We start from the raw sequence: 63639 nt of genomic DNA, 5'->3' as shown, positions 1-63639 counted from the left end.
ATGTTAGATTTTGGGCGAAGAGCATAATAGTGATCCGTTTAATGGCCCCGGGCGTCCAATTGGGATTGTGAACAAAGTGATATTTTTTTTTGGCGGTTATTTTTAGAAATGTAACAGAAAAAGTTGGATTGGTGCTCATTGCCATCTGTGCAAGAGAATAAGAGAGATGCAAAGGGAGAGTTTCGAGTTATCCGTGGTGACATCCCTGTGTGTGTGTGTATCTGTGTGTGTGTGTGTGTGTGTGTGTGTGTGTGTGTGTGTGTGTGTGTGTGTGTGTGTGATGTGTGCGCGCGTTAGAGAGACAGAGAGGGAGAGAAAATAGAGAGAAAAATCCTAGTGTCACAGTATCTTAGCAACTGCCTCCATCTCCTTGGAGACAAGAGCTGACATCATTTCCTGTCTGAGAGAACTCACTTTTGGTTTGTACACAGTGTGTTTGTGCGTACGTACGAGTGTGAGGGCATGTGTGTGTCTGTTTGCGTGTGTGTGTGTGTGTGTGTGTGTTGGCGTGTGTTCACGTTCATATGCAGATGTGGGCCTGCAGTGTGTGCACCGATGCAAACAGGATGTATTCCAGTGGGTTCAGGGGTGCGTTCAAGAATGTCGCTCTCTTTGAAGTTAAAAAAAACACAAAAAAATTCTATTATTTTTGGCCATAAAAATTATACTGATATGGATTTTTATTTTTAAAACTATTATTTGATAAAATATGATTTTAAAATGGATCTTTGAAATCATATCAAGACCTACATTAAGAGAATTTTCAGTCCTAAATGGTTATTTTTTTCTTATAAACAATTTGGAGGGCCATTTTTATAGCTTAAAGTTAAATCCAAAAACATTATAGTACATGTTTTGCTGTAGACATAATGTCACTAATATGGAGTAGTGTTTTATTTTCCGTCCTTTCACAGCCAAGTTTGTGGATGTTTGTCAGTAATGGAGAAACTGCTGTTCATGTAGGCCTACCAAGCAAGCCTCTGTGTTTTAATGCAGAGAAAATGTCATCTTCAACTGCCATCTTGTGAGCAATGGAGTGAAGTGCAATCAGAAATAAATTCTCTCTCAGCTGTTTAAGTCACTGTTATTTCATGTTACATACAACACATCTTTAGCTCATATAACCATCAGGTATTTCTTTGAATAATATTCCACAAATTTGGAAAAGATAAACACCAAACAACATTAAAGGGGAACCTACCGAAACTAAGATTTACAATATATTATGTCCATGGCCTAGGAAAGTTCAATCAATATTTGTGAACATGAGTGACTCTCTCTCTCAAAGAAACCAGAGAAGTAAGTCTCAAACTTGTGATGTCATAGGGTATAAAGTAGGGCTGTCGATAACGTATAATAACGCATTAACAAATTTGTTTTAATGCCACTAATTTCAATTAACGCATTAACGCAATCTTTCGGAGATTGTAGCTCTAATTTAAAGGTAGAGTGAAGATACTGGCATCATATGAAACTAAAAAACCTAAGGAATCCATTGGTACCAACCATGTCATACTAGCTCGTCAGAGGAGGTTAAATAACGCTCCAAACTTACGCTAAATTTTGGCGAGGAAAAACTGTCATGACCCAAGGGGTCCCTTGACATCTGACCTCAAGATATGTGAATGAAAATGGGTTCTATGGTTACCCACGAGTCTCCCCTTTACAGACATGCCCACTTTATGATGATCACATGCAGTTTGGGGGTCAAGTCATAGTCAAGTCAGCACACTGACACACTGACAGCTGTTGTTGTCTGTTGGGCTGCAGTTTGCCATGTTATCATTTGATCATATTTTTTATGCTGAATGCAGTACCTGTGAGGGTTTCTGGACAATATTTGTAATTTTTTTGTGTTGTTAATTGATTTCAAATAATAATTAATATACATACATTTGCATAAAGCAACCATATTTGCCCACTCCCATGTTGATAAGAGTATTAAATACTTGACAAATCTCCCTTTAAGGTACATTTTGAACAGATGAAAAATGTGTGATTAATTTGCGATTAATCATGGACAATCATGCGATTAATAAATATTTTAATCGATTGACAGCCCTACTGTAAAGTCCGGAGCTGCGAATAAAGGCATCGACCAATCACATTGCGCTGAACGGGTTGAGATGCGCCTATATTTCTGAAACAACAACACAAGGCTCCATAGTGAACCAAGATGGCAAACTTTATTACTCCTTTCAACCTTGACAAAGGAAGCACAGACCAGATCCACTCCTTCCATTATTACCTTTCACAATAAAAGCCCTAGACATATAATATTCGCTGGCGAGTATTTAGCATTTTCTTGTTGTTTATTTATCACGCCTCCGGTGTGTAAAGGCTATTCTATTGTAGTGTTGTCAGTTGTGAAACAGAAAATGTTCCCATATACTCAGATCATTCCCCTGGGTGCTCTCAGTGTCATCTAGAGCATCTCTCCCAATTCACAAGGCTTTCATCTAGGAAACCGCTGTTCATGTCCCGCGAGTCACGTTACAATCAGCTGTTCGTTCGTGTCCCGTTTTCACAATGTTCAGTGTCCTTTTCACTGTACAAACATAGTAGTTTTAAGCCCAACCATGCAGCTCTTTCCTAAATCTAACTATAGTGGTTTATTTGCCTACTCCTAAAGTGACACCAAGAGTAAATATAGTGGTTTTGATGCCAAAAATAAAGTGACGCCAAGGGGCGTGACGAAGCGGCGAGTTGGGATGAGAACGCGTTGAAACAACATGACACATGGAAGCATGTAAAGTTGAGTGTCCTTTGATCAAGAGTGCAACTACAACACGACGGCCCCATATCTATTTGCCTCAGAAGTATTCACTGACATTCAAAAGCTGCTCCCGCATAGAAACAGCGTTGGCTCCGAATGCATTTGAAAAGTAATGATTTTGTTTTGCAGATGCATTGAGCGGGAAGCTACCAAAAAACACAGAGAGATTGATGACACTATTAAAGTGTGTGGCCATTCTTGTGTTTACCAGCTACAGAAACAGAAAAAAAAACTCTATAACCTCAAGGAGAAGAAGAAAGAAAACTAAAAAGCCTCAATATCAAAGACCAGCAACAATGTGTTCTGCAGAAAGAACGGCTCTACTGGGATTACAGTGAATTTATAGCAAAGATGAACCGACTGGTGACTCCAAACAGTCAGACGCTTGATGTTACAGGAAGTATATTCCAGTGAACGCAGCATATAAAAGCCAAGGGGTGCACCAGACATCATAATCTAACAATGTATGTCAGGACATGAGTGTCGTGATTGTAAGATGCTAAAGATGCACAGAATAAAAATGGCAAAGAAAGGTTTTGACTCGCGAAAAAATCTGGGTCAATACATGAGAGAATACAGAGCGTTAAACCTTGTAGGCCTACTAGATTACTATTCCAGTCTCGTATGAATCAACAAAGTCAGCAGCACAAAGAGTCAGACCATCATACGATTTACAAGATATCCCGGGGGAATCAGTGTCCAACATTGTGCCGAGTTGATGCTTCAGCAGAATTTCGTACACGTCAGCAAAGCATTCTTATTCAAGCACACAATTTCATCATTAAAGTAGCCTCGATCAAATGGAGGAGCAGAGGGGAAGTAGAGGCAGCTGCTGCAAAACCCAAAGGCCGACCATCACGACACACGTATTGCCGACACGTTCTCATCCCAACTCGTCACGCCTCTTGGTGTCATGCCCCTTGGTGTCACTTTATTTTTTGGCATCAATACCACTATAGTTTCCCTTGGTGTCACTTTAAGATTAGGCAAAAAAAAACACTATAGTAATGTTTAGGGAAGAACTACATGGTTTGGCTTAAAACTACTACGTTTGTACTGTAAGAATGACGCTGAACGTTGTGAACAGATGAACAGCTGATTGTTACGTGACTCACGGGACACGAACAGCGGTCTCCTGGATGAAAGCCTTGTGTTTGTTGGCTAAGTGACTGAGCCTAACTGCTAAAACCTGAGATAAATATGGCCTCCCAGTCATTTCAGAAGGGGAGACTTTGGTAGACACTGATAATCGTCAGATGAATGAAACATCTGTCTCGTCACCTTTTCACTTGAGCATGTTTGGATCATAGACTGTATATAAGAAGTGAACATAGTCACCGTGACGTCAACCATTGGTTTGTGGACTGCCGCTTTGAAGCCTCGAGTACGGAATGTTGGCCGTCAACATCTTGTTTTTTTTTCTTGACACGAGAGGGTGGAGCTAAGCACAACTGAACGCTTTTTAGGCAACCAAAATGTTACAATTAACTTCCATTCGCTGAAAACACACTGTGAAAGGGTTAAAGTTGTAAAGACAAACACGGACAACTGGAAGACCCAACAATGCCGCGGTAGTGACCTGTCAATCACAAGGTAGCAATGCCCTAAAGAGTACCCTTTCTTTATGGTCTATTTGCCTCTAAATGGGACCATAATTTACTAAATAAACATCATGCTGTATTAAAGAAGACTTGAAACTAGAGATTGAGACCATAAACTCATGTTTACAATGTTTACTGAGGTAATAAATCAAGTGAGAAGTAGGCTCATTTTCTCATAGACTTCTATACAATCTGAGGAGTCGCCCCCTGCTGGCTATTAGAAATAATGCAAGTTTAAGGCACTTCAGTATTTTTAGGCACTGCTAGTGTTGTGGCTCCACATATGGCAATGCCGGTCTGTCGGTCATCCACTTTGGTGAGATTCAAATTACCCTCATTATCAGGTTACATTTAAATTAGTCTAATACTGCAGTTTATCACCAATTACCTGCAAAACTAATGACATTGACATCAGCATCATCTGTACTTTGTATTTAGCTAATATTAGCATGCTGATAGGCACTTGTGAACATGGTTATACCCAGTAAACATCAGCATGTTAATATTGTCACTGCGGACATGTTAGCATGTTGATGTTAGCATTTAACTCAAAGCATCACTGTGCTTAAGTCCAGCATCACAGAGCCGCTAACGTTGCTATAGACACTTGTTAACTCTTTTCTCTTGATAGCATTTTATATGTGCAGGCCATTGGCATTGGTGCTAATAACCTACTCACAGCTCCAACATTACACAGTGACCAGCAGAGGAAGAGTCAGATGGAGGATAATGGGATCAATGTAACTGCAGGGGCTTGGACTCTGCAGCTCCACCTCGATCCTCCTGGTTTCCTGTGGGCCATTGTGCAAAAGTATCAAACCACAGTGTCAACGTCTTAATACAATGTCTTAATGGCAACTTCAGTGAGGAGGTGTTGCAGATCACAAAGACCAGGATACGTGTGTTTGCATGAGATTGCTTTTATTTTTTGGATCCACAAGCCTACATTTATTCTACATTCTTATAAGTGTATATTGATTTGAAACTAAACAGTGAAATGAGGCAGGGTATACTTTAGCAAACAGAGAAGCACATGGTTGTTCAACCATGAAAAAGAAAAAAGAGAATTAATAAGCAATCACATTCATGTACATGCATCAAAATCAAACTGAGTGAAGTGAAAGAGCGGTTGGATTAGACTTCTGTGAGAGTCGCTTGAGTTGTTCTCTTCAGTCCAACAGAGGCCATCTGAGGAATCCTTGATTTTTCAGATCATTTTTATTTTTGATCTCCCTCTTCTCCCGATTCATTTGGTTGAACTTGATTTTTACTCTTCTTTTCTTTTTTCACTTTAGCGCCACCTTTTTCCCCACTAACACACGCCGTAGGAGTAAACTTTTTAAGACCCAGCTGCAAAAAAGCAAAGAAAAAAAGCATTAAACTCTATAATTGATACATAAGGTAGTAAATAAATATAGGGGGATGGGGATGTTCTCAAACCAAAAAGATACAGGAAGGTGTTCATAATTATTTTTGATGAAAATATGCTTTTAGAATATACAAAATTGTTATAGTGCTCCATCACTCCAGCTGTTCTTGTTAACAAGGTTACAATTATAATTTATGTTTTAATGTACAGCAAAATATATGTGAGAGTGGTCCAAGAACCTTAACTGAAATGCAACATTTCATTGAAGTAAAACAATTGCCACATGAAAATTACACAAATATATATTGTGTGGTTACCGTATTGCAGACCATCTTGATTGCCCTTTTATTGCGAGGGCACCTCAAAAGTCCCTTTGACTCAAAAAACAGGCAGTCTACAAGGAGTTCGACTGCACGGTTTTCCTGTACTCTGTGGTTTGGTAATGTGTAGTCTTCATCAAAAGTGGGATGCATCGCCACCAGAATCAGTCTCTTACCACGCCCGGATTCTTTGGTAAAGACAGAAAACACAGATCATAGTTTGGAGCTAAAAGACAAAACATAATATAACAATTTCAGATGCATTTTCTGCATGTTTACCTGCAGGGAGGCTGGACAGCGCTGCCTTTACGTCGGTCTCAAAACGACTGACGATGGGGCAGAAGACAATGATAGCATTACTCTTCTCGATTGAGTCCACCTCCGTTGCTCCTCTTTTGATGAGTTTTTTAATAAATATCCGTTCACAATCCAGAGTGTTTCCGGCTTTAAATGAGAAAATCTTCATTTTTCCTGAAAAAGAACAAATGAATAGTCAAATTTTAAGTTTTATTTTACCCTAAAATACATTAGCTTGATACTTTTGATTACTTTTCCTTATTTCATGACAACATCATCACTGATGCCATGTTTCTGACATCTGCTACAATAAAGACCACGCTGCAATAAAATATGTTCTCACAGGCTCCTTATCTGTGACTTTTTACGCAGCTTTCTTCATAAGAGGTCTAACAAGGGGTCTAATCTCTCCAAATATACTGTAAATGCAGGATAATATACTGTAGCTACATTTCCTTATCAACTTTTTTGGCAAGCTTAAGGAGTATGTATTTATTCACACATAGTTCATATAAAATAAAACATGAAATATCTCCTTATTTGCTGCAATAACAAAGCTTTATGGTCAATTCTGTATTTGTCCCCTCAGGGTTACCGCTTCAATACACTTTCGATATTTGAGGAAATGATTGACTGACGCACATACAGCAGTGTCTTCTGCAATACCCCTAAGAAAGCCAATGTAAGCACACAAGGGTTAACTTTTCTTGTCAAGATCATCATCAACTTTTCCAACAACCCATAGTGGCCTGAAAAGTGTTTTTACAAAAGGCAATAGAATATATATTTCAAGTCAACTTACTGTTGTTGTTGTGCCGTGTCCCACCAGCGTCTTGCAGCTACAGGAAATCCAAAGTTTAGGCCTCAAGAGCTTTCACTTTCACTTCAGATCAACTTTGAAATAAGGCATTGTGGGTGCATTGCTATTATCTGACCAGAAGATGTCAGTGTTGTGACACTATTGGGATGGATTTGCTGTTATTAGGCCTACAGTACACTCTAGCCTGTATATTTAATTCAGAACTTCAGAAATTAAAAAATGATAACACACACGATTTTTAGAGGTGTCTTCTTAATTCAAACATAATGTGTGGTGACACTTTATAGCAGCTCTTTACCTCAGATTGTTACAGGATATACAATCTTGTTTTCACCGTTAATAGAGCAGCTACAGGCCTATACTATACTATGTACTTGCTTATAATATTATACATAATATCTGTTCATACTGTAAGCATCTGGGCTACTAGATCACTTGACTGCCTGAGGTCAGGAATAAATCATGCATTTGTGTCTTTTCAAGCTACATTCATATTATAACACTGACACACAAACATCACTGCATCTGCATGTTTGTCACTAAACAAAACATTGCAGTGTTTCTACGAGGAGGGGGTTTAAACCGTATCCTTGGGAGTGATTCTTCACCCGTCTGTAATGTAAAGTTGGTGCGGATCATCTGTATCTGCAGCGCTGTCAGGACGAGCTGACGCGTCCTCCTCCTCCTCCTCAGGCTTCACTTCTCTGACAAATGAGCAGAGCTGCTGATGGAGCGGTCAGTGCGCAAACTACGGCCTTTATTCAGTGAGTTTCAAAAAGACCAGCAATAATAAGGCTTTCATAGAAACGTAGCTTGTTTTTGATTTGTTTTCCATAAAACTTGCATCATATCTCGGCTCGATTGCAAGACTTCCTGGTTGTCTGCTAAAAAACAAACTTCTGTTTTTCAAAATGTAATATTGCTCTGAACACAAAGGCTTCAATCTTTTGCTCTCTTCACAGTTTAACAATTGTCTTCTACAAGGGTTGCGTGTCCTTATGTGATCTGTATAAGACGGCATTGAAATAAATTGTTCTTCTGTCGCAGTACATCAGCCTTTGACACTCTATTCTGTAATAACCCAAAACAAGACATATGTTCTGTAAATTAAACCGAGGTTAAACTGATTTAAGGTTTCAGCATCCCCGATGAAAAACAAGCGGCGGAAACAAGCCGCACACTCAGCAGCGGTGATTATAACATTTAATCACTGAGCCCTGTATCGCCGAGCTTCTCGCCCCGAGGTTTGATTTACCCGCCCTCTTGCTGAGGAAAAATCTCATTCACGAGACGGATTGCTGAGCGGGCCTCTCCGACCGGCCCCTATAAATCATTCTTTAATCAGAGGCCTCCGAGATTGGGCGCAGACACCCGCGGGAGCACCGCTGTGACACCTCAACTCCTCCCCGCGCGTCTCTGCAGTCCGGGGAGTTTTTATCCTCTTCTGTTTTCCTCCTCGGGCTTGTCTGCATTTGTATCAGTCACGAGGAAACTAAGAGGGATGACCCGCCCTGCACTCTGTGCTCACACCAAACACCCCAAACACTTCCTTTCAAAGAAGACCTGGGACTAGATTACTGGTTGGAGGCTGCAGGAGAACGCAGGCTCTGGGTCAGGCTTGGTTTACTTACACAGAGTGGGAGGAACAGGGGGGTTAACAGGGGCCCATTTAGCCCCAGGGTCCCTTAAGAAGGTTACTCTGGCCATGCTTTTGGTTTCCTAAATGGGGGGTTTCCAAGAAATTCCTGGCAATTCTGTTGACTTTATAAATCACTAATAAAGGAAGAGGGCGGAAAACTCTGCTCCGTTTTTTTTTGTTATCTGCAAACTCAAGACAGACAACACAAAATATTACATAACGGAAATGATGGGTGTTCCTGAAACAAAACCTTCATCACAAGAAGTTGATCTATTTGCTGGTCACTGACATGATTTAGTTGTTTGCTATTGATTCTGTTGAGGATTGAGAGTATAGTTCTTCTGTCAAGTCATGAGTGGGAATCAAGCGAAAATAGTTTTAAAGTTCTATATTATTGCAATAACTCACGTAGTGACCAAAAAAAAATTGATAATACTGATTAAAGATGCTGCGTATTAGGGATGCAACTAACACATATTTTGCATTATCAATTAATCTGATGATTATTTTCTCAATAAATACGTTTGGTTTGGATGATATAATGTCAGAAAACAAGTGAAAAATATCTGGGTTTGTATAAATATTTGTCAAAAACTCAAAGATATACAGTTAACTTTTACCATATACAGCAGGACTACAAAAACTTGCATGGAACCAGTGAATTTGGGGCTTTTTTCCTTAAAAAAATGTCTTAAACGATTAATCGATTATCAAAATAGTCGCAGGTAACTTGTTGCTCGACTAACTGATTAATCAACAATGACTCAATTTCAGCAGATAGTGGAATATCAACACTGGACAACCTGAGTGCTATTCTGAAGTTCAAGGTTTAAATTTGAACCAGCAGTTGAGAAATAAATATCACCGCAAGTATTAACGTAGCTATAATGGAGCTTTTGATCACATTTCATGATCTTCATCAGCAGATGGAGTTCGCCCAGTTGTCACTAAATTAGATATTTTTTAATTACTTGTTATTAGCACTCAACTGACAGTTAGTTGATACAAGGTTAACACTGGACATTTCTGGACAACCCATAAAATAAAACCGTTTTCAGCATATACAGTAGATATAATAAAGACAAAACAGAAACAGATCTTGATCCCTGATAATAGCAGCCACATCCATACTTAAACTAGGTACAAAGCAGTTTTGCATTAAAAGGTCGACAGATGAAAAAACGGGTAACAACAAAGGGCAGATATACAGTACGCAGCAAAATAGTTCACGTTAGATACCTTAACATTAGTCTCTACCATGAAGAAATCTCAGTAAAAGGTCCCAGATTGTATCAATATCTGTAAATTTAACCTGCATGGGGTCACATAAACACTCTGGATGGATTGCTGTATAGGTTACGGTCATGGAAGTATTACATTATGAATGTGTTTTCATCCTGAAGTTTTGATTTCTCATGTGCCGTTGGTTTGTCTGAACCAATCTTTAGATGAAAAGGTCACAACTCTGGTGTGTTCATCCTTTGCCACATACATAAGCCACATTTAATCAAATTCTATACTGAATCTCATCTTGCTGACAAAAAAAAAAAAAGCTTCACATAGGGTATGAGGATGCATTCAACTGGCAAAAATTAAGCTTCCATGTTTACTATGCAGCAGCAGCAGCTATACATCCTATCTGCCAAAAAGCGTTACCCGCATGCTGAGAAGTGAGTAAAGTCAGATGAATGAGAGAGGAGAGCTGGATACATTTTTTTTTTTCAGACATCTTTAGATAAAAGGTCAAAACTCTGGTGTGTTCATCCTTTGCCACATACATCAGCCACATTTAAACTTATTCAAATTCTATACTGAATCTCATCTTGCTGGAATAAAAAAACCTTCACATAGGGTATAAGATAAGATAAGATAAGATGAACCTTTATTAATCCCTGGAGGGAAATTCAGGTGTCAAAGCAGCAACATCAGCAAACAGAGTGAAAGAGAGGAGATAGTAAAGCTATACAAAAATTATAAAAAACAATAATAGAGATATAAAAGATACAGAGTGAGTGGGTGAACATAGTGTGTGCAGTCCATCAATAAATAAATGTAGTTCGTGCAATAAATAAATGTAATATGTGCATATGTGCAGACTATAAAGTGGTATATAGGTATGAGGATGCATTCAACTGCCAAAAATTAAGCTTCCATGTTTCCTACGCAGCAGCAGCAGCAGCAGCTATACATCCTCTACTACATACAGTGTGTGCCAAAACCGTTACCAGCATGCTGAGAAGTGAGTCAAGTCAGATTAATGAGAGAGGGAGAGCTGGATACTTTTTTTTTTTTTTTTAAATGCAAAGATTAAAAAAAAATCAGACATCTTTAGATAAAAGGTCACAACTCTGGTGTGTTCATCCTTTGCCACATACACCAGCCACATTTATTCAAATACGATTCTGAATCTCATCTTGCTGGAAAAAAACCCTTCACATAGAGTATGAGGATGCATTCAACTGGCAAAAATGAAGCTTCCATGTTTCCTATGCAGCAGCATCAGCATCAGCATCAGCATCATCATCAGCTATACATCCTATACTACGTATGTGCCAAAACCGTTGCTGAGAAGTGAGTAAAGTCAGATGAATGAGAGAGGGAGAGCTGCATACTTTCTTTTTATTTATTTTTTTGAATGCAAAGATGCTGTGACGTCACCGTGTTGTAATATCTCTCTGTATCTCAGCTGGGTTTGGAGCTGCCTGTCAGAGCGCGCACTCACTCCTCCACTGCTCCTCTCACTCGTGCGCGGTGACCATGGAGACGTCCAGGAGTTTTACAGCAGCATCATCTCCAAACTCAGTACGCAGCAGCAGAGGATGCTTCTTCAATGAACCAAGGTTGGATTGTGTTAAAATGCTCCGGGGATGAAGTGGTGGAAGTGTTGACTACCATCTGACAAAGACGCAGAAGTTGTCTTTTATTTTTTTCCTGCTTTTTGGAGACAGTTCAAAAACAACATCAGAGAGGACGGATCCATTAGAAAACCATGCACTGTTCATATCCATGGAGAGATGGCATGCGTGCTCCTCTTCACTCGACTTCTTCCCTTCTCACACCGGCTCACAAGAACATCCATCTGCTTGTTATCAGTTTTCCTTTCTTATCTATGCTACTGCGCACTATTCCCAGCCGACACCACCACCACCTCCATCATCATGCAGAAGCCAGGTGATCCGACGCCCAGCTGCCATCAGCGCGTAATCCTGGCTGATGGAGCCAAGAGGCGCATCCAGAAATCAGCCTCCTCCTGCGGCTCTGCGAGGCCGAGCAGCGTGGAGGCATCCCGGCTGAAAAGCGACCACCAAAACCCTCCTTCTTCAGTCGACACGCCCAGTCCTCCCATGGGGAATTTAAAGTTTGGGAATAAAAAGTTGCCCAACGCCATCATAGTCGGTGTGAAGAAAGGAGGCACCAGAGCTGTGCTGGAGTTCATCAGGATCCATCCGGACGTGAGAGCTGCTGGTACTGAGACACACTTCTTCGATAGGAACTATGACAGAGGCCTGGAGTGGTACAGGTGAGGAGGAGCATGTGTCTCACCTGCACAGGTGTTATAATCTAATCTGTGGCACCAAGATTTTACAGTTTAATCAGGTTTTGTACCAAGAAATCAAAGATGTGGTGAAAGTTTCTACACTTGGAGGGTTATAAGTGACACTACACTGTAAACAATTGCTGTTAATTTACAGCAGGATTTCAACAGTATTAACCTGTTATTGCTAAAAACAGTGCTTTACTGTTAATACAAAAGATAATGTTTATTAAAATGTATGTAAAAAATACAACCTAAATAGTGCATTCAAACAAATCAGTAAAATAATGTAAAAGAAATGTGGAAAAACAGCTATATAATGTATAAACAGTAAATTAACTGTAAAATACTGTGAAATTAATAAAAAAAAAACAGTTCAAACTGTATTTTTCATTTACAGTTTAAAGCTGTAAATTAATAATAATAATGTTAATTTTACAGAAACATAAAGGCAACCCTGCTGCCAGTTCTTTACTGTTATTTTACTGGGAAATTCTTAACAGTGAGGTTTCGTGGCAAGGTAAGGCAAAGCATCTTTATTTGTAGAGCACATTACAGCAACAGGGCAATTCAAAGTGCTTTACATAAACATTCAAGAACAATGCAACAAAGTGCAAAAGAAAATTAAGACATAATTAAAACAGTTATAAAAACATTAAATATTAGAAAATAGAAACAAGCTAAAAAAGCTATAGGATAGAAGCTAAAATAGAGTATAACACACAAGAGTAAAAGCTCTAGTGCAGTATATAAGATCATCATCTAGTTTAATAAAAGGCAGCAGCAAACAGGAAAGTTTGAAGCTTTGATTTAAAGAACTCAGAGTTGGAGTTGGTCCTGCAGGTTTCTGGGAGCTTGTTCCAAATATCTGGATGGTTCATAACATAGCAGGAGATCAGATATGCCAAGAAATCAAAGATGTGGTGAAAGTTTCTACACTTGGAGAGTTATAACTGACACTAGTTCTACTTTATTAGTAAAAGTGAAGCTTTTCATTATAGGCTGGAGGCCCCCAAAGACACCTGAGGGTCTCTGGACAGGTAAGGCTGATGGTCAGCTGTGGGGTAACTGAAGTATTTTTCAACCTGTACCCTATTTTCCCATGTTTTTGTGTCTAATGGGGACAACAATTTTTGAAATAGGTCCAGTATTGTGCAGGGCAGGGTCTGAAATGAACCTTTTTCCTCACATGCCACTGTGGCAGGTCATTAAACATTTCTACCGGCCACTCAATGTTTTTGTCTGCCACTTCTGAAATCTAGGTAGAATGCTTTAAAACTGTAAACACTGAGTCAGTGGTACCAGACTGTAGAATTATGGAATATATTATGTAACCTTAATGCATGACTGTATTTGTTAACACTTCATTTTACAGGTCTACAAATTTCATGGTAACTAGGTGATAATTAGCAAGTAACCTATTTGAAATTCTTTGGAATTACCCCAATTTTTACTAAATATTTACCTCCAAATCCAAAACTAATAGAAGACACTTCTGATCAGGCACAAATCTCACCATTAATGTGACTTATTGTCTACACAAATTTAACCTGGTAGCTAATGTAATGATTCAGGGAGTTTTTTAAAGATATTTCAAAGAATTTATTTACTAATTATTATCTATTTACCAGCAGACATGGAAATAAAGCATATCAATTAACTTTGTATTCTTTTTCCTGGAAATATATTAATTAAATTACCAGCTATTGGGGAAATAGCAGAATATAATTATTAAATGATCTTTATAGTAAAGTAATTTTCATTACATTTATAGGTAAATATTGGGGTATTTTCGCAGTAATTCTAAAGAAATTTCAAATACTTGCTAATTATCACCTAATTACAGTGAAATTTGTGGATTTGTGTTACCATATATTTAATTTAGGCTTTAGAATTGCTTAGTAAAAATAATATTTCTTAATACAAGGAAAACTTGTCTGCCATGGTGGCAGGTGACCTGAAATTTGCAATGTCTGAGAACATTATGGAAAGAACCCTACAGAGAAATAACACGTTGTTCTCTTACCTGTCACTTGATCCAGTCAGTTACTGCGTCCAAATCCCGTTCAACGAGAAGTCTCGTTGTGAAATCTCGTTGTGAAATCTGAATATCCGGCTCAAATAACGTTAAATACGGGCAGCCCGTCGAATTCAAAGACCTCATACACATTGTAGAAATTATCTAAATATTCAGCCATGACATTGAACATCTTTTAGATAACACTAAGATACGCTTTCTGTACTAAAACACGACAAACTGTCCGGCTTTTCACTCGCGTTTCCACCATGGATGTTTCACCTGTTGTCTTCCTGCAACACGACATCTCGCGATATTTCAGTCAGAACGAGACTTCTCCAGTTTTTCTTCTTTCAAAATAAAAATCTATTCCTGAGGGTGTTCCCTGACAAAATACTTCAAATAATTCAAAGAAAGGCAAAAAGCATTGGTGTAATGTAACTGAGTACATTTACTCAAGTACTGTAGGCCTTCTTAAGTAGATTTTTTAGGTTCTTGTAGGCTACTTTTACGTGAGTATTTCCATTATTCTACTTCATATTCTACTCCACTACATCTCAGAGGGAAATGTTGTACTTGTTACTCCACTGCATTAATTTGACACTTACAGTTACTAGTTACTTTTTACATAAAAAAAAACATATATGATGCAGTAGCCTACTATACTGCTAATCTACCCAGTAGTATACAATTGTATACTACTGGGTAGATTAGCAGCTTTAAAGCATTTAAAATTGGCTCCACGTTGACGAACTACAACGTTAAAATGCTCTTACATGTATTTGTTGGTGATAAAAACACAAAAAAATCTATAATAATATAACACTGTGAAAGGAGCCATTCTGCATCATGAGTGCTATTTACTTTTCATACTTAAAGTAATTTTTTGCCAACAGTACTTTCATACTTTTATTTAACCAACATTTTGAATGCAGGACTTTTACTTTTAGTATTTTCACAGTTTAGTACTTTTACTTCAGTAAATTATCTGAATACTTCTTCCACTACTAGGTAAAAGCTGAGACAAATGGTGGCCTCTGCCTCCAGCCAGTTTCTAGTAGTACAAGTGAAAAGCACATTAAATCAGCTGCTTACTGTCAAAAATGTGATTTGTCCCCTTCCCTCCCCTCGGTGCCTCTCTGTGTACATTATGTTTTGAGGCGGGTAAACATGCTGGATGGGTTTTTCTGCAGTCTCTCGGCTCATTTCACGTTCTTATTGCAGGAAACTTTTGAGGCCAGAGCACTGTTTACATCGGCAGAAAAGTGGCCCTCTTGTTTTGATGTACTGTAGAGCAATTCATCAGATTTCTCATAAAACCCAACCTCTCGGGGCAAACAGCATAAACTGCGACGTGCGGGCCGGCTGTCGCTGGCACGCCTCTGAGCTATTGTCCTGTTTGTATATATGGCAATTAAACTCATCTCAAAAATGAATGTTTAAGTATAGGATTTATTTCTAAAATGAAACATGACGCATCTTTAACTAGGTGCAACTAACAAAGAGAGTTTAAAACATCCACATCATTATTTAATTACAGCTTTAGATCAGAAATGTTCTGGTTTAGTCATGAAATATCATGCACGCATACAGACAACCCATCATGCACACACGCACTCACACTCATGTTAATGATTGGCTGTCATGCAACCTGCAGGGGGGATGAGTACCAGTGGTATTATAGAATAATTATAAACTGAAGGTATTGCCACTAATTGGCACTTTTCAGGGCGATTAGCGGCTGAAGCCCTTTTCATCTCAGAGATGTGTCTTGGAGATGTTAACCAGGAGTGAACCCTCGCCTATTACCGTGGTTTGATTGTCAGCTGTCAACGCTGGCGAGGAAAGGTCAAATGCCGACTCAGTGACTTTTGAGGATCGCTTTCAAAACAAACTCTCAGGAAACTTTCCTGTAAACACTCATCAATAAGGGCCAAATTATTGAATAGTCGTAGTCTAATTCTCGATATGCAAATGAGAAGAAATGCAATAATGAGTCAGCGTTAGCGGGGCTAAAAGCAACAGGGGGCTGTGTCCATTTTGATGCTCCAGTGTTCATTTTCCAGCTGTTTCAGTCAACTTTATGCTACAGTGTCACTCCAGCTAAATCACCAGCTAGTTAAGACATGACATGATGCATCGCTCGCTTGTATTCGTCAGTCAAGTAACCATCCAATGCATCATTCAAATTCACAAGTTAAAACCACTGTGTGTAGGATCGAAACATTTCTGAAATGGTGCCCCCTAGTGGTAGTATCGATACAATGGGGATAAGTTGAAAACAACACATTGACTGCACCAATCTTTTTCTATAAACAGCCTGTTGTCATTCCCAGTGCGTGAATAACAGAGACTTTGTCATGCCCTTTATCGCTTGTATGAAACGCACCGGGCTTTCCATTAACTGCAATCTAAACCCATGCGCGGCAACAGTAAACACTCTGAAAGTGTTCCAGGTGTGACACACATAGGGTGGGAGGGAGGGATGATGGATGGGTCCAACAAACACAAGGCTTTCATCCAGGAGACTGCTATTCGTGTCCTGTGCGTCACGTTACAATCAGCTGATTGTTTGTGTCCCGTGTTCACAGCGCTCTGTTTCCTTTTCACTTTACAAACGTAGTAATTTTAGGCCCAACCATGTTGCTTTTTTCCCTGAACCTAACTAGGTAGTTTTGTTGCCTAAACCTAAGCAAATGTTTTTGAATAATTCACAATGTTTACCATGTGTTTACTGTTACCGAAAAGTCACGCCAAGGGGTCTGACAAAGCGCGAGTATGTGACGAGTTGGGATGAGAACGTGTTGCTGTAAACAAAAACCATCATAATCATTTGGAAGATGCTATAGTATTCATCACATACAGTAGGGGCTTTAATTTACAGGTAGAGCTGCAACGGTAGTTGATTAAATGATTAGTCGATCGACAGAAAATGAATCGGCAACTATTTGATTAATCGTTCAAGTGATTTTCAAGTACAAATCCAAACAATATCTTGTTTAAGGTTCTGAAATGTGGACATTTTTCCTTGTCTTAACATTATCGTAAATTGAATATTTTTAGGTTTTGGAGTGCCGGTCGGACCAAACAAGAAACCAGCTTGGGACCTAGGAAATTGTAATGGACATTTTGAACAGTTTTCTGATGATATACAGACCAAATGATATATCGATTAGTTAAGAAAATACTCAGCAGAATAATCAATTATAAAGATAATTGTTAATTGCAGCTCCAGGTCTTTGTTCTTGTTCAAACTTCAAACTTTTACTCTGTGAAGACATACCTGTTCGGTTCATTTCTTTCAAAGACAACAATGGCCTAGTTTGAAGACCCAGAAGTAACCTAACAGAGTCACTCTGCTATATGGGTTCTGTTTGCATTCACAGTGATTTATTACTCTTGAACACGCCGGGCTGATGCACGGGAGGGCTGTCTGCGAGACAAGTCTCCTGTGACAACAGTCTACTATGACTTTGCGTCCTATTATCATTTACATCAAGAAACTGGGTTCATGTCCAAACTGGAGCTTCTCAGTTATAGGGTGCTTTTGTGCCTTTGAAAAGCCACTTGTGTAATCTTGCCCTAAATAGACATCTAATACACACTTTTTCCTTTCGACAGAGTGAAACGCAAGGGCGTCGTGTCCCCTGTGTGTCGATTCAAAAAAGCAAGAAAATGTCATAAAAATACTCTTAAAGTAATGTGAATGTAAATGAGGAAACCTTTCTCTTACTTTGTGTTTTTCATCTTTTATTCAGAGGTTTAATGCCAAGGACTCTTGAAAGCCAAATCACAATGGAGAAGACGCCGAGCTACTTTGTGACAAAAGAGACGCCGCACCGGATCTCCGCCATGTCCCGAGACACCAAGCTCATCGTGGTGGTGCGTGACCCCGTCACTCGTGCAATATCAGATTACACCCAGACTTTATCCAAGACCCCCGACCTGCCGAGCTTCCAGGATCTGGCCTTCAGAAACCAGAGCCTGGGCATCGTGGACACGTCGTGGAACGCCATTCGCATCGGCCTGTACGCTCTGCACCTTGAAAACTGGCTTCGCTACTTCCCCCTGGCTCAGATCCACTTTGTGAGCGGAGAGCGTCTTATCACAGACCCGGCAGGGGAGTTGGCTCGGGTGCAAGACTTCCTTGGGCTAAAGCGCATTGTCACAGACAAACACTTCTATTTCAACCGCACCAAAGGCTTCCCTTGCCTTAAGAAGCCGGAGAGCAGCGGGTCGCCTCGCTGCCTGGGCAAGTCCAAGGGCAGAACTCACGTGCAGATAGACACAGACGCTATTGAGCAACTGCGAGACTTCTATAGGCCGTACAATGTCAAGTTTTATGAAATGGTGGGTCACGATTTCAAGTGGGAGTAGAGGTTTCACAGATATTTTTAAACGGCACAAGAAAGATTTATGTATTCCACAAATTCAAAAAAAGGTTTGCCTGCATTAATATGACACGGCGAGGGCGGATAGCCAACTATCAGCAGACGATTTTCAAGTGGCAAAAGCAGTATTATTATTTTTGAAGTGACACTAATGAACAGAGCAAAATCTAAGATGAGTTACCAGCCAGCATCAGCATCCTGTTTGTTGCCGATATAGCCGTCATTTCAGCTTCAGGATCACATCATTTCTGTTCCTGTTACTGCGTTTAATTGCTGACTAGATTCCCCACCTGCTGACTGGTTTATATATAAATAATAAAAAAAGCGAAATTCCAGGGAATGGGATTAGTTCCTCTTAAAACCTGCTTCACTAATCACGGCAGGGCTTGAAAGCAAGACCTTGGAAAATGTCAGTGAAGTCTTCAGGGAGAGCGGGATTAAGCTGCAGCACTGTGGTGGTAAATCTGAAAATGTAAAGCCATAAGTGTGAACCACCTAATATCACTTACTGTTGGTCTCATCAGTTTCTATACAGGGCGGAAGGTATTCTGTCTCATTCTGTCCAGCATGAATCAGGTAGAGTAAGTTAATATATACGCTGCAATACGCAGCTCTTCACTTTGTTCTCTGTGCTTTCTTTGCAAAAACCATGTTTATATTTTTGTTACAGAAGTATTTAATCACTACCTTCGCCACAATGCTTGTCCATGAACGCCATTAAATGAAACAGAAGCACAAATACCTTTATGACATTTTTTAATTCTGTCTCATCTGAAACCTTGACCTTGATGTTGAATCCCTTTTTTTAATCCCTGAATCTGCACTGTACCTCCCTTTTCATATCTAGCCAGCAAAAATTCAGCAGATTAGACCACTTACAGTTCTCGCATACGTCGCCAGTGCTGCTACTGAAAACATACCCTTTGAGGTTTTTATTGCATTCTGTAAGGTTTGTTGTGTGTGCCCCGGCGGTGGTATAGGTGGATGAGTGGGTGTAGGTGTGAGGAATTTCAATCACTTTTCAAAGACAAAGCAGCGAACACCTCGTTGTGGCAGGTTATCAAATAGATTCTGGGACTGCGTGTCACATGATTGCGGTGAAAAGTTTGGATTTGGCTACATGGGATGAATACTAAAGCCGCACTGTCTGAGCTTGAGCCAGAATGATACAGTACTATAAAAACAAAGGGGGAAACTACTTTGTGATGCATGAATAGGGGATATAAGAGATTATCTTATCATTTCAAGCAGTTCATTGTAAATGATTCAATTTCCACATCACACATTATGATGTTACAGCTTAAATTGCACTTTAAATTTACAGTTGAAATTAAAGTATTTTTTTAGTATACATTACATATATGCTACCATTAACTATATGTATGAATACTTGTGTTTAAGAGGAACTTAGAAATAAATTTCACCAAAAACACAGGACACCAGGAGGCCGCTGTCCATGTCCCGTGTGAAAGCAAAAGTCAACAATAACTTACGTAACGTTACATAACAATCTTTTCCTAAACCTAATCAAGTTGTTTTGTTGCCTAAACCTAACCAAGTTGTTTCCTGTGAAGTTTATTTTGAAAAGACAATGTATGCATGTGACAAGCGGAAATTTACACATGCAAAACTGACACTAGAGGTCATAGTTTGAAGCTTAGTGCCACTGACCAAGCTGCCATATTTGACGAGTCTGGAGTGAGAATGTGATGTAATAACAGCGTAGTTAAAGAGTAGCCTATGAGGGCTATAAAATAAAATGGCCCTGCTGTCGGCCTAATGGGCTGTCTGTACTCCTGCACTTGCATTCAATAGAATAATTTAGTTCTAGGTCCCCTATAAATGCAAATTTATGACCTCTTTATTCTCTGTAGGCTACTTTTTCTCTAGTACATATACCAGTAAGTATTTCATCAGAACCCTGTATGAGCTGAGCAATGATTATATCAACATCATAAAATTTATATCCACCAGAGTAACCAGACACATTGACGGTGAGACTGCGAGGGTTCACTGAAGTACAGAAATACAGAACAGCAGAGACTTACTCAGCATTTTAATGTGTATCTTTCAATATCACAAGTACCAGACGTTGGAACATTGAACTCTGAGAATCTGTTTCCTTAACTAATAATACTCATTAATAATGATTTGGCTTCCAGTGAAAATGTAGGACACGTTGGTCCTCTCTGTTATCTACATACCTCAGAAGTCTAGTACTTTTATCTGTTTGAATACTACTTCATCTGAGGCCCGATTGAAATTCGCATGTAACAGAGTATCCTTTGAAGATTTCTTGGTGTCTGACATAGAAATACAGAAAGTGTAGCTCAGGAAGCCTAAAATCTGCTCTTGTTTTCATGTTCAGACTCTCTCCTCGGTCTTTGCATCTAGTGCTCACATTGTTAAGAGTAAAAAAATCATGAAAGATGCTCCACTCTCTGTGGCCCTCTCTCAGCCCTAGACGTCTGCCTTTCCTTTCTCTCTCAGCTTCTCATTCACTCGCTCTCCTTGTCCTCACATTCATTAAACTCATACGACCTCCAGGTGAGGTGGGGGCGTATATATAGGCGGTGAGGCTGCACCACCTCCGATGCCCTCCTTGTCATCGTGCTCGCCGGCTGCAGCTCATTTCAGTGGCTTTCTGAGCGCACACAGGTGAGCGTCTATCCGGTCGTCACAGGCGAGCTGCAACTCTCTATATGGTACACATGGGTCCTAATTAGGCCTGAGGGCTGGAGAGGAGCGATCCCCTAGAACAAGCAGCAGCCACAGTCTGATTAGACTCTGCTAGTGAACAGCTCTCCAGAGATTGTGTGCAGGTCAAAACTCTCTCTTTCTCTCTCTCTCACACTCTCTCTCTCACACACTCAGCTTTCTTTTCAAATATGAATTCCCTCAGGAACCAGTCAATGCAAATCACGAAACCCTTTGCATTCCGGAGCACTACGACGTGACCTATTTGCACTCCAGCTAATGAGGTGCTTGTTAAGCTTAATGAGTATTTGTTAAAACTGATGTGTGATTAATATTTTTTTTTATTTTTCGTGCTGATATGAAACATCACGACTAAATGAACTATTTCCCTTTAGGTTATGTTGTGGATTTGTCCTATATTGTAGGATTCACATCATGTCATCCCTATGGAGCAGCCTGGTCATTATTTAATGCCTGAAAGGATCAGTGTTGAAGAATGCGAGTTATTGCTGAGACTAATAATACGACTTTAAGGACAAGTGCAGCCACGTATTGTTCTTTTTTAGAGTTTTAGAAAGAGGTTTAAAGCTTTTTTGATCATCATTTTTGAACGTTGTGATCTATCGATTAAAGCTTAAAGCAGCAATATTGTTTTTTACCGTATAGGGGTGAAAATCAAAATAGAAAAGGTCTGCTTTTCTCTAAAGCATCAAGTAAAATTAAGCACAGTAGCTGACTTTAAATGTTTAAATGTCACACTGATGTTCCTTGTGCACATACTGTAATGTAGTTCATCTGCAGAGTCCCTGTTGGTTAATGTAGCTTCAAACATTCACTCTTTTGGATTTTTAATGAGCTCAGAAGTGAGATAGAAGCAGCGGCAAAGGATTTTTTCAAAAGGAATCCTTCCCTGAAACGTTAATATTGCTCTCATTTTTGTTGTTCACAATACAATACAATTTTTTTTAATGCATGCCTACAGGAAAAATGCATTTTACATGCACGCTCTATTTAAGCGGCACTGAATTAAAATAGTATACATCGGCACAGAGTTCCTCGTTCCTTTGCTATGAGATAGAATGAGGTTCCCCGGTATCCGAGTGAGACAGCAGCTGACACTGCAGAGGCAGAGATTCAGCAGCAGTGCACCTCGCTCAGTCCTAATGCTTCAGAATAGTTTAACTTGTGCAGCCGACAGGATGTCCCAGTGGTCGAGATCACCAGTGGCTTAGGAGCCAAATTAAAATGAAGCGCTGACAACTGTGGCACACAGTCTCAAGTACGTAATGATACATGTTCTACAACTATTTGCAGACCAGTGTTGGAACTCCAGTCTGTAGGGATGACACTTAATAAGCGCGTGCATGTGCTCCATTAAAGCTCTTATTGATGACATTTTATGTAAAAGAATATTTTTTGGAAAAATAATACATCCACAGAGCCTTTAGAGATGTGCTGAATAAAAGAATGGCTTTTCCTGGAAAAAAAAAATATTATGATTGTGAATTAATCATTTTAAAAATGTTGGCAGGTCCAAAATTAACATTTTGTTTATCTCTGTGGAAGATTGTCAGGCTGTTAAATAGGTGTTATCAGTCGCTATAAGCCCCATAGATGTGGGTCAATAGGGGCCTACTACACCTACTAGTAGGTTTTATCATCTATTCACACGGTAGATCATCGAAAGAAGCTATAAAAGAACACAACAGTGACTTCTAGTGGCCGTAGTAATTATGACAGGAGCAGAAGCGGAAGTCACGAGTTGAGTATAGACCGAATATAGGGTGTAGGGTGGGGGTTGGGGACGATGGGTTGGATGCAAAAAAACACCTTTCACCCCGGAGACCGGAATTTTCATCCCGTGTGAAACCAACAATGTATTCATAGTTATTCTAACCCAAAACACGGTGTTTAACTGTTTTTTTGCCTAAACCTACAGTAACTGTTTTTTTTTTGTTGCCTAAACCCAAAGAAGTTGTAGTTTTATTGCCTAAACCTAAAAACAATGTTTCAACTGAAATGTAGATTTAAATGTAGGCCATGCTACCATGTCATATTTTGACAAATCAATGTTTCCCATTTGCATTCAGATCTTTGCATCTCCAAATCATCAGCCACCCCTTTTTAACTCGTCTCCAGCTGAGATTGAGAGGACGGTGACAAAGATGTGAGATATTGTTGGGCGGGTGCCCTTTCAAGATTGAGATCTGTGAAATCCTGCAAAGTCCTCCAAATTAGAAACAGTTGTTCAGTGCCGTCTCCTTGTTGTTGCATCCGTTTGTCAGACGAGCGGGAAGCCTGTTTTTTTTCAGTGGAGCAGCTAAAGTGAGGTGGAAAGCTGATTAGATTGGAGGAGTAGTCAGACCTCGGCGTCTCTCTCACCAGGAGATGTGTTCTAATTAGAGTGCGTGCCTCGTGTCTCGCTGAGGAGAATAACAAGCCTCATCCCGAGGCTGCATCCACGGCGAACCAAAACACATCTGATGCATCAGCAAGACCTGGACTCCACACCACACCTGAGTCAGTCGACATGCGGTGCATTAGGATTTTTGATGGGGGTTTACATCATGTGGCGGCGCTCTCTAAGCAGGAGACCGTTCAAAGCTGGAGCAACAATGAGGGGGAGCCAGGTACAGAGTTGCTCTGCTTCCAAACAGTTCTTTCAGGTAATGAACACTGAAACAAACCCCAATCATTAGCAAACTAATGGAAATTACATCAGTAGGGCAGAAATTTCTATGCTGCATTCATTCCTCTAAGAGGGTTTGTGTTTCTTCAACATATGGAGCATCTAAAAGGAGGGACAAACTGAAACCTGGATGACATTGTGGGGGCTGTGATTATGGGATGATCCTACATAAGCCTTCTCCAATGTGTGAAGCTATTTTAAATTACATGTCAGTCTTGGTTTGTTGTGCAAACGCTTTGACACATATTTTAAATGCAAAAGGAGGTTAGAGGAACAGTGTGTAGCATTTCAAGGGATCTATTAGCAGAAACGGAATAAAATATTCATAACTATGTTTTCATTAGTGTATAATCGCCAGTACAGTAGCCCAGAACGGACAAACCAAACTCTGGCTCTAGAGAGGGAGGACTTTACATTACCTAAAGGCCACCGTAGTTCTCCGACACGCTTGTGAAACTGCGCTAATGTGAGCCGCAGAGTGCAAAACAAGCCTCTGAGCGAAGTCTACCTCGGTTTTGCACACGTCGGCTCACGTTACTGCAGTCTTGGAAAGGGAGGAGTGAGCAGAGGGGTGCTCTGTTGGTTGCAATCTGCAACCACACCGCTAGATGTCGCCAAAAATCCTACACACTGTACCTTTAAGACCAATTGTCGCACGGCAGAATAATTCCAATTTGAAATGGGAAGTTTTGTTTGAATTGGTAGCAAAATTTGGTGAGAAAGACTACATTTAAAACAATTTCTGATCAGTAGAAGATTCCGTATTTGTTCTAAGGTTGAATTATAAGCATCAGTGATTTTAAATTGACCACCTTAAAGGTGCTCGATACGATAACCAAAGCATTAATATAACAGCTAACAACTATTTGAGATATAGAGGAGTAATGTCTACTTGAGCAGTTCTCCCTCGGTGTTAGCACCGTTAGCTATGAGCCGCCGGCTCAATAGAAATGCTCCCAATCTCACATTTAGCATCTTTGAAATGATATTATGCAAGATTTTTATGCACACCAATATATAAAATAAATATCATGTATTAAAGAAACATTTGATATTGATAGGTCTACATTCATTAATCTACTAAAAAATGGAAAATTGCAGATTCATTCAAATATTGATACATTAACTATCGATGTGCCTAAAAGTCAATCTAAGTTATGAAGGCAATATAAGATCATCTTTAGGACTCATAGAAATAATCCTGCAGTGCTTTCCTTCACAGAAATTTAAATTATACTCTATCAGACAATAAATTCTTTGTTATGCCCGTAAACATCAATGCACACATGCACACTCACACTCACACAGCGGAGGATGGTCCAACCTCCCCGGGCGGCTTGTCTCAGATTGGATGTCAGATGCTGGAGACAGCTGCACTCATCACAGCTTTTATGAATACATTACCTTTTATGTTCATCCAAACACTGATTTATCTTCCTCCCAAAATCAAACGGGACAGATATTCACTCACCGGTTTCAGAAACTAAGACAAATATCTGCAGCTAAAATAACTGCAAATCTTTCAGCCCAGTGGTAATTCAAAACCTCATCTTTGACAGAGTGTGTGTGCAGATGTTTGTGTGTGTTTTTTTGAGCAGAGATGGCTTATGAAATATCAAAGTGTGTTATTTGCCTCCGTGAAACTCCACAACATCAAAGACTCCCCCCCCCCCTCTCCCACAAGATCCCAAGAATCCTCGAGTTTTTTTTTTTTTTCGTTTTTTTTTACCCATGCAGCCTTGCCTGTCTTCCATCTCAGCATTGCTCAAAAGGCAAAATCCTCTAATGATACAAGATACAAGATGGAGAGACTGCTGCCAACAAAATGGGGAGAAAAAGAAAAAAAAAACATTTTGGGTGATGATTGACATCCCTGCATCTTTTTATTATTCCTGTGATGTTCGTCCAGACACACTGATGCCAGAAACTGTGGCCTCACACTTTGGCTGATGCAGCAATCTGGTGATACGCGTCTGTCTGTCTGCCAACCACCTGGCTGGAAGAAGCATAATCAACCTCGCAGTCAATCACTCCTCGCGCAGCCAATGGTGTAGGATGAGTGTCAGAGGAAGCGTGGCAGACGTGCGCTGGCTGTGTGTCCAACTTTGACACTTCACACCTTGCTCTCTAGCATCCTGATGAGTCCTCTGTATTGGCAAGGCCTTGGGATTCCAGCTACTGTGCATTATGTATCGGAGAAATGACGAGTGGGAGGAATATGGCTGCTGGGTCTCAGGCATTGTAGGTTTTAAGTATATCCTCTGCTATCTTAAGCAGAAATAGCACTTAGTTTCTTAAAATGTCAGTGAATTAATTAATCAACGCACTAGAGTTAAGCTGCAAGTTTTGTGGTTGTATCCTGAATGATGAAAAAAGGCTTTTGTGACCACAAATGCCTCCTGAAATTCACTCTGAGGACTACTACACACACTAACATGGTAGTTGCCTCTGGTACACAAACAGCAGCACAGTCTCCTTGGGTGTTAAAGTTGTTTTCAAGGCACCTCCCGGGGTTACGTAATTCAACCGTGGATGTCCCACATGACACGTCATGTATATTGCATTGCCTAAGAGCAGCTCTCTCTCCGACTGCACTCAAGGCTCACTAGATATTTCATCTCCAATTAAAAGGGAACTAAAGTACTGCATCACTGGACTCAAAAGAAGAGAAATAATTGACATGCTCGCTCCTGAAACAAGTGAATAATAGAATTTGTTTTAATTCGGCCGAGAGAAAAAAAAAAAAAGGTCACACATGTAGAATACATTTCGTTATGTGTAGGTTGTTGCTTGAAAATTCTCTATACGAAATATTAAGAGAAATTTGGTACATTTTCAGAATAATTTTCTCCAACTCTGAGAGTGGACCAACCAGAGGAAAATGAAATGTAATGAAAATAATCTGGAGATCCCGAGAGGAAGCTATTTATGAGATTTTTTTTGTTTTATTTCAGTTTCTCCGGTGCACTTAAGTGGACAGGGAGGCTCATACACTCTAAGGTAACTAGAAATAGCAGCTGGACAGCAAGCAACTGAACCACAACTACTGAGGAAGACAAAAAAACGACAACAAAAAAAGATTTTCGGATGCTCAAATGACTTCTTTCTGAAATATCCATTCGTCCATTTGTAGGATCCAGGAAGTTAGCATCGCCCTGGTTCCCTCGACAAAAAGCCAATGGGATTTTTGCATTGGGTTTTGGATTATATCAGAAAATAAACTCTGTGGCAAACACAAGTTTCTGATACATTCACGTATTGTTCAGCAAGATAATCTTCACAAATGAACACCACTTTTATGATTTGTGAAGCGTAAATGCAATCTGCAGAAGTAAAAAGCTAACGTTAGGCTATAAACGAACTACACCACGGTCACATCAGCGCAAGTATAAACAACAAGGCTGTAAAGGCGGACATGTCAGCGGTATGACGTTTAGTAGTCTCATTCAGTCACTTGTTAGCAATCGCCTTTTTTAAGACATCTAAAAGCTTCAAAATTCACAAGCTTGTGTTTACCACAGACCTTATTTCAAATATATAACCAAAAACCCATTAAAAAAAAAACATTGACTTCAAGATGAGCGAACTGGAAATGCTAAAATGCTAACTCATTTCCAGGTTTTGGGACTCATTCCTGTAGCACTCTATAGCCTACGTCTAAATATGAGTTTACTATTATCTTAGAATATCACCGCTTCCAAAGCAAATAAATGTCTCCTGAATTGATTTCAGTGATGAAACAGCGTGAATTGGCAGTAATTTAAAGCTAGTTTATGCAGCTAACCTTTGCTGAACAGCAGCCACTTTGGCCTAAAAGTAGCAATTACTGTATGGAATGATGTTAAATGCTGAAATGTCGCATAACTGTACATGTATAGTACAAGAGGAGAAGGGTTACAATGTCTAAAAACATACTCAGTAATGTCTGTTATAACAATAGGCTATCTATCAAAAGTTAGCTAACATTAACCGCCATAAGCTTGTGGTCAAACACAGCCTGTTTTCATTCCCAAGGCGTCAATGCTTTGTCACGGCAATCGGCGTTCGATACCGCCGCACAACGCACCCTTCAGCGCCAGTATGCGACGACCCGTAAACGCACAGGGAAAATGCACCAGGGGTGACTTTTAGCGTCGGTATGAAACGTACAGCTTCCATTAACTACAGTGTAAACCCATTCGCAGCAACAGTAAACGCTCCGGGAGTGTGGTGACGTAGTTTAAAGAGTGAAAGAGACACATATGGGTCCAACAAACACAAGGCTTTCATCCGACCGTTGTTCGTGTCCGGTGTATTACATTTCGCTTTCACTTTACAATCAGCTAATCGTTTGTGTGCCATGTTCAACGTCAAGTCACATTTTCACTGTAAAAAGGTTTTAATCTTAAAGCCCAACCATGTTGTTTATTCCAAAACCTAACTAAGTTAGTTAAGATATTGTCATTTAAACAATTCTCATTTTAAGAAAATGATTGAATGAAACTGGATGACAGCATCTCAACACATCGGCAGATTCTTATGCATTTGTTCTAAGAAAAGCTGAGAGTTATGAAACTACTTAAAAGGATTTATTTGCTGTAAAATCACTTCAGAAGGCTCTCTGATGGTTTATAAATACCAACATCACCAATATCGTCAACTCAGCTGCTACCACCTGTAAAGTTTTCCACTTCGTATGTTAGTCTCACATCTTTTTTCTTTTTGGCTGTACTGTAGGTTGGTGTATTCATTGCACCGAAGTATGCAAGATATACATATGGCATTACATTATGTAATAATTTTGATATAAAACAATGTCATATAAAAGTCACCATAAATATGGGTGAAGGAAAAGGGTGAAACTAAAACAGTTTGTTGCATAATTGTGAGGTTCACAGTGTTGCAGCGCTATTGAATAGGATTATATTGCATACGTGTTATATTATAGTGGTGTTTGTGACATTGTGGCCACCCTCTGTGCGTTGCCTTCACCCCAGTAGTCATTGCATCAAACAGCAGTGAAAACGTGAAAGCTAATCACAAAGGTCCTGCTCGTCCTCTCCTTCCATCCAGGGACCGAGTGTCTCAAAATGGAGACCTTGCAGGCAGCAGCACTAAGGATTGAATTTGGCCACAGGAGATACCAAGATTGGGTTGATCAATAAGATTAGATTGCCTCTCTAGAATCCATCAAGCACATGGCAAAAGCAAAAACATGCAAACCAATTCAGCGTGACGCATTATGCTCAGGAGTCAAGAGAGGTAATGTCACGGTTTGCGAGTTAAATTCAGATAAAAGTTGCTGAATTCTCCACTGAGGTCTCACTAATGATGCTCTCTTGGAACTGATACAATTGGCAAATGATTATTGATTTCAGCACCAGAGGAAGCTGGCTCCTTTACAGAATGATCTTGCGCCGGGTTGCAGTCTGTGAGTTTTCTAATTACATTCATACATGCATATTAATTAAGTAACCTCACGCTTTTTCTGTAGAATACGGGACAAAATGTTCATTTCTGATGCGACGACGCAGAGCACTTCCACGAGGAGAAGCATGTTGCAGCCCCCATCGCACCACAGGCCATTTTTAAAAATTTCATCACTTCTCAGACTGCTCAAGAGGTGAGAAGTGAGAGAGGGGTGAAAATGAAATTTCCAAAACTGATGACTGTTATACAAAATTACAAGAATAGAAAGACAAAGAGGTAGCATTAACTCTTAATATGACCAGCCTTGGGCCAAACTAATAAAACCACATTTGGATCAGCTCTAAATAAATGATGGTGCTGTAGTTTAATAGCATATCATCTCCCTCGCTGACAGCATTGGATTTGACAATATACTATTTATCTTAGTGATCCCACAAGTTGAAATTGAAGGGCATTTCTCGGGGACAAATTCTCGCTTAGTGTTGCTTTATTTCCCCTCACTCATTATTTTGGTGTCTACTGAGGTTTTTTATGCCAACGCTGAGCTCCCCTCAGTGGACAAAATGAGAATTGTAAAAAGAAGATAAACCAATGCTACAGATGCCAACAAAATGTTACTTAATGACATGATTTTATTTTTATTTAGCATTGTTAAATCAATGCTAACACACACTGCAACTGCCCCAAAAAAGATGAACCCAGTACATCGTCAAATATTACATTATATCACAGAATATGAATGGAAAAATAAAAATCATTATCATGCACTGGTGAAAATAAATCAATCCTCGCAGCATCTCATTATAATTATGCATCCCTTTCATTCAACATTAATGTTACTGTGGCATACATATGTCAGTTTATATACTGCATTATATATATACTGCACAGTATCAACACACTGTAACCACCAGGCACTAAAGATAGTACTTTTATTTTATTCTGCACCATGTGCCAGAAAGTAAAATGGGTTACTGATGAACACGCCTCCTCAACTGTGACACTGACATTCAGTAAATCTATAATTCTGATGTATATTATTAAAACCATCATTATTAAATTTGTATTTGGGTGGGACTCCTGTCACAAAATCAATATTTCACAGTGAAAAATGTACATTTGTTGTAGGTTTTTTGAGACAGCTTTGAGGTTTGATCATACAAGAATTTAATTAGAAACAATATAAAATATTAGAGAATATACTGCACATTATTACTTTTTTTGTATCTTCAGACAAAAGCAGAAGACAGCGGGGTTATAAAGGCGAAGTCTTGTCTTGAATGGTCCCGGCCTAACCTGTCAAAATGTTTATACATTTAGAAGCAGACAACAAGCCGGTCATTAGTTCTTGTATAAAACACTACCGTCTTTGAACCAGTGCCATTTTAAAGAGAACCTTTTATAGTTTTGTGCTTTTTCCCTTTTCCTTTAATGTGTTATATAATGTTTTTGTGCATGTAAAAGGTCTGCAAAGTAACAAAAAGTCCAAGCCAAAGGGAGTTACTCTCCGCCACAGAAACACTGCGTCTGAACTGCATGAAACACCTTGCATGAAAGTCCCGCCTTTTCTTCCGTAACGTGGTGATGTCACCAAGTAACACATTTGCATAATACCTGCCTAGCAGCTAGTTTGACACGCCCTCAAACAAAGATAGTTAGAGCGGAGCTGGAGTGGAGTCCGAAGAGTTTGGTTCGATTGACCAATCACAACAGAGTGGGCCAGCTGACCAATCAGAGATCAGATCTTGTTTTTGGGAGATTGGGGGGGCTCAATCAGAGCGTTTCAGACAGAGGGTGAAAAGAGGTGCTACAGCACGGCCGGTATGAGAAAAATAAAGTGTTTTTTGAACATTAAAGCATGTAAACATGTTCTAGTAGAAATCCAAAATACAAGTATGAACCTGAAAATAAGTATAATAAGTCCTCTTTAATGTTTGGTAAGGTTTCTAACTATACATCTTGTGAACTGCAGCATCGTTTTATTGCTTTTAACTCTCCCGTTAAAAGTCACTAAAAGTAGGTAATTGTGAGGAAAAACGTGAGACAAATGAATACAATACAGAAAACATTAATTTGCAAGTGAGTTGATTTACTTTGAGAGGGTGAATGAGCAATACTTATCATTCATACAAAAATGTCTATTACTTTGAAGAAATGTGCAAACAAAGCTTTAATAAAGGATGCCTTAACATGCTCTCCGATGCTGGCATTTTGGAAAAATATACAGTTAGAAATATATACACATCCAAGAGTAGCACTTCTACATACTCAGTGTGGGCAATTAGCAAGAGTCTGCTTGCATAGTTAAGTGCATGCATAAGCAATTTGTCATGCAACAACGTGTCGTATACTTCATGAATGGGTGATCGCTTTTTCTCAGTCGGTGCGCTCGGTGTTGATATACTCTGCGATGCAAGCTAAAGATGTGCACAAGCTGTGATGTCACACGTGAAGACAGACTTACTCAAACATACCATAATGCTCTATATGTACATGTATGGTGTTTTCAAATGAAGGCAACACATCTGTCTTTTAATGTGTGTGCGGATAGTTTCTTTTTTTCTTTTTACATTAACCCTGTGTTCATCTGAGAGGAATGTTTGTAGATGTCTGGCAGTCTGAAGGGGCTGATCGCCACGAGGAACATGGGCGCCGCGGTTTAAGTGTTGGCATCAGCAGCTGGAGGGCAGCGGGAGGTTTGTCTGAGGGGTCATTTACTGGTAAATAAAACACAAAACATTTAAGAACCATTACAAACCGACGTCTCCACACATTTAACACCAACGACACATGCTTCATTCCTGCACTTCCCCCCCCCCTCATCGGGCCTCTTGTCTCGATTCTGGCTGCACAAAAAGACTTCTTAAAGGCTGTTTAAGAAAGTTTATGACTACATCGAGGAGCATATGTAAACAGCGGTTCAGGTTAAATAGGCTTAATCGTGTTTGACTTGAAATTACATTTTCAGTGTTTAATAAATATTAAAATCAAGTTATAAATTTACCAACACCTGCAGTTATACAATTCAGATTAAATACTTTGATTATCTGAGGCACTGATGTTTCTTGACGCTCTCAATATTCGACGGAGAGCTAAGTGTACATAAAGATTTTGGAAATAATTCAGTGTTTCACTGCATCAGCATGTTAAAAATTGCCAGTAAACTTGCTTTGGTGACTTCAGTAGTCCGTGTATCTCAAAAGTTTCTTTCCACCATTATATCTTTCCATCTTGTGCAAAGTCACTTTTATTTTCACCTCCTCCTACTGAGATGCACTTCTCCCAACTATGCTACAGACAGAACAAGGCAATAATTTCAATACATGTGCAGTCCATGCTTATTTACAATACGGTATAATATTTCCTCAAAATCAATGCAATCCATACAAAGTGCTTCGTTAAAATCCATTCCTAAATAACTATTTAACAACGGGGACAGTTGAGTGTCCGGTATGGCAGCTGGTATTCAGTAACCACTGAAAAGCTACAGGTGCTTTAAAGATGTTTGTCAATGGTTAAAACACCTCAGAGCTGCACTAGAGAGATTGTTATCGGGCCTTTTTAAATAATGTCACTTGGCCCTCTGGCTAGTTTGTGTAGAGCTGATGGGGATCTTCCTGGACTGCATTGTCTTTTTAGCAGGCTCTTTCTTCGGAGGGTCTTTTGCGTTGGCGGAGGACTGGGTGGTCGTTTCTGCTCCGGAGAGCTTGGACTTTGTGGAGGGCAGCAGTGAGTGCTTAGCTGCGGCGGACGCCTTAGAGGACTCCTTGTCTTTGGCTGTGGTCCCGTTAGTCTGAGCCTCTGGAGCCGCATTCTGGGCTTTCTTGCTCGCTCCGTGTGGGATTCCCTCTCTAGCTGCGTCCCCGCCACCGTCCTCTGGACTCGCTTTAGCCTCTGCTTTCCCGCCCTCGGCTGACTTACGAGTATCTTTGGGCCTCAGAGCGGTTTTGAAAAAGGATAAACCTTTGTCCTCTGTCTTACTGTTCCTTCGAGGTCCCCTTGATGGCGGCGGGGCCGCGCTCGCAGAGGAAACACCCACGCTCGAGGATCGGAGACTAGCCATTGAGGAGCTACTGCTCGAGCTCCGGCCCGCTGCCCTGTTGTCTGCAGCTCGGCCCGGCCTGCCCTCCGCCCTACTCGCACCACTCGACCTGGAGGGAGGCCCTCCGTGGTTCACCTTCTTCTCTGAGACCACGTTAGTCCGTGAGGATTCGCGGCTAGTGCTCCTGTCTGCTGCTTTAGTCCTTGCTGAAGCTGAGCTTTTCTCGCCTCCCCCTCTGGGTGACGTCCTCCTTTGAGGGTGCGAGCTTTGTGATCCCGGAGAACCACTCTTCCTCTGCTGGGCAGAGTCAGGATGTAACACCTCCGGGGTTTGGGATGACCCTTTCTTGGAGGGGGTTGCTGTTCTCGAGGACCCAGCCTTGCTGGTTTTAGGCGGTCCGTCGCTTTTGTCCTTGGGGGATGATGCTGACGCTGCACCCTTGGTCTGCGTTCGAGACGTTAACTTGTCGACAGCGGGGGATGCAGGAGACAGAGAGCTGGAGGATGTTGAGGAGGTGGCAGGACGCTTCTTGGGACTTGCTGAGGTCCTTTTAACACCGGCGCTATCTGCGGCCCCGTTTCTTTGTTTCGGGTCCTTTGCAGCCGCCCCGTGTCGAGGGCTGACCTGTTCAGCAGCGGTGACTGCATTGTTGTTGTCCCCAGCCTGGGTGGAGCTCTTCTGCTCCGCCTGTGCCACAGCCTTGGAGTGAACCTGCTCTATCAGCCTCTTACTGCCTGCGTTACTATCCAAAGCTGCAAGGGCCGACTTGCCCCCCGACGCTCTATCCGGCTTCGGCGACAGCTTGGTGTCGACCACCTCTCCTATCCTCTCCAGCGTCGGGGAGGAGGAGTGGGATTCCAGGGAGAAGCGTGAGGGAGAGTTGGAGCGGAGTTGGAGCTTAGCGGAGTGGGACCAGGATGGTTTAGTGCCATTTTCACTGAGCACCAGCGGGCTGGCGATGGAAGATCTGGAGGAGAATGTTTGTCTTTGCATGCCTCTCACTGCTGGCCGACTCGATAAGCCTGTATGGTAGAAAGATACGCATCAATATAAGATTCTATAAGAAAATATTCACATTTCTCACCTTTGAAATTGTGTGTATTTGGATGAGTCTATATCACCATCATCCTCGCTCCGTTCAGCAGCAAACTCAGCCGACTCAGAGAGGGAGGCCAGTGAGGTGCGTCTGGAGGAACCGGATGAAGCTTGGCTGGGTGGACGGCTGCCCATCAACCGACTGATCCAGTGCTCACACAAAGAGGAACTGGTGGATCCTAAAGTTCCAAACAGACATCAGTTGAACATGTATAATATATTTAAACATGTACATTGTACAAAGCTGAAATCAATAAAGATTACCTCCCACAGAACTGTTGGCAGACCAAGAGGGAATTGTGGCACGTCTTTGATAAAACAAGATGTAGCCAGTCTGCTTGCAGACCTCATCTTCAGATATAGGCTGAACATCGCTATCATCAAAGCAATACCACTGTCCATCTATGGAGTTCTTACAGTGAGCTGCAAGACAAGAAAATATTATAAATATATGGGACACCTTTTATAAAAAGAAGAGCAAGGGAGTTGTTATTTTTAAACGGTTACCTGTGTAATGTCCTCCCTGCATGGTCCCATGATGGTTACACACTGCGTACAAGTCATAAAGGTAGTCCTCTGGGTCACGGCCCATCCCATAAGGCCGTCTCCACGGTGACCAGTGGGAGGGGAGACTCCAGCTGCTCTGGCTCCTCTTTACCATATGGGGCGCCATGTCCATGCCCGTGAGCGGGAACTTCACCATGTTCTGCATCTTCATCCGTCGATCCCCGTCCTGAAGTTAGCAACACATTTATGGTATTTTAATTTGACAGCAAGTTGTTCTATAAGTTCCCACACAGTAATATGAAAATCTCTCTCATTTATACATTTCTTTCTTTTGGAAATCTGAGCGTTTTGGCACCTATATTTACAAGATGTCTATATGAGTACCTGTCTAAAGCGTTTCAGGTGGAGGATGAGGATGTCCGGCAGGGTCCATAGACTGAGCTTGATGCTGCCCTGCTGGAGCTGCTTACAGTGTGGACAACGCCACGCATCATCAGGAGCGAGCTGAAATGAATGTGAAGAAAAATCTGTTATTAAAGAGCAACTAATAACACTAATTTGTGTTATATTGTTGTTTTTTTTATGCCTCCGCACCAGCAATAGCTGGAGCGGGAGGCATTGTGTTTTTGAGTTGCCCATCCGTCCGTCCCATTTTCGTGAACGCGATATCTCAGGAACGCCTTGAGATCATTTCTTCAAATTTGGCATTAACGTCCAATTGGACTCAAGGATAAACTGATTTTAGAGGTCAAAGGTCAAAGAACAAGGTCACTGTGACCTCACATCTCTCCCATTCTCATGATATCTCAGGAACTTCTGGAGGGAATTTCTTCAAACCTGGCACAAACACCCACAGCTGATCAGAATTTGGAGGTCAGAGGTCAAAGTCACTGTGACCTTATAAAACACGTTTTTGGCCATAACTAAAGAATTCATATACTAATTATTTGTATAACAGTTTTACACAAATGTCTAACAGGATCAAATTATGACATTTTGGACAGAAATGGATGTAAAGTGCAACTTGAAGCACAAGTCAGAATTGTAGTTTTTACCTGTTAACTTATGTCTTCTGTATAATAAAGGTATGAACTGATGCCATTTTTTAAACAATTTGTAAACAGTAATATTAGGGCTGTCCCGAATACCATTTTTTGGGCTTTGAAGCTTTGGTGGGAAACATTCGAAGGTATTCAAAGCTTTGGGACAGTGCCGCTGCCGTACCACTGTACAGACACGCACCTCTACTCACAACAAACTATACTTTATTATTACATACTTGTATATATATAAAAATAAAGAAAATTTAAAAATGAAGCATTCGAATACTGATTTGGAGGTCGAATAATTTCAAAGCTTCGAAGCATTCGGGTCAGCCCTAAATAATATACCAAAAAAAATGGTGGTAAAAAAAGTGTAATTGTACTGCCATCTAGTGTTTGTCATTGTCACTTGTCTGACCGCATCACCACTGAGCTCAAATGATTAGAAATATAACCCAACAACTCATCCCTTACTCACTCGAACCAGCATTTTTAAAGAGACTGTCACTGAAATTTAGTATGCAGCAAAGAATAATACACTTATTATTGATATTATCAGCACTACTGCAGCCTACATGACACCACGTCTCAGCCTACCTGTTCCTCTTTGGTGTAGAGTTGAAAGCACTGGGCGAGCGAGCAGGTCTGAGGCTGCAGGTGCTGCTCCTTTACTTGACGCACGCTCTCAGCATCTGGGATGTATTCATCCTCGGTTCTTTTGAACAGACTGCGGGCGTAACACGGCACAAGTCACAGAGGGATCACACGGAGACTTCAAAAGACAATCTACTACATGTATTTGTGTTAAAACGCAGAGCTCCGAAAGGAGACGACACACATCTGGCCCGAGCTTAATAAAGTGCGTGTTATTGTTGCCTCAGATCTCACTTACTAGTCTTTCGTCTCCTTGTCCCATTCAACAACAATTTTGACGTGAGGTGGCCCTCCAGGACCGCAAGACTTGAATGCCCTGTTGAAAATTAGATTAAGAACATATTATATTTTTCATTTTAGTTATTTAGCTGATACTCCATATAGTGCAAACAAGCACTACATATATTAAACATTAACTTAAATGAAGTCAAGGTGTTTATTTTCTGCTTATTTGTTTGTTTTCATGTGGCAGCAGTGAATCAAATGTCATTTTTTCTCATTCCCCTCATTTTTAAAACTCCATGCATCAACCACAGAGGTCGACACCTCCTTAGAAGAACATCTATAACGCCAGAGGAGCCATCATTAATCTCAGGAGATATTTTAACATCAATATACCGCTGAAGAGTCGGCCTACATACTGTAGCTCTTCAATCAACTTCAAGTGGATTGAACTCACTGCAGGTTTTATATAATGACTATTCAAGTGCTGTAACACTCCCCCCTGGTGGCGATAGGTGACATTACCTCTCCACAGAGGGATGGCAGAGCGGCTGCTCCTCCTGAGGCAAGAGATATGTGATTCCAACCACTCCTACCACACGCAGAGTGAAGGGCCCTACCTACAGACCATCAAGGATGAGACATTAACAAACATAACACATGAACATAATTAAAGAGGAACTATTATGCTTATTTTCAGGGGCATACTTGCATTTTGGGTTTCTACTAAAACATGTTTATATGCTTTAATGTTAAAAAAAAACACCTCTTTTCTCCCTCTGTCTGAAACGCTCTGTTTGAGCTCCTCGTACGGCTCGTACCGAAAAGCCCAGTCTGCTCTGATTGGTCAGCTGACCCACTGTGTTGTGATTGGTCAACCGAACCAAACTCTTCAGACTCCGCTCCTGCTCCACTCTAACTAGCTTTGTTTGAGGGCGTGCCAAATTAGCGGCTAGGCAGGTATTATGCAAATTAAGGATGTCATGATACCAGAAATTTAATAGTCAATACCAATACCAGTGAAATTCCATGATACTTGATACTAATTCAGTCCCACAGTAAAAAACAAAAGTAAAACAATAAATCCCATATACTTCAACATACACTCCTTTATTACTGTTTGCATACTGTTTTTTTGTTAGGAAGTTAAACCCGTCATAATTCCTTCTCTATTATCTATTTTATTTTGCTGTGAAAACATCTCCTTCAAACAACTGTATTTATTCAAGCTTCTCAACAAAACTACATTTTACAAGATTACCTTTGAACACATCATGATGTGTCATGATATGAACGCTAGAATTTCTCTTCGCCTAATGCTCACTTTACTGAATAGAGCCTGAACACATCATAATGTAAATCAATGGCACCTCCCGAGATGACGAGAGCTAGTTAACGTTAGCAGTTAGCAGCCGGTAAGCAGCACAGTCCTACACAAAGCTAACAGCTAACGTTAACTAGCTCTAGTCTTGCCAAATTCACATCAACATTTGTTGATCACAATGTAGCATTATCAGGGAAAAATAGAGTGTGTCCCCTGGGCGCTTCGATAGTGAGTTTACTGCGTCCCAAACACATTTTCTATCGTCTCAAGCCCTGACGGAAAAACGAGTAATGTCACGTTTTCCGAATTTTGGCATCAACTTGGTACCGAAGTATCGGTTCTCGTGACATCCCTAATGCAAATGTGTTACTTGGTGACATCACCACGTTACAGAAGAAGAAGGCGGGACTTCAAGCAAGGTGTTTCAGGCAGTTTAGGAGCAGTGTTTCTGTGGGTGAGAGTAACTCCCTTTGGCGTGGACTTTAGGTTTTGTAACTTCGCACACCTTTAACATGCACAAAAAAAACCCCATATAACACACTGAAGTAAAGGGGAAAAGCACAAAAGCATAATAGGTCCTCTTTAAAATATTATTCCCATTAAAAAGTATGTAATGAGTATGTACCTGCACAAGGACTCCAGGGCGCAAAAGATGCCGCATTTTCTCCAAGATCTCTTTCTGAAGTACATCCCATGTCACTGTGCGCTCCAAATACAGAATAAATGGATTACCGAACCTGCAGGAATCACAAAAAAACAAAAACATCAGTTTGAAAGCTTTCTTTGGGATAATGATTGAAACCTTTACAAGTGTTGTTCAGTACCTGCGTCCTTGTTGTCCGGCGCAAGCTCTGTTACACACCAGCAGGACAATCTTCTCAACCTGTCCACTGTTCTTATTGGGACTCTGAGGCGGGGTTGTCGGCTCTTGTATTTGCGTGGATATCCTGTTATTATCTGTGCTGTACTTTAGGTTGTTCTGGTTGAGATTTGCATGTGGGCTCCCTGTAATAAACACAAAATGTGAAGATGAAATTAAAAAGAATTTAAAGGATACATAAAAATCCATCCAACAGGCTGGTCAACAGCTCCCAGAGGAAAGCATTTCTCCGATATTAGTCCATTTCTAATCTAATCTCCACTCCTACAAGTGTATTAAGAGCTAAACTAATTTGTGGGGAACAAACAGGATGTTGTACCGCCTCGCTTGGAGCGGATCTGCTCCGGTCTGAATAGCTCAGGTGTCTCGAAGGCGAAGATGGAGTCGCTCTCCTGAATGATCTCAAGGTCGTCGTCGTCGTCACAGAAGGAGCGATGAAAGCCGTCAAAGTACATTTCAGTGAGGACGATCTGAGCAGAGACGGGGAACAAAAGCAGGCACAGATATTTATAAAGCACTGATGATAAAATGCTTGTCTTCCACTTAAATAAAAGACAAACTATTCCCATGGCTCACTGAACACACTCCTTCACCATCCAGTTTCCTCACCCCATCTTTAATCCTCTTAATTGTGATACATTAATGGCCTTAAAAAGAAGACGTGTCTAATGAGACAGCACCTGTTGGGCAGGGATTTTGGTCTCTTGGGCCACAGCTTGTCTCAGCCTGGACACGGTGCCAGAAAGAGGCACCGCCACCCCGACTCTCATGCAGTGGGAACACTTTCCTTGGTACACCACTGTCACGTACAGCGGCCTGCAACACAGACAGACTGGAATTAATTGGCTGTTTCATAACCGCGGCTGGACTGACGTTTCAAAGACAGACGGCATCTTCTAATTTTAACTTTTCCTGTCAGATCTTTCATGGTGTTTGTCTAGGCTGGGTTTGACACTTCTTTTTAATGCTGGGTTCAGACTGGGTCTCGTCTCGTTGCATTTTGGGATGCAGGGACTTTTTTTTTCTTTCTGTCTGATAGATATTGTGTTACTCATATAAACTAGATGCAGAGTCACCTTACCGTGTGTGAGGTACCGGTATTGGCAGTGAGATGCAGAGGAAAGGATCAAAGGTGTTGCTCTGTTTCTGGCAGTGAGGGCAGGTCAGGGAAGACCTGCACAGGGACATGATGAGAATAATAATACAGTGCAGGTGGAATATTGTCAGTGTATCATTTTTAAAGGATAGTTCAATGTTTAGGGAGATACGCTTATTCACTTTCTTGCCGAGAGTTGGATGAGATGAATGATACCACTCTCATTTAAGCAGCAGCTTAGCTTAGCTTAACACAAAGGCTTGAAACAGGGGTGAAACAGCGAGCCTGCCTCCGTCCAAATAGCAACTTTAAAGCTCATCCAATAACACTTCATGTATCATTTGTTTAATCAGTACAAAAAATGTGTACGTGTAAAAACAACATATTGTATTTTTAAGGGGCTTTGTGAGTGGTATCGATCTTCTCATCAAACGCCAAAATCACACCAAAGCAGCAGCGAAGAGTGGCCCGCGGCAAGCCGCAGTGGCAGCTCCCGAGCTCAGCAAGCTGCAGCCGTTTGATTTTGCGGCGAAGTGCGACCAAACTAAAAGTTGGGAAAAGTTTAACTTTTAGTGGCGAAGTGCAGCCAGAGAGGACCCGCAGCCAATCAGTAAACAGAGTCCTGTGACATGCTGACCTATGTTTCAAAGAATTTCTTCCCGCCTGAAACACATTAACACGGCTCGCGTCGCTGCCTTGTGTGAATTCCGCGTTGTCACGGCAAAACAGCGAAAAAAGTGTTTTTTACTAAAATGTCTAACTATTCCTTTGAAATTAGTGGAATACATAAATATCCCTCGAGATTAAATTTGCGATTAGGGCTGCAACTAACAATTATTTTCATTGTCGATTAATGTTGATTATTTTTCTCGATTAATGGATTAGTGGTTTGGTCTATAAAATGTCAGAAAATTGTGAAAAATGTCAATCAGTGTTTCCCAAAGCTCACGATGACGTCCTCAAATGTCTTGTTTTATCCACAACTCAAAGATATTCAGTTTACTGTCATAGAGGAGTAAAGAAACCAGAAAATATTCACAGAAGCTGGAATCAGAGAATTTTTACTTTTTTTTTTCTTTAACAATTACTCAAACCAATTAATAGTTGACAACTAATCGATTAATCGCTGCAGCTCTACTTGCAATCACCGTTTCTTTTTGTCAACAGGATCACTTCAAGTTCTGTACCTAGGTCACGCAATGACACCAGAGCAAGTTCTATTATCTGAAAAAGGCTGTGGGATATGGTCAAAAGCTCTGGAAAAAGCTTGAGTTTAGAATATTTTATCACAAAGTTGTGTGTTATGTGTTTGGCATATGTCAGACAGGTGACATAGAAGATACAGTGCATTATGGACGTTGTTTTATTACTTATGAATGTTCCTCATTGATTGTCAGATAGTTAATATTAATGTGAGCTGCTAGTAAATCATTATATACAGATGTTAGTACTATAAACCGAATCATATACCAGCAAATAAAGGTTTCACCTGTATTGTGCCTGAAACAACTCCTGTACAAAAGAGCCAGGTGCTGGTAGTGGAGATCCTTCAGGGGCATTTTCCTCTTCTACTGGAGGCTGGGAAAACAAGATGGACATTATTTGGCAAATAAATACAATATAATGCATGTTATATAACGGCGGCAGTCACCAGTAGTACATTTTATAGCATCGCAACATTCAGTTTATTACAGTATTGATCAGTTAGGAAACACAAAAGGGGGCAACATCCTGTCAAAACATCAAATCCTTGTTCAGATAATCACATTATACCGGTCTATTAGCTGAGTACTCTATACCGTTTACCTTCCTGGGAGGTCTGATGTCAGGGTGGATGATATGGTTGAGGTCTTCATGTACTCTATCCAGCAACCAGAGGAGGAATTCCTGGGCGTCGTGCTGGGAGTTCCCCTTGAACTGAAGGGCGCTTTTGGACACCACATTCTGCAGAAAATGACAAACAAAACGTTTGGTTCAAGTGGAGTGCTCCTAAAACAGAAAGGATTTTGTTGACGACATCGGCTCATCATAAAATATTCAGCGCGTTTGACCAGGATGATGATCAGCACAATCCCAAAAGGTCAGCAGAGGTGCGGGGGACGGTGAGAGACACAGGCGCGGAGAAGCTTTTTAAAACCAGGACACAGACGGAAAATCGACAGCTTAACCTCACCGACAATTAGCTATCGGAGATGACAACAGTGTGTGCTCTACAGAGGCAGAGCCACCCAGGCTGGCAGCCATAAAGTCACCTCTACTGGCTATCAAATGTCACGCAAGGTCAAAGATATGTGGGGGACTGTGTGCCGCGAGCCTCCCTAGCCTGTCCCCATGGGACGTTCTTCCTCATTTTGAAGGCATTACTAATGCAGCCTCAGCATTTTCTACAAGAAAATAAAGAGCAAGGCTTCCTTCTGTGGCCACAGAGGTTGTCTTTAAGTGAAGGTCTCTCAAGCTCGCCTTAGTATACTCCTCTGGTTATGAGTCAATTCTGAGGCGAATAAACAATTTACAGATTTAGACAGTGAGTGAAATGGGGACTGAATATTAATGATGCATTGTTTTGAATATCTGTATCTCTTTTTTAGCAACCATTGATTTCAGTTACCTTGCATTGTTTACGGACTATACCACCATTTGTTGGATTTGTTTCACCATCAATCACGTTGTCAAATCATGTATCGCTTTTCACAAATGGTGAATGTGTCTTGCGATCGTCGATTATGAGAGTTTGTGTATAGATTGTGCTATTAAAGGCAGTTTGGATGGTGTAAAACAACGTAATCTTCCTCAAACCAATTGCTTCTGGGAGAAAATGGACTCCAATTCCCCTGTGTTGTTATTATTATTACTACTACGGATGTCTTCCTAATGATCTTTAAGTGCTCTCAGTTTAAGGCTCAGATTGTGGTCTGAGGGGAAAGAGGCGCAATACCGTCACATGTGCGCGCTGTGCTGTAATGCACACTAACCACAAAAGTAACATGTTTCGCTAAAGTTCAGTTAGCTGCATTTAAAGGAACAGTGTGTAACATTTCAGGGGATCTGATTCTGAATTAGTGTATAACCATCACGGAGGAGTGAACGGAGGAGTGAGCGGAGGGGTACTCAGTTGGTTGCAATCTGCAACCACACCACTAGATGCAACCAAATCCTACACACTGTCCCTTTAAGTTTGTGATGTAGAAGTTGAAGACCAACATTTTTGAGATATTAGAAGAGAAACTTTTCTACCGCATGAACATATAAGGAATGACAGTATTAAAAAGCAACAGCTTGGGATATTTCTAGCCAAAATAATTAGCATTAAAAAAAAAAAAATAACAAAAAAAGATGAATCACCATGAACTTTTGGATATACTGACAGGATTCATAGTTTATCCCACATTACATACTACATTATATTGTTTATATAAAGTGCCTGATAGTCTGGGTTTGCACTCCATTTCCCTACTGAGTGAAACAGATTCAAGGCCTCTCACTTGTGAGGGAATAATCTATATCCAATCAGACAGTTTGTACTTTGGCCGGCAACCGATGTAGAAAAAAAGTGGACAGAAATAGTAACACTGTCAAGAATAAGCAAAGTGTTGTTCAGCCCTGTTCTATTTAGTTCCTCTCTGTTGTGTGTTTTGAACTTTTGAAAGACGAAAAAAGTCAAGTAAAAATAAAGTATCCCTGTTTGTGAAAGAACAAACCTTTGTGATCGTGACAGGCAAACTTTCCAGGTTTATGAGGTGAAACGATGAAAAAGCAGACAAGTCTGTAACAAAAGCTGATAAGTGTGGGACACACAATAAAGCAGTTCCAAAAACAGATGAGTATTATTACAGCTCAGATCTAAGACTCAGCTGACCGGCTAATACAGCATTTTAAAGAAAGGAACACTGTTTTCACCTGTTTTATTAGGATTTATTCTCCTATAAAAAGCTGATTTTAAGCACAAATATTATATAAACTGCAATCAGAACTGTGAGTTGTGCTGGAATCTGTTTATTGTCCAAAGACAGAAACTGCCTTGTTTTTCCATATAGCATTCACATATGCATTAGAAAAGAGACTAAACACTAATGCAATATGAAGGATGCTGCTCCAGAGGCTTGTTGACAAGCAAAGCAGTCAGTCAAGGCCAGACCATAATCACTGCGTCTGACCCTGTCTGCAATTATTGTGATAAATGAAAGAATTTCATGATAATAAATAGACTGAAATTCAGATATTTTGTACTAACCAGTGGGACCAAAGCATCTGCATCTGGTGTTATAGATGTCAGTATTGACAGACCACAGAATTTTTTTTTTTTTTTTTAAGTTACCACTGATGATTTAAAAAGTAGGAGAAGTTCTCTTAGATGCTACTGATCCCACTTGTCATGTATTATCTTTAAAGTGGCAGTAGGCAGAAGTTTTTTGGCATCATTGGGCAAAAATTCCATAATAACCTTTCAGCATATTGTAATTCAGGTGTTCTGAGAGAAAACTAGACTTCTGCTCCTCCTCATGGCTCTGTTTTCAGGCTTTAAAAAATCGACTTTGGACAATCACAGGTCATTTCAGAGAGAGAGAGTGTTCCTATTGGCTGTTCAATCAACGGAGGCAGCTGTCAATCACTCGCAAACTCCAATTAAACGGTCAAACTAGGCAGCGCTGATCAAATATGAATCAATATTCTGTTACTGTAATGCCTATTTCTCGCCTCAAATGTTTTCAGAAACATCTTGTAGTGTACTGTTTAGCTGTAAAATGAGAAAGTGTGCTCCGGCTGGTGGGCGGTGCTTGGTATTTCCTCAACTGTTCTCAACATGGCTGCCGGGTCACAAACTTTCTCATTTTACAGCTAAACAGTAACAAGATGTTTCTGAAAACATTTGAGGGAGAAATAGGCATTACAGTAACAGAATATTGATTCATATTTGTTTTGACCGTTTGATCGGGGTTTGCGAGTGATTGACAGCTGCTCATAGATTCCAGCTGGACTCTGATTGGTTGTTTTCTTCTGGTCTGGGAAATCTTGCAGATACCATTAGGAACACCGGAGGACACAGATATTTTTTTTCAGATTACCTGTCTCGTGCACTACTGTCAGAATATAGTGACCATTTTATAAAAATAACTTTTTAAAATCACATTTGCTCCATTTCTACCCACTGCAGCTTATAGAGCACAGGCACAAACTGCTATCCAATTAGGCCATTTGTAATCGTAACACTAGTGACTTTACTCTTCTTTTAGAGTAAGCTGCTCACATGGACCAAATGGAAAAAAAAATATACAAACAAATAAACAAAACCCTATCAGCTGAAGAAGATCATATCATCAACCTACATATTGTATCAGTTTGTTCCTCTGTGAGTATCAAAACAGATCAGGGGCACTGAAGGTATATCTGGAAACTTTATTCTATAGTGCATCATTTTGGGGCGGCAGTAGCTCAGGTGGGGACTTGGTTTTGGAACCGGAGGGTTGCGGGTTCAAGTCCCAGCACAGACCAAGTATGGACTGTGAACAGGTACCTCCTGGGCACTGCCGAGGTTCCCTTGAGCAAGGCACCGGACCCCCAAACTGCTCTCCGGGCGCTGTATAGTACCTGCTCCCTGCTCCTTATACTAGGATGGGTTAAAAAGACTGTTTGTAACTTTTTACACGTATAAATCTACCAGGTCGGTGTCCCATGCGTGCTCGTTGTGTGAGTCTTCACTCACACAACACGCGCACTCTCGCTCCACCTCACATTCATGCGCGCACACTACACACTGCAGAAGAGTTAGTGTAGCTCTGAGATATCTAGTGAATGTACAGTGGACGTTTGTGCAGAAAAAAAATGCTGCAGCTCCTCAGGACCAACAAAGGTTTCCCGTGTCTTGTGAATTGACAGGGCTCCGCAGCGAGAAACGTTATCGTCTCTGACCGGGTGCCGGTGTCTCCCCTGTTCACTCCGGCCGCGGTCGGAGACGATAACGTTACTCTTCCTGCTTCAGCCCCGCTGCTTCAGCCCCGGAGGCTGAAGCAGGACTAGGCCAACACTAGGATCAGCATTGATTCATGGAGAGACCTTCGTCTGGTCAGCTGACATTACTGCCAAGCAGGTGAAATATAGAGTGATATTGTGGTTTTAGCTCACGTGTGTCGCCTCACTGTTTTGAGCGATGCTCATTCATGTCTATTTAGAGCGAGCGCCAGCCCGATGCTGACTTTTGTTGACTTAACGGCCACAGGTGTCGCTGTTAACAAGCATTTCTGAAAGTTACAAACAGTCCCTTTAAGTAAAGAGACTAAATATCACTGTGTGCTGTGCTGTGTACGATAATGTGTGACAATGAAATCTGATTTACATTCACAAAAAATAGGGTCAATATGCACTAAATAGCCAGCCCCTCTATGCAGAGTGTGTCTTTTTCATTGTTGTGAGAATAATCATACTTTTGCACCAGTTTTACCGATAACAACCTCACAGGTATAGGATCCCAACATGATGCACATCCTACCTTGAAGTCTCTGCTGTGCTGAGGTGTATACTCGAAGGTCCACAGAGCTCGAACCAGTCCGGACAGCTGCTCGGTGACCTCTCCTCCATCCTGCTGCTGCTGGAGCTGCTGCTGCTGCTGCTGGCTGCTCTTCTTCTGCACCAGCACCCCGTTGTTGGCGTGGGACTTGGCCTTGTCCTTGTCGTTGTTGCTGCTGCTGCTCGTCGTCTCTCCGCCTTTGAACTGCTCCAGAGCCAGGTACTCTGCGAACAGCTCCGTGTTGCTCAGGCACTGCAGGATAGCGTTCATGAAGCAGGTGTTGCCGTGGTTCTTCAGTCCGGCGACACCGGGCACCTTGTCGCCGAAGGGAAACCCTCCGCAGTCGCTGTCGTCGGACGGAACCGAACCTCCTCCTCCGGTAGTGGTGGAAGTCGGCACGGAGCTGGCGTCGTCCTTGTCGTCCTCGTTGGCCTGCTCGTCGGTACCGAAATGAGACAGAGTGGACAAAGTCCGGAGGACTCTGTTCATAAAGCTCCCAACAGACCGCACCGAGCTCCTCCGGAACAGCTTCTTACTGAAGGATTTCTTCTCCTTGCTACTCACAACTTTCGACATGATGCCTTTCTCCAATTTGTACGCCTTTTATTCCAGAAAAAAAGGCCCCTTTTTATAATCAGAGCATCACCTCCTCTTCATCATCCCCCATGCATATTTCACAGAAACACCAAAAAAGGCCATCACATCACATGGAGAGTGTATAGCATCCAAAAAATCACTAGCAACACTGCGTCGGATTGCGTAAACAAGCCTCATATCCATGGAGAGCATGGCGACCAGCAGGGCGCTTTACATGAGGAGGTTAGTCTCCATCTCGGTCTCTTATCTGTGGCTCCTCCGGTGACATAACATCACCTGTGTCATTGTCCAAGACACGACAAACAGCAAGGCGAGTATCAGCGTCTGTCAGACATCAACATCACAATTCTAAATTCTATATTCTATATTCTATATTCTATATTCTATATTCTATTAGAGGCTGACGCGCGGGTATTCCTCATCATTTATTATTAAAGAAACCGCAGCTCCACCCTTTGAAAAAAGGCACCCCTGGGCGTCACATCCAACGGTGGAAAAACTGGTGGTGTTATTTTACCCAGTGGATGTGTTCCCTAGATCGCAGGAGCTCCAACAAGCTGAGGAACACCCGGACCGGAGCAGCGGCACAGCACGCCGCTCCCAGCAAGCGTTTGGCCGCAGCATCAGCATCATCTCTTCTTCTTCTTCAGTGTGCCAGATGTGAAAGGAGCATCCGAAAGTTTTCTGTTTTTTTTTCCTTCTCAATCTCTCAGTGTCCGTGTTGTGCTTTAATTCCTCCTCCTGGGATTGATGGCGAGGCCGCTTCTCCCATCGTCTCCTCCATCATCCTCATCATCATCTGTAGGCAGCGATGGTGCAGGCAGGCAGGCAGGCAGCAGGCAGGGCGGTAACGGCTGACGTCAGAGGGCCAAACACTGGTCCATGTTGGAGGAGAGAGAGCAGGTACAGCGGCATGTGATGCTGCTGGAGGAGGAGGAGGAAGAGGAGGAGGATGGTGATGGTGATGGTGATGATGCTCCATCCTCGTCTCTGGACAGCATGTCACACACTGATGATGGCAGGATGTTATCACATCATTTACAGAAAATAAAAATATCTGATATATTTAGGGGGTCGCTATTGAAATAACAAGTCTCACAGGAACATACCATTGGTCAAAGTGTTATGTCCCTTTAAGGGTATTACAATGAGTTCAATTTAATTAAATTTTTAATTTCTGGTCAACCATTGTAGATTGTTTGTCTCGAAAAATATCTCATATATTATTATAGTCACCATTAATATATATTTTATTATTAGTAGTATTATCATCATTATTATTATTATTATTATTATCTTATTGCAATTTTCTTTAAATCTGCTGGGAATTTATACATTTGTGTTTGATTTAATTTACAAATTACTAATCATTTTAATTATTAATCAACAAGCTGATTATTTAAAGGTCTTTTTTTATAACATTTGTATTTAGACAAATATATAAAAAAAAGAATACATCCACAGAGTTTTTAGAATTATCTGATAAATTTAGGGGATCGCTAAAGAAATAACAAGTCTCACAGGAACATATACCATTTATAGTCTGTTCATTAATAGTAATTACTCTGTTTACTTTTGTTTTGCACTGTGTTGTATCTTGACTTTTGTTTTTACTGATGCTTCTCGTTTTTTGCACTATCCCCTTTGATGCTGTACGTGGCAAATTTCCCCACTGTGGGACTAATAAAGGAATATCTTATGTTATTAGTCCCTTTAGGGGTATTACGATGAGTTTAATTACGTTTTTGTAAAATTTTATTGTCAACCATTATATAATGCTCATCCACACCAAAAATATATATTTAGTATCTTTTAATTATCATTTTATTTTTAATTTTCTTTAAATCTGTTAAAAAATGTATGCCCTTGTTTGTTTTTGTATCTACAAATTGCTATTTTAATTATTAATCAACCTGCTGATTGTTTAAAAATACAACCTGACCTGAAAACGTTTAATGAAAAGGTGAAACAGTGGCTGACACTAAACCAAACCTGTGATCACTGATTACTGATTGGGAACATACATATGTAAGTTGATTGTAATGTACGGTGTTGTATTATGTGATTTTATGTATGATGTGGTATTTTGTATTTTTATTTTTTCTTAAAAGCCTAATCGGACAAATAAATAAATTTAAAGGTCGTATTGATAACATTTTTATAGACATATTTGACATTTGGTTCCCACTTCTAACAAGGCTTGTGAGCAAAGAGTAAAACGACGTTGGTATCACGTGGTATCTCTGGGTCGTCAGTCAGTGTGGAAAAAAACTGAGATGGATGGCAAGTGCCTGGCAACGACTTGTTGTGAAGTGAATGCAATGGAACGGGGGAGGCAGAATGTGACATCTAGTGGCTGAATGTTATCAATAGCACCTTTAACATGTCAGAAAATAGTGAAAATGCCCTTCACCATTACCTACAGCCCAAGGTGACGTCTTCAAATTGTTTTAGTCCGGCAAAATCTAAAAATATTCAATCTTCACAGACAGAAAAGCAGCAACACTGGAAAAGCTGGAGCATCAGTCTAATCATTTTAGCGCTACTTCAAATATAAGATTTTAGGCATTTTAAACAAAATCTTAAAAGACCCACGGTGTCTTACCTTTGTGTTACAGTGAAGTCTTCTATTTTCTGCATGTATTCCCCAGACAGTTGACGGTGACAGACGTGCCAATTTTCATGACTTGAAGGTGCAAATACGTTTAACATCAGTAAAGAATAAAAAAAAAAAGTGGCACATTGGACACACAGACAGTTAGACCAATGTGGGATTACAAAAGAAAGGATTTAGCAGAAAAGGCCATACATTTATTAAACTAGATTGATTACACAACAAACTCATTCAACCCTCCTATTTTATTTGATGGATAAAAATAGTTTGATCAAAAGTAACACAATAGGCTCCATTTTTTTTAGTGTTTATGTCAATGTATTATGTACAGATATTTATGATACTGCATGGAAAAATATGGAAAAATATCCACATGGGAGACTATTCATATTACTTGTCCAGCCCCTACTACAACCGGAGAGAAAGAGAGAGCTCACCTTTCCCTTTACTGCTGAAGTCAACTGAATGTGAAGCTCCGTTAACAGAAAACAATACAGCTCATATCAGAAATATTACCTTAATATAATTTAATATCATAGAGGAGTTATATTAGTATGACAAATAATCAATCAACAAACAGTCATGTAGACTTCAAATTGCTCTCACACATCCCCTGATGAATTCCTTAGATGCTTTAGCAACGTAAAAAAAAAAAATGCAGAAATTAAAGATGTATAGTCAAGACACTTCCACCTTTTGGCTTGTCTGAAGGCATTATAACCGTTGATCATTCAAAGTCACACTTTATTTCAACAATAATCAGTATAAAAAAAGTCTGAACCACCCTGATTTCAATCTTATAACATTCCCATAAATGCCATTTGGACAGGACTAGAATCCTAAAATGCTGCAGCCCCAAATGTGAGATTAAAGGGACTCAATGACAAGAAAACCAACTACTACTGATATCACATTCTTCTTCATTTTCCAAACATGCCTGCGAGTCCCCCAGTGTTGCTCTGAGAGCCGCTATACCTACAGTCCAATCCTCTCCCTCGCTGTTAGTAGTCGATGCAGCGGACAGCGGCGATGGTGGAGGCCAGCCGGCGGGGCAGCAGCTTGGCGGTCTGTCTGTAGTCTTCTGGTTTGGCCCTCAGCAGGGTGACGATGTGCTGCAGGGCGCGGGACGGCTGCAGACCCAGAGCGTCCATCACGTTGCTCAGATAGTCTGTGGAGCAGGAACAGGATAAGTCATCAATACACCATCCATAACAATGTCATTGTTTTGCTTATAGCCATCATAAGGAATCGCTATCTGCACGCGTCCGTCCGGTTACCGTACCGATATCCGTGGCCAGCTGTTTAGTGGAACGGGTGCTCAGTTGGGGAATGAGCATGATGGCGTCGCAGTAGGTCTGCATGGTTGCCCGAGCGATGGAGCCCAGCCAGTAGTCTGCGGTGTTGTCCAGCTCGGGAAGGTCATCGCCTGAGACAGAAGGAAGGTGATGTTTCATAAAGTGCACAAGGTGTAAAGGGAACAAGAGTCAGTGATGTTAATACTTTTTTTTAGACAGGTGGGGATTTAATATAGCTGAAGATGGAGGATAAAGGTCAACATTATGTGGGAAAGAAAAGGTTGTAGAAAAGTAGGGGAGTATTCTTATGGCATTTGTGCTCTTTGGCTTCACGATAGATCAGTTGTCTTATTTAATACTGTAATGTTCGGTCACTTTTGTCATGTTACTCTGTATCTCTGGGTGTTTTCTTCTGCTTCAATCATTATTTGCCCTAAATACTCTACCAAAAAGCTGAAAACTTTCTGTTTTAATGCTGCATCTTGCACTTGGGAGTGTATAGAAACTTTTAATAATAAACACAATAACAGATTTCTGCCTGACCCAACCACCCTTCCTATCAAATAATAATAACTGCATGCGAACCAAGCTAATAAGGATATGGGTCAGTGGTGTTATTCGGGTATCAAATTACAAATTGTTGTTTCCATTTTCCATTGCCATGATTGCAGTCCAAGAGGATTTTTACCTTTTAACTTGTCCATTTTCAAATATTTATATTAAAGCTAGAGTTGGTAATCTTCTTGAAAAACATTTTTGTTATATTGGTTGAAATTCTCATTGCATCCTGAAAGGAATCAATAAATCCAATACTCTGACAACAAAAAGAAAGAAATCCGGTATCTGTGGTGGTCACAGGACTGTAATAAGAGCGTCCAATCCTTGACAGCTGTGAGTACTAACAATATCCATGTTCGCCGTTCGTTATGATATGTTTACGTTCATAATTATAATTTTGGAGAGAGGCCTGAAGGGACGGACTGGACTGTAAGTGTTGCTGACTTGGCGACTTTCTCGCTAGATTTAGCGACTTTTGGAGCTAAAGCTGCTTGCTACCGTCTTTGGAAAAGAGTTGGCAACACATGGGCTCGGTTTTTCCGTACTCTTGCTAGTTTCTCAAGATTACCAACCGTAGCTTTAAGCAGGGACTGCCTTTAATTTAAAAACAAATTGAAACAGAACCACATATCACTGTGTGATGAAAAAGCAACACCTATATTCACAGAAATGAGTTACATATTATGGGGATTTTGTTAAAAACTGCACTTGAGACTGAGGAATCAAAGTTAAATTTCTCTGTATAAATACATTTTTATAAAAGCAATATATAATGTTATTCTACGACAATGAATTCATTGTGTTAAATGACTTTTTCTCACTTTGAATATTGAAGACCCCTTTAAAATCAATGGATAAAAAGAAAGTGAAGATGTTTTCAGACTTAAGATATATACAGGAAGGAAAGAAAGGATGCAGAAATAGGAGGAAAGGGAAGAGAGAAGGAATATCATTAGATTGAGGAGGGAATCAGGGTTGATGGCCAGAAACCTTGCTCTGGAGGGAAAGGCAGCTTCCCAGCATGCAGGGCCATCTCTAGCGCCGGGTCCTCCTGAGTCACAAACGGCTCCAAGTGGAGAGGCAGAGACATCAGGTACTGCCCTATCTGGAAGGGAAGGACAGACGTCTAGATTGATGTATCCGCTGTCTGGGAGCTACAGTATAATATGTATTGTACTCATTTTAGCTGTGATTATGTACAAAACGACTGCTAGTTTGACTTCGTCTTATGAGGCAAGCCCTGTTGTTTTTTTTGTATTCATCTCCACTGCACATTTTAATTATGATTTAGGAATTGTTTTAATTGAATGTCATGACGTATATTGAAGCCAAACCTGACTAACATTTGTAATGTATTCTTGTGGAGACAGGCTGAAAGTAGGCAGGTCCTCTGTGTAGCGCTCTCCCAAACCAGGTTCCTCTTGTCTCTGAAACACAAACAGCACGAGGCGAGATTAAAATAGACGCTCCAACACTCAAATGCGCGCACACACACACACACACACACAAAGGAAGTCCAAAAGCTCTCAGCAATGCACTCAAATCAGACTTTCAAATCAAATCATGCAGTAACTTGACACTTAATCACCTCCATCTTGGAGACGAGGCAGAGCTGGTGTTTGATTTGCAGGAAGACGGAGTCGAAAGCCAGCTGGTTGGCCTGCTGGTTGAGTCTGATCAGAGCCGCTCTGGGCTCTGTTAGCAGGCTGGAGTTACCGGTGCCCTTCTCCTGGAAAACAAAGGGATAAACAGCTGCAGAGGGTCCTTGATAAACCACCTGATAGAGTCGGTTCTCTTCACAGAACATCAACATCCTCATTCCGACACCATGCCCTGCTCCATACCTTCAGGGAGTAGAGGACTTCCATCAGGCTGTTGTATTCAGTCATATTTCCCCTCTGAAGGTAGTTGTATTCCTGCCACGGGTTCTTGGTGGCGCTCTTCCTCTCTGTGGAGCTGGCCTCCTGGATGCCTGCCAGGCTGCGTGGGCTGTACGACTCTGACAAGTACTTACCTGCCGTGCCCAGGATCCTACGGGAAGGATTGATTGTATTCAGAGAGAGCACGCAATTCCTTAAAATCTGACATTGTGCCTTGTTGACAGGGTGCCCCCATGAGTTATCTCCATGTCAAAGAGATGAATGATTTAGGGTGAAACAACTAGAACATTATGACAAATGCAGTATCTCTCCTACTTGTTTGACAGCTGCTGCTCAAAGGCTCCACACTGTCTGAGCAGTTCTCCACAAGTGGCGATAATCCTGTAAAACACAAAACCATATAAAACCGTTTAGACATCCATCCATTTCAAGCCCCTCCTGGGGGATCCCGCTGCTTTTCCAAGCCAGATATATAATCTTTCCAGCGTGTTCTGGGTCGACCCCGAGGTGTCCTACCAGTCGGACGTGCCCGGAAAACCTCCAAAGGCATCCTGATCAGCCACCTCAACTGGCTTCTTTCAAAGCTCTAGTGGTGCTGGGCCAACCGAGCCCGAAAGGCCTCCTTCACCGCTGGTGTCCACCAGCAGGTTCTTAGGTTGCTGCCACAACAAGCACTGAAGACCTTTTGACAACAACAACTTCTAGTTTGCATCCGAAATTCCTATACTAACATGCTATTTAGTACGCTAAAATAGTATGCGTGCTATTTTAGTATGTCCAAAACCTTAGTATGAAACCAATAGTACGTGAATTGCATACTATTTCTGGTGAAATATTACAGTATGCAACGCTAGACACTATGGCGGCATAAATATACCACAATGCAATGCAGTAATTACAAAAACGTTCATAACAGACTTTGGCAAACAGCTCTGTAACATCACCAACGTTTCTATTTAAGTATAAGATTTCACTTTGCTATAGGCGTAATTAAGTTGTCAAATAAGTTCAAATTTTGTATTTCTCATAAATCATTGCTTGGTCACATGAGGTTGGCACTGGTTACCATGGTTACGCATCTCAAACTGGCAAGGAGGATCTCAGGAAGTGACGACGTAAGTTAGTTCAGTGCCTCCGAAAAGATACATACTACTGTTTATTCACACAAAAGCATGTTGAACGATCGTACACATATTGGGTATGGAGTAGCAGCCGCCTCCACAATAGAGGCTTTGAACGTGGCCCACTCGTATTCTACGTCCCCAACCGCCCCCTGGAATTCTCCCAGAGGTGGGACTTAAAGACCTCATGGACAGACGTTCCCAGGTCGTCCTCTCTACACGTTTGGTCTTGGCAAGTCTTTCCAGTAGTCTCCCCCGCCATCTGATCAAACTCACCACCAGGTGGTGATCAGTTTACAGCTCTGTTCCTCTGAGTGTTCAAGACATACAGCCACAGATCTGATTAGAAGACCACAAAGTTGTTTTCTGTGATCTGTACATCTTCTTATTGGTTATTTAGATAAGGTTGTTTATGATGTTCATTTAGAGCTGAACTTTTACTATATATATACATTAGAAATCAAAATATTTGTGTATTTTTACATTTGAAATATAACCACACAGATGTAGTGTATGAGACACAGAGGCTCTTGTCATTTTGTTTAAAGTTATATGAAGTAATTGGTTGGGCTGTAGCTCTAGTCAATGTTTGTTCTTTATTGACTGAAAGCCTCTTCATTGTTTTTTCTCCCCCCTATGGTGGGACATGATTGTCTAATCACTGTCAGCTGTGTGACTGGGGTGTGGCCTATATAACTACTCAGAGCCTGTGTCTTATTATTGTTGATCTAGAAGAACGTCTGAGGGCCGAAAACATCATCAGAATAAAAGAAATGCATATCGAGCCAGAGTGTGCAACATTTTTTTTTCTACTTTCAAGTCTGCTTTCAATGAACAGCACCTCATCACAACCCCTTGGTGTGCCTTACTTTTTGAGTACTTTACAACCACAAGGTCGATGAGCGATCTTTGGCCCACTGTGTTCTGGTTACTTACTTACTCACCCTATGCTCTAATGTGGTGTTTGTTTGAGGTCAATCCATGACTAGCACAGAAGTCCAATAACAAAGCACCACTCGGGTTTAGATCAGGCAGGCAGTTCCTCCCAATCCCCCTCCAGGTTTTCTCCATCGTCGCCCACAAATCTGTATTCTAATAAAATTGTCTAAAATGTAAAAATAAAACATTAACCTGACAGAGTTCTGGAAGGCCGTCCAGTCCTCCTGGAAAACAGATGCACTCGGCGTATCCTCCAGTTTACACTTCTTCCTGATTGACTGCAGTGTTGTGGAGAAGTCCGACACATACCTAGAACAAGCACGATGTTAAAGCCGGCTACAGAGATCAAATAAAAAAAGGTCAACATATACTTAAAAAAATAGGTAAATTATTTCTGTCAATAAAGCATAGTAAGTGGCTTATGACAGGATATTTACTTGGTGAAGAGAGCTTTGAGGGCTTTGAGGAGGCCACACACGGCCAGTCCGTCAGTCAGTTTGACGCAGCGGTCCACGGCAGCGCCGGCCAGGCCAAACAACTTGCCAACAGAGTGGCTCAACTCTTCCACACAATCAATGACCTCACCGTGTTCCTAAAGGGAGGAGAGAATATGGAGAGAGTGAAACAAGGGGCGACACAAACAGAGAAAAATAGTGTATGTGTGTATGTGTGCAATGGTGTCTAACCAAAGGTACAGCACTGATCTGGATGAGGAGGTGAGCTTCCTCCAGATCTCCGTACTGTAGCTGATAAGGTTTGTAGGGGTCATACAGCGCGCACACCAGCTCGTTCACCTTCAGCAGATTATTCTCACCTGGAGGGGGAAACACAGACAGAACATTAGGACCTTCCTAACTCCACCCACATCTGAAGTATCTACAGTCGTGTCTCGTCTGTGCACGGACCCAGATGCGGCAGCATGGCGGCCTCCAGGCTGTGTCCGAAGGTGGACGTGGTGTTGTGGAGTTCGAGCAGCGTGTCGAGGCGCTGCTCCTGGGCTGCCCGCTCCACGGCTGAGCTCAAGCACACGGGGATGGATGGGACCATGTTGCCCAGAGTTTGGATCAGCAACACGGTCACCACCTCGTACGGGTTCTTGAACACCTGTTTCAGTACAAGTGCAAACAATTAAAAAGGAGCATTCTGACTCACTGTATTTATCTACTGCAAAGAACATACTACCCATCATTTGGTGTCTCCTACTGATCACTATCCAGCTCTTTCAAATAGTGTGTTAAGTGTCTTTCTTGGTACTACAGGAGTGTCTCACCTGGCTGCTCCACTGTAGTTGAGAATGCCACGAGGAGAGCAAGGTGTCGTAGAATTCAGAAAGCTGATGATTCAGACTGAGCTCACTCTGAGAGAGATCCTGCCACATGCTCACCAACTGGCCCTGGAGATGCCAGAACAGACATTTCATTTAAAAAGAAAAAAATGGAGGTAAAACATACGAGAATCTGACTTTGTGACGGCTTATTTATCAATTAATTATTAAGGTAAGGGAGAGGCTTACCTTGTGACACTTGTAGTAGTAGGCAAGGAGCTGTGGCATTCTGTCTATCTCTGTGAAGACTTTGACAAACAGCTTGGCTTGGTCTGCAGAGAAAACACAGGGAAACATATTCTTAGTTTTACACTGAAAGTCAGTGGAAAAAAAAGAAATTGAAGTTGGAATAAATATGAGAAACAAAAGAACTTCTCACCCATAGACATGGAATTAAAGGTTGCTACTATTTGAGGGCTGGCCAGGGCCTCCAGTCTGTTCTTCAGAGCCTCCAGGTGGACACACTTTTCAGAGTAGTCTGGTGTGTCCACCAGCATGGCCAGGCTGTTCTGCATGCTGGTTAGCTTGGAGGAAATCACTGCAAAGTCCTGGAAGAGAAGTAATATCTTAATTATTATATTATCAGTTGTTAGTTGCTAAATATGCTGTTACTTTTTCAGAAATATTAATATTTCAAAGCCCTTTTTTGGTATGCAGAGTCCTAATACTGTACATTAAAAGGTTAAATTCCATTCCAACAGTCTGGTCTATATGGAAGTGGGCCAGGATGAGTAGCAAAGGTTCATGACAAAACCATAACAAGTGAAGTCCTGTGGTAACGTCTTGCACTTATACCTGTGTTTTGAAGGTCTCCTCAATGTCTGCACTCAGTGTGCTCCATTTGTCTGCCTCCTGCAGAGCTTCAGCTGCCAACTGCATGCGGCTCTTCACTTGATCTATCTCCACCAGGACCTGGCGAGTAGGAACCACACAGTATAAAAGCCGTAATATCCTTAGAGCTTATTATCAAAGAAATTACTTCAATGACATAACATCGGGTTAACACTTTAAGAGTCTATGTTGATTTGTATTTAGTACGCATATGCTATTTACAGTGTGTAGTAATGACATAGTGATTGAACTTGTGCACACCTGCATAGACTGCACAGTGTCTTGCTCAAACTTCTTGATGTCCTCTTTGACGAGAACCATTTGCTCCTTGAGGAAGAAGGCTTCCTGTTTCAAAGCCTCCACGTCTCGCAGCACTCTGGGCATATTTTGGAGGGCCTGGTTACTGCTCTCTGCACACGGAAACACAGCAGTCTTACGGTGAATGAAGGTCACAACAGGAAGAAATGATTGCCAGCAGTCATTACATGCAGTTCTCTTTGGTTTGGGTTTCAACAGTAGTGAAAAAACAAAGATCAAACTTAACCAAAAATTGACTTATTGCTCAACCTTGTACAGATTAGTGTGATTTTGTACAATGCTCTCTACATCTGAGATTTTTCACTGTCACCATGTTTCAAGTAAAGGCTGAACAGCTTTCCACTTATTAGTCAACATACAACCAGTTGCCCGTTTACTAGGTACACCTAGTTAAAACTAATGCAGTTTAATATGACAGTCCTGCAATATATCCTGCCTTCATGAATGTTATAATGTTTTGTTTCTGCTGAAACTGTTTTCGAGAGATGTTGATTCAACTCGACAGGTTGCACACGTTGCTGTGGGATGGCGTTCCATTCCTCAACCTGGATTCGTTGCAGGTCAGCCAACGAGGTTGTGTTGGTCACTCTAACACGTACAAGCTGATCCCACACGTGTTGAATTGGGTTGAGGTCTGGACTCTTGGCAGGCCGTTCCATTCTCTCTACTCCCACATTGTGGAGGTAGTCTGTGATAACCCTGGCTCTGTGGGGGCGAGCGTTGTCATCTTGGAGGATGAAGTTAGGTGCCAGATTGTGGAGATATGGGATCGCCACTGGCTGCAGAATCTCATCCCGATATCTCACTGCATTGAGATAGCCTTCAATGATGACAAGCCTTGTTTTGCCAGTGACATCATTGAGTGACCAACACAACCACGCTGGCTGACCTGCAATGAATCCTGGTTGAGGAATGGAACGGCCTGCCAAGAGTGCAGACCTCAACCCAATTCAACACTTGTGGGATCAGCTTGGGCGTGCTGTACGTGTTAGAGTGACCAACACAACCACGCTGGCTGACCTGCAACCAATCCTGGTTGAGGAATGGAACGCCATCCCACAGCAACGTGTGACCAGGTTGGTGACCAGCATGAGGAGGAGGTGCCAGGCTGTTGTGGCTGCGTATGGATCTTCCACCGCTACTGAGGCTCCTGACGGCGTATTAAATGAATAAAGTGTAAAATAGCCAATATGTCTTGTTTGTTCCTTGTTACTGAAAGAGAGTTCAATCATCCTCATCATGTGGGGTTGCATGTGGCTCAGAGGGTAGAGCAGGTTGTCCACCAATCGGAAGGTCGGTGGTTCGATCCCCGGCTGCTCCGGGTCACATGTCGATGTGTCCTTGAGCAAGACACTTAACCCCAAATTGCTCCCGGAGGCATAGCCATCGATGTGTGAATGAGTATTTAGATTAAATCCTGATGGGCAAAGTTGGCACCTTAGTAGCCTCTGCCATCAGTGTGTGAATGTGTGTGTGAATGTGTGAATACTGACATGTAAAGCGCTTTGAGTGGTCGGAAGACTAGATAGCTTTATAAGTCCATTTACCATCCAATTCACCAAACAACTTAAAATAAGAGTCAACACCAACAGGAGAATACATTGTTTACCATTGGCAGAGCATTTTGGCAAATTGTTTCTTTGGCGCTCCCCACATAATCAGCTGTGCTGCTCATCCCACAAATACACGATCCTTACAAGTTGGACATCATTGTGAAGGTAAATAAACAGGTATAAAATACAATGGAACAACAGAGAAATAATCCACCGAACACAGATTTCCAAACTTTTTTTCCCCACTTTCCTCACCCTCTATTGAGTTGTTGACTTCCTGGATGAAGAGCTGCAGCTTCATCACCAGAGTGGCGGCGTGTGTGTCCGCCTTGCCCGGCGCGTCCTTCTGCACCACCTTGAAGGCTCCGTTCACCCAATCCTTCACATCGAAATCATCATCCAGGAACTTAGAGAAATCCATTGTGTTGTTCTTCCCCTCTTGAAGCAGCAGAAGCAGCTGGGCGGTGTGTTGACTCAGCCCGTCCTGTGGTGCAGTGCAGGCTGTGTGTCATCGACCCATCGCTAACAGCGGCTTCGACACGAATATAAAATAGATAGCCCACGAGAATGAGATTATCATGACAACTAGGTAGAGTTCCAGTAAGGCGACAGCTTCCTCCAGAGTTGTTTTGTAAATGTCTACGGCTTTAAAAGGAGAAAAGTAAAGACATGTTCTTCTAAATGTGTTTAGCTAAAGGCTGGCAGCTACTGACACTTGACAACAACGTCCGCTTTGTGCTTTCTATTTACCTTCCGACTAGAAACAAGCGGGCAGCTCAACACACTTCTTCTTTTCTTCTTTGGTGTTTATTGGCTTATAGGTGCATTACCGCCACCTACTGGACTGGAGTGTGGAGCAGTAGATTGGCAGGAAATAAAATAAAATAATAATAATAATAAAATAAATAAATAAGAAACAAAAACAATAACATTAAATTAATACTTATTAATAATAATAACAATAATAATTATACTAATAATATTTTTTTTATTTTTTTTTATTTAAAGGGACTGTTTGTAACGTTTTAAGCGTATAAATGTAGCGGGTCGGCACACATGCGCGTTCGCATATGCGCGCTCGCGTGTGGCCGGAGCCTCGTCTCCGCTGCCTGCTCTCCTTCACTCAGACAGAGTGCGCGTTCTCGCGTACTCGCTCCACCTTTAGACGTGAACGCGCGCTCACTCCACACTGCAGGAGAGTTAGTTTAGCTCTGAGAATATCTAGTGAATGTAGAGTGGACGTTTGTGCAGAAATAAATGCTGCAGCTCCTCCAGAGAGAAACGTTACCGTCTCCCTCCTGCGCCCGCAGGGAGACACCGGGTGCCGGTGTCACGGTTCACGTTTCTCTCTGCGGAGCATCGTCACTTCACAAGACACGGAAAACCTCTGTTGGTGCGCGCTGTGTCAGTGAATGCAAGCAGGCAGCGGAGGAGAGGCTCCGGTTGCCGGTGTCTCCCTGCGGGCGCAAGAGGGTGAGGCAGGAAAAGCCAACACTAGGATCAGATCTAAATCATGTTCATGGAGAGACCTTGGTCTGGTCAGCTAACATTACTGCCAAGCAAGTGAAATATAGAGTGATATTGTGGTTTTAGCTGACGTGTGTCGCCTCACTGTTTTGAGCGATGCTCGTTCATGTCTATGCAGAGCGAGCAAGCGCGAGCCCGACGCTGACTTTCGTTGATTTCAAAGCCACAGGTGTCGCTGTTAAGCAGCATTTCTGAATCTTACAAACAGTCCCTTTAACCTTTATTTAACCATGTTAGTCCCATTGAGATTAAGAACCCCTTTTCCAAGGGAGACCTGGCCAAGACGGTCAGCAGCAAGAACACAAAGTTGCAGACACAGACATAAATAAAGATAAAAAACAATTCACAAACACTAAAAGCACTACAATTTGCATTACAAGAGAACTATCTAAAGACAAATGGGGGGACAAAAAGGAACTTTTCTGGGAGTCAGTTGTACAACAAGGGGGCTAAAAACATTGGCATGCCATAGAGTCTGCTTCTAAAGCCTTCATTTGAGATTTAAACATGTTTAATGATACCAGCTCCTTGATTTTTAGGTCATTTTGGAGCAAATTCCAGGCTGAGGGTGCAGAATATGCAAAAGCCCTTTCACCAATTTTTGTCTGAGCTTTTGGGACAGAGAGCACAAAGAGGTCATGTGAATGCAGTGAATACTGTCCACAATTTTTTGTGTAATAAAAACACTTAAGTATTGTGGGAGCAGACCCAGAATCACCTTATACGTATATAAGGATGTACCAATGGGAGAGCCTACGGGTTACCAGTGCAGGCCATCCAACCCGAGAGTACAACTCACAGTAGTGAGTCAGAGCTTTACAATTTGTGATGAACCTTGCATGGTAAGCTACATCAAGCATATGAAGGCACTGAGCAGAGGCATGCATGTACAAATTAAATTCTCTCCATTATTCCTGTTGCCCTTAAGTAATTAATTAGAAGATTGTGTACTTTCTTAGATGTCTTTCCTAACAGATTCCCCATTGTAATATTTCCATCATCTACTCCTGAAAGCAATTCCCTTCTTTCTTTGTCATATTTGTTGCACTCTATAAGAACATTTTTATTTATTAATTATATTATTTTTAATATTATTACTTATCCTTCTGTGTTTTTGGTCCTTTCCTTTTTCCTTTTTTTTGTATATGTTTCTATCGGATTTAATTCATTTATATGTATAAATGTAATTGTTTATGAAATTAATTCTGCTTATTTAATGGTGCAGTAATATTGTTATAGGGATGGGGGGGGGGGGTATAATTTGTTTATACAATTATTTATGTGATTTATTGGATTTTGTACAGAATACCAATAAAACGACTTTGAACCAAAAAAAAAAAGAAAAAAAGAGGAGAACAGACCAAACATAGTGGGGTTAGCTTGAAGCAGTGTCACAAAAAAGTACATCCGTGCAGAAACGTGATTCTGTGTTGGCATTTGCAGGTCTGCAGCATGAAATGTATGGACTCTGCTTCCCTCTTGAGGCAAACAATCACATAAACCAGTCTTGATACATAGCTAATGGAGCTCAAAATGACTGCTTTTATTTATTATGACTATAATCTGCTGCTGCAACAAAACAAAAATTGGTGAGTAATAGGATAGCAGAGAAATTGAATATTATTGTCATTGCACAAAGCACAACAAAAGTAAGTAGCAATCCTAACGGTGCATACACAACTTACACATATATCAAACAGTAATGAAAATAAAGAAGAATAAATATATATATATTATAATAGAAAAATATGTATTTGCTGTGACCTATAAAAACAGTAAGATATTGCACCTTTGCTGAGTTGTATTGGCTCTATACAAGTAATAAATAATTACGGGAATAAATATGTACAAAGGAATAAACCAAAGTGCAGATGAAATGTAAAAAAAAAAAAAAATGCAGTGTACAGTAATTCTCAATGTGCCGCAAGATAGTTTGTTCCTCACTTTAAAGTTTTGGCAACAAGTACTGTACTATTAAACAGAATGTAGTAAGTAGGGGAAACAGTTTATTGTGGAGATTTTGCATAGTGTCGGGATACCTTAGGAAAAAGGAGCACATGATTTGAGTTTGAAATGTTAAAAATGCTGCTCAGGATCAACAGGAAGTCATATTTCAGTATAGTTAACCAACACACAATAGTGTATATTTATGTATTT

The 63639-nt window shown here is 41.1% G+C and overlaps 3 protein-coding genes across 4 annotated transcripts; 1 reads left to right on the top strand and 2 right to left on the bottom strand.

Annotated features, from left to right (window-relative positions):
* Positions 1 to 11216: 11216 nt before the first annotated feature.
* On the top strand, positions 11217 to 19766 carry LOC141758766 (heparan sulfate glucosamine 3-O-sulfotransferase 2-like). Its single transcript, XM_074620420.1, has 2 exons — positions 11217 to 12342; positions 18133 to 19766. Exons 1-2 carry the CDS (start codon positions 11837 to 11839, stop codon positions 18749 to 18751), a joined length of 1125 nt encoding a protein of 374 aa, XP_074476521.1. The 5' UTR covers positions 11217 to 11836; the 3' UTR covers positions 18752 to 19766.
* Positions 19767 to 31628: 11862 nt separating this feature from the next.
* On the bottom strand, positions 31629 to 48332 carry LOC141758017 (ubiquitin carboxyl-terminal hydrolase 31-like). Of its 2 annotated transcripts, none has more exons than XM_074619040.1 (16): positions 46908 to 48332; positions 42230 to 42367; positions 41913 to 42001; positions 40409 to 40501; positions 40008 to 40143; positions 39647 to 39797; positions 39272 to 39452; positions 39073 to 39184; positions 37649 to 37743; positions 37140 to 37217; positions 36845 to 36974; positions 35589 to 35708; positions 35205 to 35430; positions 34962 to 35120; positions 34724 to 34876; positions 31629 to 34624 (listed from the first exon to the last, which is right to left on the bottom strand). In XM_074619040.1, the coding sequence occupies exons 1-16, from the start codon at positions 47499 to 47501 to the stop codon at positions 33132 to 33134; spliced, it is 3948 nt and encodes a 1315-aa protein (XP_074475141.1). In that variant the 5' UTR covers positions 47502 to 48332; the 3' UTR covers positions 31629 to 33131. The 2 variants fall into 2 exon arrangements, with proteins under 2 accessions (XP_074475141.1, XP_074475142.1); XM_074619041.1 differs by having other exon boundaries at positions 39650 to 39797.
* A 2030-nt stretch (positions 48333 to 50362) lies between these two features.
* cog7 (component of oligomeric golgi complex 7) lies at positions 50363 to 60707 on the bottom strand. The gene is made up of 17 exons (XM_074619042.1): positions 60211 to 60707; positions 58346 to 58494; positions 58049 to 58165; positions 57633 to 57801; positions 57443 to 57525; positions 57200 to 57322; positions 56835 to 57033; positions 56616 to 56743; positions 56367 to 56521; positions 56122 to 56238; positions 54185 to 54250; positions 53834 to 54020; positions 53578 to 53718; positions 53333 to 53416; positions 52980 to 53094; positions 51419 to 51562; positions 50363 to 51304 (listed from the first exon to the last, which is right to left on the bottom strand). Exons 1-17 carry the CDS (start codon positions 60374 to 60376, stop codon positions 51138 to 51140), a joined length of 2310 nt encoding a protein of 769 aa, XP_074475143.1. The 5' UTR covers positions 60377 to 60707; the 3' UTR covers positions 50363 to 51137.
* Between the last annotated feature and the right edge of the window lie 2932 nt (positions 60708 to 63639).

This window comes from Sebastes fasciatus, chromosome 20 (genome assembly GCF_043250625.1).
Source record: "Sebastes fasciatus isolate fSebFas1 chromosome 20, fSebFas1.pri, whole genome shotgun sequence".
In the NCBI taxonomy this organism is placed as follows: domain Eukaryota; kingdom Metazoa; phylum Chordata; class Actinopteri; order Perciformes; family Sebastidae; genus Sebastes; species Sebastes fasciatus.
The sequence above is the reverse complement of the archived record's forward strand: the minus strand, read 5'-3'. Positions and strand labels throughout refer to the sequence as shown.

Coding starts and splice junctions, on each gene's coding strand:
- LOC141758017 (XM_074619040.1), bottom strand. CDS start 47,501: ATGTCGAAAGTTGTGAGTAGCAAGGAGAAGAAATCCTTCAGTAAGAAG. Junction 36,975..37,139: donor GACAAGGAGACGAAAGACTA/GTAAGTGAGATC, acceptor TTACGCCCGCAG/TCTGTTCAAAAGAACCGAGG. Junction 34,877..34,961: donor TGCCAACAGTTCTGTGGGAG/GTAATCTTTATT, acceptor TTGGAACTTTAG/GATCCACCAGTTCCTCTTTG.
- LOC141758766 (XM_074620420.1), top strand. CDS start 11,837: ATGGCATGCGTGCTCCTCTTCACTCGACTTCTTCCCTTCTCACACCGG. Junction 12,343..18,132: donor AGAGGCCTGGAGTGGTACAG/GTGAGGAGGAGC, acceptor TCTTTTATTCAG/AGGTTTAATGCCAAGGACTC.
- cog7 (XM_074619042.1), bottom strand. CDS start 60,376: ATGGATTTCTCTAAGTTCCTGGATGATGATTTCGATGTGAAGGATTGG. Junction 57,526..57,632: donor CTTTAATTCCATGTCTATGG/GTGAGAAGTTCT, acceptor TTTTCTCTGCAG/ACCAAGCCAAGCTGTTTGTC. Junction 51,563..52,979: donor GCCTTTCCCTCCAGAGCAAG/GTTTCTGGCCAT, acceptor CTTCTGTCTCAG/GCGATGACCTTCCCGAGCTG.